Genomic DNA, 72,089 nt, shown 5'->3' with positions numbered 1-72,089 from the left:
TATATGATGCTTTTGAAATCCTGTAGTATATCACTGATTATATCACTTATGTTGGCATGAGCCTTTGTTTTCAGTAAAACCCTTTTTCTATTATCATGGACAGGTAACATACTTAACATGGATTAGGTGGTCAGGTGGGAAGAACAAAGGACCCATGGTTTGGAATATCTGGGGAAATCAAATGGAAATTAACATATTACCAAGCACCTGCAACTTTCCAGGCTCTGTGCCAGAAACTGTACATAAATCTCAGTCCTCATGAAAATCCTAAGATGCCCTAATGTTGCCAGCGCATAAGCTGTGAAAATGAAGTCTCATGATGAGCAAGGAACTTCAAGGGGGCTTAGAGTTGGATTCTAATGCTGCAAGCTCCATAGGCTGGGTTTAGTGAGACAGGTGGATAGTCATTTTCCTGACATACCCACAAGCCATAACTATAGTAGCCACATGGTGCATAAAACTTTTTTTAGCAGGTAATGGCTGGCCTTCCGGGGACACTGGCAACATTTGTGGAGGTCGTTATAAATCGTTAACATCAGGAAAAGCAATCCTTGTGGGACATTTCTAGTTTGGGTTATTACAAGAATTTGTAGTTCATACCTTCTTGGCTTAATAAATGAGAAATTTAAAAAATACAAAAATAATCACCTCAGTACTTTCTATTAAGTAAAGAAGTTCTAAAAGTTTCCTCCTAGGCAGTCTTTGATGATTTAGGAAAGGCCTTTTTAAAATATTCTTCAGAGTGTGTGCATTCGTGTACCAATGAGTATGTAGTATTATTCTCTGAAGATCTGGCCCATTCCTTGCAACACTGTTCTCCATGACACTTTTAGAGATAATGAGTGAGGGTGTGTAACATATTTTAGCAGCCAGGTTGCACCTTTCACACTTACAGTGTATATCCAATGAAAAATTAGTTGCTCTTTATGTTGGACTGACTTCCAAGTTACTGTTTTTTATTTAGTTATTTTTGCTTTTATTTATTCACCTTTTTTTCTTCTTACCCTCAGTATTTTTGGGTAAGAAGATCACAGAGAAGACATTTGGAAGAACTGAGTTCTTACCTTTTCTAATGCAAATAGAAGTAGTAATAATAATAACAATTTTATAGACTGCTAAATATTTGTTAAGTACTGTTATGAGTAAAAGTTTTTCATTGACACTCTAAAATAAATGTTTATTGGATACTCAGTATACAGCAGGTATACAACAGTGGTTTTCTGCTTACTGAGATAAGATATACGCTACTACCATTGTGGCTTGCAGTGGTGTGTGTGTGTGTGTGTGTGTGTGTGTGTATTTGCATGCATGTGAATGTGTTGGAGAAAAGAGGAGATTGAAGGTTAAAAAAATCCAAGAAAAATGTGGTGTAACAAACAGAAAAAAAAGAAGGAAAGAAGTCTTACAGCCACAAAGACTGTAGATGTTGTAAATTACATTGTGTGTTAAAGCATTGAGAATTATAGATTAATAATTTCTCTCTCTTTCTCTCTTCGTAATTTTCCTATTCTCTTCACCTCTGAAATTTGGTCTGGACCAAGAATCAGGCCCTTTCTCTTAAATACTTTGTCTGATTGCACTGTGAGATCACACACCTTTTTAAAGAGAAGGAAGTTCCATTTTTTGATTGTGTGGGGACTTAAAGTACTGATTGCTTGTTCTTTGATTTCTCTCTGGGACCCTAAGAAAAAGTTTAAATACAAAGATGGTTGGCTTTATTTTTACTTTTTGTAGCTTTTGAAAAAGAACTCAAATCTTAAAGTGATGATTAGTAATATTTATACAATTCCTCTCTTGTTATAAATTCTTATTTACAAAGCCCATTTGTTTTTGCCATTTTGTCCCCCAAAGATGATGACTTAGAAGAAATCTGTTATTCTTTCTTAGCCCCTATAACTATTTTTAAAGCTGCTTCCTCTTCTTCCTCCTCCTCCTTCTCCTCCCTCTCTTCCTCCTCCTCCCTCTCTTCCTCCTCCTCTCCCTCTTCCTCCTCCTCCCCCTCTTCCTCCTCCTCCTTGTCTCTTCTTCCTTCTCTTCATTGTCCTCCTCTTCTTCCTCCCCTCTTCTTTCTCCTTTCTTCTTTTTCATTCCAGTTTTCCTCTCCTCTCCTCCCCCTCCACTCCCCTCTCCCTCTCCTCTCTTTCCCTTTCCTCTTCTCTCTTTTCCTTTTTGATCTTGATTCAGAATACATGGTCAAGTCTTTTTCCTCTTTTCTTTTTTTCTCCTTTATAACCTATAGCTTCCCCCCACTGCCCCTTCCAAATCATACCAAGAACAAGATTATTATAGCAAGTGATCTCTTTTTATGAGGTTTACTTGTCAGTGGCTTTGCCAGAAGTCAAGCATGCAGAGCTGTGATTTACCACTTCTCTCAACACTGAGTGATTTAATGTATTCACATCCAGTCGAGCAAGATGAATGGGAAAATGCCCCGGAAGGAGAATACTTGGTTTGTTCACACAAACAGTGTTTGGATTGGGAAGCTGCTGCCCAAGTAAATGAGCAGAGCTTCACAGGAAGATGAAGAGTTGTGGAATTGGAGTAAGATGTTACTGTGTATGCTCCTGCATTTAAGCACCCTATAAATGACGTATTTTGCACATAGAAGATGGGTTTATCATTTTTTCTTTATGCTGATCCTGGGACTTGAAGTCAGAGACTGAGCACAGTCCCTGAGCTTTCTTGCTAAGGCTAAAACTCTACCACTCAACCCACATCTCCACTTCTAACTTTTTCATAGTTACTTGGAGATAAGAGTTTCATAGGCCTTCACTGTCCAGGCTGGCTTTGAGCCATAGTCCTCAGATCTCAGCCTCTTAAGTGTCTAGGTGTGAGCCACAGGTACACAATGGCTCACGGCTGCCAGTGTGAGCAAAGGAGAAGCTAAGTGAGGACGTAATGAGACACACTGGCTTTGCAAGATAGGAACTTTGAGGGAAAGCTAAGCATGGCACAAAAAAGCAGATGAGGATTTTGTTTAGAAAATATACACCTTCCGACTCAAATATTGAACTGTTTCTTCTTGAAAAATGTACTTACAGAGTACATTAATAATCCAATAATCTGGACTGTGGAAAAATCACTAATGGTTTTGTCTTCAACCTGAGTTGATGAGAACACATGGTCTCCAGTGATGGTTGTCTTTGATTCTCTGGCCCCAGACAATATCTACCTTTGTCTCTTGTAATAGTATGTACTACTCAGAGGTGCATGTCCTCTTTAGTAGTGTTTTCCCCCTCTTTTGAATTATCTTTTTTATTCTTTTCTTAATTAAAGATTTTTTATTGTGATTAATAGATTATATTCACCAGATAAAAGGTGCATAACTTCACAAACATTGACACCCTTTCTCATGACATGGTCCCCATTTCCCTCCCCCCCTCCCCCCAGCTCATCTTGATTTTCCCCCTTACCTATCCAATTTCAAATAACCAATTAAGCACATATAAAATATATCAGATAACAAGGTGAAAATTTGTAACAATATGAGATAACCAAGGGATGGCAAAAGAGATGAGAGATAACACAGTACATTAAGAACAACAGTCACTCACTATATGGCTTTTGTTTCCTTATTCTGGAGGTCCTTACACTTAGTGCCATACTATTTGGCCTAATGTCTCTAGATTTTGTTCTATTGTAAATCTCTGCTAGGAGAGCCCAAGGTTTCTACTGATTCTGACAAATGAGGGAGACTATTGGGCCTGTGTTCCTTTGAGTCTGGCTTACTTCACTTAATATGATTTTTTCTAAGTCTTTCCATTTCCTTATAAATGGGGTGATGTCATTCTTTCTGACAGCAGCATAGAATTCCATTGTGTACAAATACCACATTTTGTTGATCCACTCATCAACTGAGGGACATCTGGGTTGGCTACATATCTTTGCTATGGTAATTGTTGTTATTGAACTTCAAAAGTTTGGACAACAGCGTTGCAGTTTAATATGTCCATTCAAGTGGTCAGAGCTTTTTGACTAGAATAACCACTTTCTTCCATCATTTTTCTTCATTTTCTTTTGTTTTCTTTTTACTTATTTGTTATTTTTGCCAGATCTGGGACCTGCTTTGTGTCCGTGAGCTTCCTTTTGCTCAAGACTAGCACTCTACCATTCCAGCCACAGCTCTACTTCTGGCTTTATCATTATTTTTGGTAGTTTATTAGAGATAAGACTCATCAATTTTCCTGCCCATGCTGGCCTCCAAACCAGATCCTCAGATCTCAGCTTCCCCAGTAGCTAGGATTACAGACATAAGCCATGGTGCATGGCCTCCTTCCATCATTCTGTTGCATCCCACCAACTTCTTCTACTCAGACTTATTTCATGACCCCTACTTTCTTCACCACATGTGAACATCCTGTGTTCTTTGTCATGCATACGCTACCCTCCACACACACTAACTCCCATTTTACTCGTTGATATTTATCTTGTTAACTTGTCAAGTTTCTTTCCTTTCTATTATTTAAAAATTTGTTCCAAGAGTACTCTTTTGCATTTTGGAATTATTATCTTGGCTTCATTATATGACTTGTTAGAAGTGGAATCAGGTCAATTTAATCACTAGGCTGGCTTGTGGGGGAGGGTCTATATTTCAGAGAACAAAGGCTACTCTTCTATGCCTGTTAGTTAGAAATACTGGCAAGGATTGCCTAGGAATCCATGTTACAAGCATGTGTGCAATGAAGTCTCAAACCACTCCAAAAGGTGAAGGAAAAGCAACACATTCCTAATCACCTATGTTCTTACCATTTTGTATCTGTACACATTACCTTGATTAGATCTATATTATTATAGTTTTCAAAAATGAAAATGGAGGTCTGTAATCATGAAGCTAGGAATTATATTAGGTACAAAGCCAGGTTTATCTAGCTTTGCTCTGAAGTCTGTGTTCTTTTACCTTTTAGCACACTAATCTCTTTTACATCTTGGCACACTAAACTACAAGATTCTGTGAGCTCCTGAGATATCTTGAGGCTGCTGTGGCCACAAGCTTTTTGTGATGAAATGCTATCATCACTCGTTTTTTGGCACTTTCTAAACAGATGCCTCAATATCAAATTCACAAGCATTGCCTAGTGTCGCTTTTGGCTCGTTCATAGACAGTTCAAAGTAAAATAAATAAATAAATAAATAAGAAACTGAGAATGATCCTCCACCAGGGATTCACAGGTACATTGTTCTGCCAAACCATCCGTGTGATTGCTCAGCACCATTACAGCAAATAGCGCAACACTACATTGACCTATTGACTCTGGGTGCGTTTTAGTTCATAAGATTTGATTCTCCAGTTTCAGGTCGCAGATGGTTAAACCTGGTGATGACTAGTGTTGCTCTCATGCTTCAGTGTGGTTTATAGACTCAGGCACTGCCCTGTGACAAGATAGATTTCCTTCATACTGTACACGCACACATCGGTGATAGCTGACTAAATGTGACATGTGAGTGCTGGCTTGTAAACAGGGGCTATCAACCTCTTGAACAGAACACAATCTCCTTTTATGAAAATGCATGAGAAGTGATAGCTTGAACCATATTATTTTGACATACAGTGCTGTATGGAGAACCCACTGTCATTCTGAAATTTCATTCTCAAGAAAAGGGCTGAGGAAAGACATATATTAGGTTACTGAATGGTAAAAAAAATGATTGAGTATATTAACTGATATCATGTTGCACATCACGAGACTCTTGCCTTTGGTGTCTCTTTCTCCTTTAATGTGTCCTTTCTTTAACTGATGTCCCCAAAACACTTGAGGGTTCAAACACTTGGTTCAAACGAAGTTCCCTCATTTCCAAGCACTGCTAAAACCCAACATGCTCCAATTTTTACATGTGAGAGTATATATTTTTAAATTTCTTCATTTCCTTAAAGTTTTAACTGACTTTATTTGGCAATTGGCATCTCCCACTGATTGTGCTTCATATTTCTACAATGACAGATTTGCCATCTTGATGCCATGCTTAAAATCCTTTTCAGACTCCTCCTCTCCAGGCAAGATCTCCCTTTCCCCCTTTCTATACCTCCATCATGTTCAACTGTGTTCTTAGTCTCTTAACTGTGCAGTGTCAACTCTACCCCATTGCAGGTCTCTTGCCAGAGCACCACCAGTGTTTTGAAAGCAAGTCCTGTCATAGGCCCTTTCATACATGCCAGTGCCACGAAGTCCACACTTACCTCTTTATCATGGTCTTCAGGTGAGGTACCATGTGACACCTGGCTCAAAGTGTGCCCAATCTTATCTTACGGCAGGTAGCTTGTGCTTTTTGTACTGGCATCCTTCAGTGTCTTTTAGTATGTCTTCTCTATCATGCTTTGTCTCATGATATGTATGGTTAAACAGGGCTTGAATTTTGTCATGTATGAGTGTGTCATTTTGGGCTACTTTGTCAATATCTGGGAATCTCATTTTCTTTTTTTATATTTTTTATTGTAATTAGTAAATGGTTACATGATATTTGCCAGATAGAAGATGCATTAATTCACATACATTGACACCCTTTCACATGTCTTGGTCCCCATTTCCCTCCCCCTCCCCCTCCCCATCTTGTTTTCCCCCTTCCCTATCCAATTTCAAATAACCAAATACAAATATATCCAATATATCAGATAAAAAAGTGAGATACTGTAACAATATGAGATAACCAAGGGACAGCAAAAGAGCTCAGAGATAACATAGTACCTTAAGGAGCAATCATTCATCATATGGCTTTGGTTTCTATATCCTAGAGGTCCTTTCAATTAGCGTCATACAATATGGCCTTATGTATCAAGGTTTTGTTCATTTTCTAAATAGGAAAACAGGAATAAAACCAAGTGCCCTAAGGTGTTTGGAGCATTGGACAAAGACATGACTTGCGCTTAATGAGAAGATAAATTACCTTTATCTTTCTGTTTTATTTTATGAGCTATGATGGAAATATATTTTTTCATTAAATATACTGAAAGGGAAAGAGTAAGAGAGAAGAAAAGAGAAGGGGAGAGAAGGGGAGAGAGGAAGCTATGAAGGGTCTGATGTTTGTGTGGAAGTCTATCTGTTGTTGTGAGAGGATGGAATGTAGACTTGTTCCTACAAGTAGGCAAGGGAGCCAAAAAAATAGAATGGAAGAAAGACAGCCTCTTCAACAAATGGTGCTGGCAGAACTGGTTAAGCACCTGCAGAAAACTAAAGTTGGATCCTTCTTTGTCACCTTGCACTAGAATTAACTCCAAATGGATCAAAGACCTGGAGGTAAAAGCTGACACACTGAAAACTTTACAGGAAGGAATAGGAGATACACTAGGCCTCCTTGGCACAGGTCAAAACTTTCTTAATAAGGACCAAGAATCACAACAAATCAGAGAAAGGCTGGATAAGTGGGACTGCATTAAACTGCAGAGCTTTTGTATGGCAAAGGACATAGCTAGTAAACTAATCAGGAAGCTTACAGAGTGGGAGAAGATCTTCACCAACCAAACGGACAAAGGCCTCATATCTAAAACATATCAACAACTCAAAAAATTGAATCACACCAAAACTAACCTCCAAAGTAACAACCATCCCATTAAAAAATGGGCCAAAGACTTAAAGAGATTCTTCTCTGAAGAAGAAACAAAAATGGCCTATAGACACATGAAGAAATGCTCAACATCTCTGGTCATAAAAGAAATGCAAATCAAAACAACTCTAAGATTCCACCTCACTCCAGTTAGAATGGCCAGGATCAGGAAAACGAATGACAACAGATGCTGGAGGGGATGTGGCCAGGAGGGATCACTACTACACTGTTGGTGGGAGTGCAAACTCGTTCAACCACTATGGAAAGCAGTATGGCAGTGCCTCAAAAGGCTAAACATAGAACTCCCCTATGACCCAGCAATTCCACTACCTGGCATTTACCCAACCATCCAGAAATAAGGACATACTAAATCCACTAGCACAACAATGTTCATTGCAGCACCATTCATCATAGCAAAGATATGGAACCAACCTAGATGTCCCTCAGTTGATGAATGGATCAACAAGTTGTGGTATTTGTACACAATGGAATTCTATGCTGCTGTCAGAAAGAATGACATCACCCCATTTGTTAAGAAATGGAAAGACTTAGAAAAAATCATATTAAGTGAAGTAAGCCAGACTCAAAGGAACTTAGGCTCAATGGTTTCCCTCATTCGTCATAATCAGTAGAAACCTTGGGCTCTACTAGCAGAGATCTGCAATAGAGCAAAATCTTGATACATAAGGCCATATAATGTGAAGCTAATTGAAAGGACCCCCAGGAAATTGAAACAAAAGCCATATAATGAATGATTGTTGTCCTTAATGTACTATGTTATCTCTCATCTCCTTTGCTGTCCCTTGGTTATCTCATATTGGTATAGTATCTCACTTTGCTATCTGATATATTGAATTTATTTGTATTTGGATATTTGAAATTTGATAGGGAAGGGGGGAAATCCAAGACGGGTAGGGGGTGTGGGGGGGGGAAGGGAAATGGGTACCAAGACATGTGAAAGGGTATCAATGTATGTGAATTAATGCACCTTCTATCTGGCAAATATCATGTAACCCTTTTACTAATTACAATAAAAAAATTAAAAAAAAGAAATCTAATAACAAAAATGGTTAACAGAGGATATTTCTATTGTGGTAAGTCAAATTCTATAAGGAACAAATAAATCATTAGCTACTTGAAAAAAAAAGTGTGGATTTTCAGTAGAAACTGCTCCTATATTAGGATTGCTTTTTTGTAACCTGTTCTGTGACTTGAACTCAGAGCCTAAGCACAGTCTCTGAGCTTTTGTGCTCCACTCTATAGCTCTACCACTTGAGCCACAGTTCCACTACCAGCTTTTTGATGGTTAATTGGAGTCTCATAGACTTTCCTGCCCAGGCTGATCCTCAGATCTCTGTCTTCCGAGTGGCTAGGATTACAGGCATGAGCCACTGGTTAACATGATGGCTATTAGATATTTGGAGGGTAGTGTCCTTCTAACACAACAAAAGGATTAAGGACTCTTTCAAATACAGATGTCACACTACACTACTACATATTTCACTTAAACACATATAGTAAAACAAGGCCATGGAGCAAAACTGGAGCTAAGTTTGATGTCTTTGAATTGTTTTGATACTCTTGTCCACCATTCCCAATCCTCCCTTACCTTATCCAAGAGATCACTTTTAATGAACTGAAGACCCTCCTACAGTTTCTGTTTTGCTCTAGGATGAAAATTGAGAGAAATTTAAGAGCTGGCAAACATTTTTTTTCCTTTTTCCAGTCCTGGGCTTGAGCTCAAGGCCTGAGCACTGTCCTTGGGCTTTCCTCAAGGCTAGTGTTCTACCCTGAGCCACCGCACCATTTCTGGCTTTTTTGATTTATGTGGTACTGAGGAATCGAACCCAGGTCTTCGTGCATGCCAGGCAGGCACTCTACCACTAGGCCAAACTCCCAGCCCAAGCTGGCAAATGCTTTGCTGATAAACTTGTTATATATTTTTTTTGCCAGTCCTGGGCTTGAGCCCAGGGTCTGAGCAATGTCTTTGGACTTTATTTTGCTCAAGGCTAGCACACTACCACTTGAGCTTCAGCGCCACTTCCAGCATTTTTTCTATATATGTGGTACTGAGGAATTGAACCTGTGTCTTTGTGCATGCTAGGCAAGCACTCTACCACTAGGTCAAACTCCCAGCCCCAAACTTGTTATATTTTAATGAAGTAATTTAACAGTGTTAGTTCAGATGAATTTTCAAAGATCAAATATTTATTATTTCTCACTAATTTCTTATTGTTGAGTAAATGTCTTCTTTTAAAGAAATCATATGATTTGGCAAACAGATGAAATCATTCTTTCAGAATTTAGGCAAGGTTCTTCCAAAGGATATGAAATATCTTATCTAGAAATATTTATACCCTAGGACCTGCTTTTATTGTTATTATTTTAAATCTTTCCAAAGTTGCTATAAAAGTGATGTGTAGAGTGAATTTCATAAGTCAGGTAATGAGGACATTTCTTTTTAAACAATGTCACCTCTTCCATTGCTCTCACCCAGTGTTTCCCTCCTGTTTCTATTCACAAGTTCTATAGTTCTTTTTCAACATAGTGTCTAGTGAGTACCACTGGTACATATAGAAATTGCAAAAATCAATGGGCTTTATTGTGGAGTGTCCATGCATGTAGATATTGTGTCCTGATCCTATCATGAACTATATAAACATCTTGTTCTACTCTCTACATTCGGGAAGCTGGGTGGGGCTGGGGTGGGCCTGGGGTCACCCTGGTCTTAGTGTCTTTGCACAGGATGCCATAAAACCCTGAAAGTGTCCTGGAAGTCCATCTGCATCCTCTCTCTGCTTTTCTCTTCCCCTTTTTACTTCTTGTCCTTGCTCCTTTTTTTCCTTCTTCACTTTTAAGCAATTCTTTTACTTGCCATTGTTCCAGATCAAATTCACATTCTATTTTAAGCTTATCAGACACCTTTGTGGCTAATTTCAACATAATGTAATTAGGCTTCCTTTCTCCTGGAATAACATAGCATCACAAATTAACTACCACATATCACACAGTTTTTTTTTTAATTACTATCTGTGCCAGAATCTATGTAGTTCTCATGATTTTCCTCATGTTAACTCACTCACTCCCATTTTGATTGAGGAAACTGAAGCACCAATAGGTTAATAAACTGTGTCAAATGAGATTCAGTAATATAAAGGCAAATTTGATTTCATCCCAGCCTAATATAATGAAAGAAGTAGTCCACACAACAAGAATATTCAGTCTAATATGATAAGTTCTTTGCTAGAGAAGTACATACTGAAAAAAATCTATTGAAGATTTGGAAGTATTTGGGTAGGTAGATGTTCCCCCAAATTAGGTTAGAGTCGGGGGCCAAAGAGTATTTTTGTAAGATATGAAAGAAGTTCAATATGGCTGGTGAGTCTTTTAAGAGGGAAATGATTATGAAGAGTTCTATTTACCTTGGATAACTTCTGTATGTCTCAAGGTCTAGAGGGAATCACAAGATTTTAACCATAAACACTGTCATGCTTAGATAGACTCTTTGAAACTGGAGAGAATGGTAGAGGAAGAAAATTGGCAATGAAAAAGAGACTAATTTGGAGGCTGTTTTCAGTAAGTTTGGTGAGAGATGGTGGCTAACCTAACTGACATTTAGGGGTGCAAAGAAATGGAGAGAGTGATATTTTTGGGGGACAGGGTGGAACTACAGGACTGTTCCTAATTTTAAGGACTACTAATTATAAATTATTAAATATGTTTACTTTTGGTAAAGAGTGTTTGAGATCAATGTCTATTTCTACCATTGTCATTGCTGTGACCTTGAGTGACAGGACACTAATTGGTATGTGTATCCATTTTTTAAAATATTTTTATTGTGATTAATAGAAGGGTTACATTATATTCACCAGATAGAAGGTGCATAAATTCACAAACATTGACACCCTTTCTCATGACATGATCCCCATTTCCCTCCCACCCTCCCCCCGCTTATCTTGATTTCCCCCTTTACCTATCTAATTTCAAATAACCAATTAAGCACATATAAAATATATCAGATAACAAGGTGAAAATTTGTAACAATATGAGATAACCAAGGGATGGCAAAAGAGATGAGAGGTAACATACTACATTAAAGACAACAGTCACTCATTATATGGCTTTTGTTTCCTTACCCTGAAGGTCCTTACATTTAGTGTCATACTATTTGGCCTAATGTATCTAGATTTTGTTCTATTGTAAATCTCTGCTAGGAGAGCCCAAGGTTTCTACTGATTATGACAAATGAGGGAGACTATTGGGCCTATGTTCCTTTGAGTCTGACTTACTTCACTTATTATGATTTTTTTCTAAGTCTTTCCATTTCCTTACAAGTGGGGTGATGTCATTCTTTCTGATAGCAGCATATAGTTCCATTGTGTATACATCTTGTTGATCCACTCATCAACTGAGGGACATCTGGATTGGTTCCATAGCTTTGCTATGTACATCCATTTCTTTACCTGCAAAATGATTTGCAGTATGAGTTCTAAGCTGATTTGTATGAGTTCTTTAAATACTATCTCATAATAATCGACTAACATATATCAGTTATTGCTTTACATATTATAAACCAGTCCTCTGACTGGAATCATTTCTCTATCAACCCTACCATATCTCAGTGGGCTTATTCACTAATTCACTTTATTTTCTTATGTGTACCCTGATTCTCTCCCACTCCCTCTCTTCTCTCTTCTTTTCTCTTCTCTCTTCCCTCTTCTCTTCTCTTCTTCTTCCTCTCTCTCTCTGTCTCCCTCTCTCTCTGTCTCTCTCTCTCTGTCTGTCTCTCTCTCTGTCTGTCTGTCTCTCTCTCTGTCTCTCTCTCTCTCTCTCTCTCTCTCTCTCTCTCTCTCTCTCTCTCTCTCTCTCTCTCTCTCTCTCTCTCTCTCTCTCTCTCTAGCTCTCTCTCTCTCTCTCTCTCTCTCGCTCGCTCATTTCCTGGGTTATGTCTAGCTGCAATTTGGTTGGAGGAATATTCAGTAGCCCTGGGACTACCATGCTGATTAAGTTGCCGTTGAGAGAGTATTAAGTCCTTCCCTAAACAGGCCTCTAAGTGTCATTTGTCAGTCTTCTTCTGCATTGGGACGAAGAGGGGCAGGAAGGTAATTAATTCTATGGCTCCAAATAGCTTCCTACTAAAGGGCAGAGCAGGATTTACTGGAGAGCATTTAATGACTTTGCAAGAATGTGCCACAAGGCTAACAAAGTTTACCTGGGCGAAGGGAAGTTTAGGTTTTCTTAAGCTACTGAGGTACCTTAAATAAAGCAGTGCCACAAGAGAGGGAGGACTGGGAAGAGACATAATCGGTCACTGCCTTGGTTCCAGTGTCTCACAGGAGGAATCAAAGGCAGTTCTCCTACTGTGCAGGCTCATTATGGCAGGCAGGCAGAGGGCTGGGAGTTTCTGAGAGTTAAAGTCTTCAAGTGGATTTCCTACTCAGCTGAATAATGCCAGCCACAACTATTTGCTCTCCAGAGGTTAAGAAAAAGGATGATTGAATTATAAAACATTTACAAAAAAAAAGAATGGAATATTAGCTCTCATTTGGTGAGGAAGTACCTACTTTGCTGTAATTCTAAGCTTCATTGTTTCATTGAATCCTAGACCTTATGTCAGCACTGCAGGTTAAAAATGCACCTAACTTTCAAATGAATCCATTATAGATTATGGTGATGGAACAGATAGATTCCCAATTAGTACCATCTACTCTTGACCCAATATGCTCTCTCTTGTATGAATCATCAATTCATTTACTGGAATGTTTTCTTTTTACTGGTTAGAAAAACATAATGGATGATGAGATATACAAAAGTATTTTTGAAATACATATCTCAATTCCTTGCAGCATTTTAACTACTGATAATATTTTGAGGCATTTCTTTCTAGGTCACATTCTCACTTTCCAACATACACTTCCCACATGTTTAGTTTTTAAAGAGAACTGTCTTTGGAAAGAAAATTAGTAATGAAGTGTGAAGGAAGTAGAAAATAAATACAGAATACCAGATGTTTCCTTGGGACTTCATGATTAGTGACCAAATTTGATGTGCTTATTCAAGGGTTCTCCACACACACACACACACACACACACACACACACACACACTCACACACACACCCCAAGTTAACTTGATAAAGCATAAGTAATAGCTATGTAAATTAGAATTTGAGCAGCAATTCTCATGTATATAGGGTGAGTGAAAAGAGATGAAATTAGACAGAAAAGAGGGAGCTGGCAATGAATTCCTGGGGCAGAATTAAACCACTCTAGGAATTAGCTGGTACATTTTTTTTTTGCTTCTAATTTTAAAAGCGATCATTACATCAAGTTTACAAATTTTTAAAACTTATTTTTATTGTAATGTATAGAGGAGTTACAGTTATATTCGCCAGAGAGTAGGTGCATTACTTCTCACACATGGATACCCCTTCTCATGGTTTTGTCCCCACTTCCTTCCCCTTTTATAAACTTTATAACATCATAGTTTCCCATATCAACACAACTTACACTTTTTCTGAACCTATGTTAAGAACATAGGTTTTCTTCCTAACAAAGTAATTTGGTCTTTCTGTTCGTTAAGCAGCTGCTTTGTTGCTGAGCCATGTCTCTAACCCTTCTTTGCCTGCTTGATTTTGAAAAACATTCTTGCTTCATACTTTTGCCCACACATGGACCTCAATCCTCCTATTTCTTGTTTCCTGCAGTGAGAGGATGACAGGCACATGCTACGGTACCTAGCTACTTCCATTATGATGTCTTGTGAACTTTTCTCCCTGGTCTGGCCTGGACCCACAAATCTCTACACCTCATTTCCACAATAACTGGGATGATGGGTATGCATTACCACACCTACCTAGTCATTGAGAAGTGATCTTGCATACATGTTTCCTTCCTTCCTTCCTTCCTTTTTTTAAATCTGAATTAGCCTTGAACTGTAATCCTCCTAATCTTGACCTCTGAATAGTTCGAATTATATGCATGAGCCACTACACTTGGTTTGGAAACTCAGATTTTAATGGAGATATAATACTCAATGGAAAGCAGTAAAAGAAAATCTTAGACCCAGCCAAGATTTACAAAAGTAAATAGTCATACGAATCACAAGGATTTTTGAAACCATGTTCTCTGATGGTAAAAATCAACCAGCTTCTTCTTATTAGTAGTAATGTAAAGATTTTTTAATTATTGATATATATTGCTATGATGAATCGGTTTAAGAAGCAAATCTGACATTGAATCTGATCTCCACTAACTCTCTAGCTATGTTAGTTCTATATACTAATGTGTGATTTTTTTTTAAGTGGGAGGTTCCTTATCTAAGCCATAACACCCTGACAGAAAAAGCCTGTGAATGTCTTTCTACAAAGTTCTCATTTGTAAAATTACAGTTGTAATAGTTAACTGCTTTCCTTCTTAATACTTTGTAAAGCTAGGACAAATAGAGTGTTTAATGAAGTAGCCAGCCATAAAGTGCCAAGAGTTACTATTGAAGAATTGTTTGCTTGATTTTTTTAGTATTATGGATTGGTTTTCTGATAGACCTATAATATGGAATTAAGGTCATAGAGTCTCATGTAAAACTCTTGGTGTGAGTTGCCAGGTTATTTCCAAATTGTTCTGTCAATCTACTTCCCTTAACAATCTATCAGAGTGCCTAATCATCATAACCCTTCTAGATTGGATATAATCATTTAAAGTGTTATGAGTATAAATGGAAGGATCACTTTAATTTACATTTTTTCTTACATGTGTCAAACATTATTTCAAATGTTCTTAGGCCACTTTGGCTTCTTGGTCAATACCTTTGATTTTTATCAGAAGCTTTACTAGTTTTAAAATGGCAAATATCTCATTTATTTTAGACAATTTTACCTGCCTAATATTTCTCTTGGATACAAATGATTTTTTAAAGAAAATTTGTCCTGGGTTATGGGCCATTTCTAGCTTTTTTGTAGTTAATTGGAGATAGGAGTTTCACAGACATTTTTGCCCAGACTGGTTTTTAACCATGATTCTCAGCTTCTGATCTCCTGAATAAGTAGGATTACAGATGAGAGCCACCAGCAGCTGGCCTCAAGATTGTTATTTTTCCCTTGACTTCAACCTCATACTGAAGACTAGGAGGCCTCTCTCATAATGAGAGTATATTCTGAATTTAATTTTTTGCCTAAGGGGTGGTGTGTGTGTGTGTGTGTGTGTGTGTGTGTGTGTGTGTGTGTGTGTGTGTGTTAGAAAAGATCAGTTCAGAGTCAGTTGGAAAGGGGTTGTTATTATTATTTTTGTGTAGAATGCCAGCCAGCAGATATCGCTTCTACCTTAAACAATGGGGGAATTAGAGTCCTAAAGGTAGCAACTTGACATAACTCCTCTTATCAGACTCCACAAATTATTCTGTAGATAAGGTACTGATTGTGGGGAAACTGTGGGATAACTGGAGAGCACAGGAGAAGGTCCATGGCCCAGAATAGGGCAGGTCAAGCTTTCCTTACCTTCAGGAAAGGAAAGAAGGACCTCATGAGCACCCTCAGAAAACTAGCAAATCTAAAATTGTGTTTCAAGATCACAGCCTTATGAAATACAGGAGAATAGTTAACATATAGAGAGAAAGCAGACCTTTTGCAAATGAGTATAGTATAACAAGGATGACTTGATATTTTGGTGAGAATCTCTTTTTCTCTTTTTCAGATTAATACATTCATGATTTAGTGCACAAGATGTCAAAATAAGGAGAAGTTGTAGAATTCTAATGAGATGATAAGGAGGAATTATCTATTAAACACCAGAAGTTTTAGGTGGACCACCACCTCAGCTTTTTCTTTCACCTTTTATTTTTCTTTCAACTTTTATTTTCAGGGAACATAGTATTAGAAAGCTGGGCTTCAAGATCACAGCACTGCTAAAAAGAGGACTGCATCAAAAATACAACTTGCTTGTTGGTAGGAAATACAATGGTACGGCCACTGTGGAAAATGATTTTTCCATTCCTTACTGAAAATACAGATGATTGTCATAACCATATGATCCAGCAATTCTTCTTTTGCATATATACCAAAAAGAAGTAAAAGAGGAGCTCGGTCAGGAATTTGAGCACCAATATTTATAGCATCATCAGTCTTAATAGTCAAATGGTAAGGGCCACAGAGTATTACCAGTGATGCCTTAATGAACAAAATGTGACATGCCTGCATAATGGAATATTATTCAGTCTTTAAGAAAGAAAGAAAAAGCCAGATGTCAGTGACTTATACCTGTAGTCCTACCTATCCAGGAAGCTGAGATCTGAGGATCCTACTTCAAATCCAGTCCTGGCACAAAAGTCTGTAGGAATCTTATCTCCAATTAATTTCCAGAAAATCAGAAGTGTTGCTGGTGCTGTGGCTCAAAGTGGTAGAGTACTAGTTTGGAGCGAAAGAGTTCAGGGGACAGCACCCAGATCCTGAGCTCAAGTCTCACCACCAGAAAAGCAGCAGCAGCAGCAACAACAAAAAGAACACACAGAAAGGAAAGAAAATTCTAATACCCAATACAAAATGAGTGTCATAGAACTATTGTATGATAGGCCTTGTGTAAGATACCTCAGGCAGTCAACCTAATAGAGTCAGAGAATAAAATGGTTGCTGGCAAAACCTGGTAAGTAAGGGGGATAGGAGTTGATGTACATGTGGATATATTTGAATTTAGAAAGAGAAAATTGTTCTATAGCTGGATGGTGGTGATGGCTGCACAAAAATGTGACCAGACTTATGGCCACAGAAATATAGAAATTTCAAAATGCTTGAAATCATGTTTTTTGTTACATGTTTTGTGTTATGTTCACATAACACAACAGAGCATATGTTTTAACCACAATATGTAACAGACACAATGAAAACAATTGCTTAGTAAAATAACATCACAAGTTTCATTAATGATATAAAATGAAATAAGTTAGCTTCTGAATCCAGGGCCAGCTCCCCTACTAGTTGAATCAGCCCTCTAGTTTTTTTGTCTTTTTGTATGATTGCATATGGAATTGTGAACTTTGACTGGACCTAGCCTTAGAATTTTAATCTCCTGATATTACCCTTCCAGAAAACATGGGAAACACCAGATCCAGTTTATTACTCTTTAATTAATTTACTTTATCATTACTATAGAGGTGATATACAAAGGGATTCCAATTACATGAGTCAGGTGATGAGTACATTTCCCTTGCATTCAGTGACTTCCATTCCTTCATTCTTTGCCAGTTCCTCCCTCCCATCTCCACCCTTGTGTTGAATAGTTCACTTGCATCAATATCCAGTGAGCTCCACTGTCACACCCTTTTCTGCTTGAATTCTGTACCCTCTCCCTCAAAAGTATAGATGTGAATATACCATACGTAAAGTAAAAAAGACAATCATCAAAACCAAAAAACTAAAAACAACCCGTCTCTCATTCCTATATCTTGATGTTTGTTTCAGTATGTGTATTATTGTATATAAATAGGAAGAGTCACCAAGGCGTTGCAGCTTTGTGTTTCTCTCCTAATAGTTTGTGGCCTCACTATGGGTGAATATCTAAAATCCTGAGTAATTTGTCATATCCCAGTGCATTTGAGATCAAACGTCTGCATATCAGAGAGAACACAATCTGTTTGTTTCCCTGAGCTTGGCTCGCCTCATTTAATATGATTTTGTTCTGGTTCCATTCATTTCCCTGCAAATGACATTATTTTATTTTTCTAATAATTGTAAAGTTCCATTGTGCATAGGTACCATATTTTTGGGTCCACTTGTCTATTGTGGGGTGTCTGGGCTGTTTCTATATCTTGGCTATGTTATTATTTTCTTTTGTGGGTCATGGGGCTTGAACTTTGGGCCTGGGCACTGTCCCAGAGTTCTTCAGTTCAAGGCTACCTCCCTACCCTTGAGCCACAGCCCCATTCCCATTTTCTAGAGCTTAATTGAAGAGTGTAACGTTCTTTAGTGCCCAGGTTGGCTTTGAACCTTGATCCTCAGATCCCAGCCTCCTGAATAGCTAGGATTATAGGTATGAGCCACCATGCCTGGATTACATTTTTGTGTGTGTGTGTGTGTGAGTGTGTATGTGTGTGTGTGTGTGTGTGTGTGTGTGTGTGTGTGTGTAGAATTTCGCTAACGTTTGCCTGAACTGACCTCAAGTCAGGATCCTTTTATCTATACCTCCAGATATTTCCATTTTTGGTTTGGTTGGTACTTAACTTACAAGCTTGTTAGGTGTAATCCATTTTAAATAGTTATTTAGATGCCATGTTTATAGCCAACTATAGGCTCATGTCATGTGTAATTTAACTGATAAAAAAATGTAACTTGGCATCTATAGCTAGGAAAGCTAGGGTTGACAGTGTGATGGTTGGTTAACAGGTTCTCTTGGTTACAATTTCCTCTATATTACAAATAATACCATATGCATCTTTCCTAACTACCTACTCTTTTGTTAATTTGTCATTTGCATTATCGTTTGGGGCATATGATTATGCCCTTTGTCTATGAATTACATTTCGGGATTTAGTTGAGATACCTGATGTTTTGGACACAATAGTTCCTTGATTAAGATTCTTTTAGCTAGAAAGGTACTCACCATCATTGAGTCAGCAAAGTTTCTCGGGTGCTGACCAGGCTCTTGTTACCCCAGGGGTTCTTCATCAGAAAACCATCCCACCCTCGGTGAACCCATATTGCAAACTATCCCCTGCATAGAGCTTGTAGCTGATTTGGCTATGGCAAAATTGGTTGTTAGAAGTCTCCTGCTGGCTGCACCTGGAAAGTTGATTGAAGTAAAGTATATTTGCTCCCTTAATTCTTTTCATACTTGCAACTGGATTACAAAGTCTGAGAAGTGTGTGGGCTACTGTGAGCCCTAAAAACTTATTAGAAAACCCTGCTGCTAGTCAATCAGAAGTGATTGAAGAGTTATTTAGAAGTTGGGTTGTTTTTTTTTTTTTTTTTGATAGGTTACACTTTTCTCTAATGGATTTATTTATTTATTTATTTTATTTTACTGATGACATGGAGTAACCCCTGCAGTCCAGGAGTTACACTACCACACAGGGAAATAATGAATGCCAAACATTTGCCACGGTGGGTTTTTGTTGTTGTTGCTTTTTGTTGGTCATAGGGCTTGAACTGTGAGCCTGGGCCTTGTCCCTAAGCTCTTCAGCTCAAGGCTACCACTCTACCACTTGAGTCACAGCGCCACTTCTGGTTTTCTGGTGATAGTTTGGAGATAAGAGTTGCATGCCTAGGCTGGTTTTGAACTGTGATACTCAGATCTCAGCCTCCTGTATAGCAAGGATTATAGGCGTGAGACACTGGTGCCTGGATTCCACTAGTTTTCAATCAAGATAAGTCACAACATGGTACTAACAATATGAATGGGTACTGTTCTTCATTCTAATCTTTATGTTGGAAGATTGTAACTTGTATGATTTTGATCAACAGCTATACAATATTTAGTTGGAAATCAAATAAAGATTGATCCTTTACTTTTCAAGGTTTGAATTTAAAACCATATAGCTCATGAGTGCTTAGATTACTAACCGTGACATTGCTTGAATCCTGAATACATCTATTTGACAGAAGTCAAATCTGTATTTTATTCTGGTTCCTTTTGCAGGTATATTTAAAGATTCCTCTTTACTTTGTTTCTTTAGCACAACAGGCACACTCTTTACATGATACCAGAGGATACATATGTATTATACAAGATAGAGCTATGTCAGCGTTTTCCAAAAATATGAGGCTTTGTGTTTATGTGATTGGGGATTGAACTGTAGACCTTATGCTGCATAGGCTGATGCTAAGTTTAAGCCTGGTAATCAATACTAGCTCATACACAAAGATTAAGAAATAGATATTTCAGGGAAATAAATAGCTATTTTCCTCAGAGGTGATTTTTTTTTCTAGTTACAGGCTGAGTACAAATAGTTTATTTTAAACACTTGATTTCAACCTAATGAAAAAGGCTCTTGATAGTAATCTTGACTCTACTACCCACTGACAAGAAAGGTATAAGAGAAAGCAGGAATCTCTTCAGTGCTTCGGATCACACAGCAGATGTGTAAATGGATCAATACTGTATCACTTCCTACGAATTTACCTTTATAAAATACAGCAAAACCTAGAGTGATAACAGATGATCTACTTTCAATCTAATGCACGTCTTCCGGCCTTCCTGATTCCTCTCTGTTCATATTTTGCCCTTGTGTTCTCTTTGTTTTCCCCTTCCTTTGCATTAGGTTTATATTCTTAAATTTATATTGTTGCACTGGCACAGACAGCAGCGCCCTGCAGCAATGCCTCATGTTGCTCAAATCGTGACCTACAACAGTTCATAGCAGGTTACCTCAGACAACAGAATGAAGTGATATGAAAAGAAGCAGCCTAGCAGTTACAGGGTGGGAGCTTCTGCTACCAGAAATCAGCAAGGCATTGAGAATGTCACTACTGTTCTGGACGCTAAACTACACCCATTCCATTGCCATATTTGTTGGTGTTAAAAGAAGCTCTTAGAAAATTTTCATTTATTTCACTCCTCTTTTTCTTAGACTTCAAAGCGATTGTCTATTTGTTAGCAATTTTGGAAGAATCAGCTTTCTGTTCATTTCTTTCTTTTTTAGTTTTTTTCAAATGTGATTGTATAGGTGATGTACAGAGGGGTTACAGTTTCATAACTGTACATTTCCTTTTTTTTTTTCCCAGTTCTGGGCTTGAGCTCAGGGCCTGAGCACTATCCTTGGACTTTCTCAAAGTTAGAGATCTAGCCCTGGAGCCTCAGCACCACTTCTGGCTTTTTTTCTATGTATGTGGTACCACGGAATTGAACCTGGGTCTTCGTGCATGCTAGGCAAGCACTCTACTACTAGGCCAAACTCCCAGCCCACATTTCCTTTTGAACACTGTCTCCCCCTCCCTCATTCTCTCCTAGCATTTCCCCCTCCCAAGTTGTATAGTTCATTTCTAAGACAGTGTCTACTGGATTTCACTTTTAAATTGGTTCACCATTTGGTCTCACTGTTTCTGTGTTTTTCCTTCTCCTCCCCCACATCAGATAAACTTATATACAAGGCAAGAACACAAAAATCAAAAACAGTGACAAAAGGTAATGACTCCCTCCCCCCCAAAAAAGAAAAGAAAAAATAAAAGAACCACAAACAGCAAAATTAACAACATAAAAAGCCCTCTTCCTTATATTTCTCTTATATTCTGATCTTTATTATTTCTTTCCTTGTATTAATTTGGCTTTTTCTTAGTTTATCTAGTTCCTTGATATGTGGTAAAGGTTCTTTCTTTGAGATCTTTATGTTTATGTTTTTAAATTTAATGTAGCTTTTGATTGATATTAGATTCCTTCTCTTCACTACTGCTTTTTCTTAAGATCTTTTTGATACATTCTATCTCCATTTTCAGTTGCTTCAAAATATTTAGAAATTTCTGCAACTCTTTTTATTCTTGCTCCATGTTCCAGACTTGTCCATGCCTTTGTATTATTCTCCATTTCCAAAGCTTTTTCTTTTTACTTGTGTCTGGTTACATTGCTTTTACAGAAAAGATAATTGATTTGATTTCAATTTTTAAAAACTTGTTGAAAACTTGTCTCATATTGGTATAGTATCTCACTTTGTTATCTGATATATTGAATTTATTTGTATTTGGATATTTGAAATTTGATAGGGAAGGGGGGAAAACCAAGATGGGTGGGGGGTGTGGGGGGGAGGGAAATGGGTACCAAGACATGTGAAAGGGTATCAATGTATGTGAATTAATGTACCTTCTATCTGGCAAATATCATGTAACCCTTTTACTAATTACAATAAAAAATAAATTAAAAAAAAAACTTGTTGAGACTTGTTTGATATCTTTTATATGATCTTTCCTGTAGAAGGTTCTGAAGCTAGTGGTTAGAATTGCTATATATCTGCCAGCTTTGTTTATTCTGTTTTTGTTGTTGGTTGTTTTGTTTTTTGTTTTTCTTCCTGGATGATGTGACTGTTGTGAAACTGTTGCTGAGGTGTTAAAGTGTATATTGGTGTCTAGCGTTCCTTTTAGGTCTAGAAATGCACTTTATTTTTTGCCAGTTTGGGGGCTTGAACTCAGGGCCTGAGCACTGTCCTTGGACTTTTCTCAAGGTTAGAACTCTAATCTTGAGCCACAGAACCACTTCCAGCTTTTTTCTATGTATATGGTGCCGAGTAATCAAACCCAGGCCTTCGTTTATGCTAGTCAAGCACTCTACCACTAGGCCAAACTCCTAGCCCTAGTAATGTACTTTTTACATATTTGAGAGCTCCAATATTAGGTACATATAAACTGACACTTGATATTTTTGCTTGATGAATTATCCCTTTAACTAAATTTAACAAGTTGCCTTTGTCTCATTCTAACTCTTGATTTAAATTCTATTGTATCTGATGTGATTATGGATACTCTTGTTTTATTTTGGATAGCATTTGCATTCATTCATTTTCAATTTCAATACATCTTTTTACATAAAGTGAATTTTTTATAAGCAACATGTGATTGTGTCTTGTTCTTTCATTCATTTGTAACTTGTTTCCAGCTTTTTATTGTTAGTCCCTCTTCCTCTCTCTCTTACAACTGTCTTTTGTGGTTGCTCTGATAGTGTGGATTTCATGCTTATTATTATTTTTTTATAGAGAGTTTTGCTTTGTAGTTCCTATGAGGCTTTTGATTGCTACAAAGCATTTTGATATGACAGTAATATAACATGATAACATGATTGTACAGAAAAGGACAGAAACAAACCTGCAGAAGGAATAAGATAAAATACACTAATAAAACTTAATGCTTGCACTTCACATGTCCCTACATTTTGAAATTTTCTTATTCCATATTAGTTATTCTTATCATATCAACATAGTCACTATTTTAATTTTTGTGCTTTGTTGTCCCCATAACAATGTGAATATTTGTACAGTGCTTACACTATTACAACATTCTGAATTTTTCTGTTTATTTTATCAATAAGTTTTATGCCTTCCATATTCTCTTCTTATTCATCGACTTCTCTTTCTTTCATTTTAAAGAACCCTCTTTTATATCTCTTGAAGGTCAAGACTAATGGAAACACATCCTCTCACCTTCTATTTGTCTGAGAATGTTGCTATGTCGTTTGCTTCTAAAGCATATATTTGGTAGGTACCTTAGTCTTACTTGACAATTTCTTGACTTCTAGCTATACTCTCCTGATCTGTAAAAGTTTCTCCTGAAATGTACATTTCGAGGTGTCACTTGTTCTGGGGTTTTGATTGTTTGTGTTCTTTGCTTCCCTAAAGTTAATTTTTTTCAAATTTTTTTATTGTGATTAATAGAAGGGTTACATTATATTCACCAGATAGAAGGTGCATAAATTCACAAACATTGACACCCTTTCTCATGACATGATCCCCATTTCCCTCCTACCCTCCCCCCACTTATCTTGATTTCTCCCTTCCCTATCCAATTTCAAATAACCAAGTAAGAACATATAAAATATATCAGATAACAAGATGAAAATTGTAACAATATGAGATAACCAAGGGATGGCAAAAGAGATGAGAGGTAACATACTACATTAAGGACAACAGTCGCCCATTATATGGCTTTTGTTTCCTTATCCTGGAGGTCCTTACATTTAGTGTCATACTATTTGGCCTAATGTCTCTAGATTTTGTTCTATTGTAAATCTCTGCTAGGAGAGCCCAAGGTTGCTACTGATTCTGACAAATGAGGGAGACTATTGGGCCTATGTTCCTTTGAGTCTGGCTTACTTCACTTAATATGATTTTTTCTAAGTCTTTCCATTTCCTTACAAATGGGGCCATGTCGTTCTTTCCTAAAGTTTATTTTTAAGAACTTAATTCCAAGATATCTTGAGATAGTATTGGTTGTACTAAATCTGTCTAGTGATCTTACATATCCACAAACCTGAACATTTGTCACTTTTCCTAGGCATTGGATATTAATAATGATGATTATTTTAATATACTTTTTAGCCTTATACTATTTTAAAGTCCCTGGCATCCCAGTAAATTAATACTTGCTCTTTAACACTATCTCAATGTTTCTTTAAATTTCCTTCATTCATTTTGTTACCTCCCCCAAATTGTGTATTAACATAGTCTTTGAATTCATTTATTCTTTCTCCTGTTTGATCTATTCCTCTACTGATTAATTTCTATTGTATTTTTTATTTCATGTAGAGCATTTTTAAACTCACTGATCTCTTATTCTTTACAGTTGCTCCAATCTTTAAAGTTTCTCTGCTAGCATACTGAATGCTTCTTGGTGTTTTCTTTCTTTCTTTTTTTTTTCACTTTCCCTTTGCTAAAGGTTAATTGGAGATAAGAGTCTCAGGTCCTTTTATGCCCTGACTGGTTTTGAACCTTGATCCTCAGATCTCAGCCTCCTGAGAAGTTAGGATTACAGGCATGAGCCACCATGCCTACCTGCTTCTCACCTTCTCTTAAAGTTAACTAAACTTCTCTAAAGCAGATATTTTACATGGCTCATCTGATGATTTGCTTACATTGTCACTGGTCATTTTCTGGAAGCTTTAGATCATCAGGAGAGACCATGTTTCCTTGAATTTTGTTGATGCTTTCTGGTATGTGACATTTACTGTACATTGAATGATTACATATTTATTCTGGTCTTCATATCTACATATCTACATTATATTCTTTGAGTCAACAGTCACTTCTCTATTTCATCAGTATATGGCGCCGAGAGTTTACCTTGTGTCTATGCTTGAGAAATTGTCACTATTTCAATTCTATAGGGAAATCAAAGCCCAGTTATTTTTTTTTCAGGTCCACAGTTATTTTCCCAGATTTTCAACATTAGCAGAGGTAGTATTGAAAAAGGATATCCTTTCTGGGGCTGGAAGTTTGGCCTCATGGTAAGAGTGCTTGCTTAGCATGTACAAAGCTTGGGGTTTGATTCCTTGGTACCACATACATAGAAAAAGCTGGAAGTGGTGCTGTGGCTGAAGTGGTAGACCTCTAGCCTTGAAGAAAACCCAAGGAAAGTGATCAGGCCCTGAGTTCAAGCCCCAACTGGCAAAAAAAGAATATTTATTCTCTCCTCATAAGCCTTTCCTTGGGGACAATGGTAAATGTGGATATCTCATGCACAATTGCTAGCCCTTGGTCAGGCACTGTAGGATTTTGCCCTACTCTGTGAATAATAGTTAGGGAAGGATCAACCACAGGCGGCAAGGCCACACTGGTGGCCTCCAGCACGGCAATGTTATATATATAATGCCCTGATTCTACTGTCTATTTTCCAGGTGAATTCACAGTCCAAGGCTGCTGTAAACAGCCATAGGTGATGGTGGCTAGAAAAGAAATCTGGTAGACTGGGGACACTTGTCTTTACGTGGTATTGTGATAATGTATAGACTGTCCACTGGTACTTGCTTGGTGATGCTTTATATTTCCCCAATCCAGCACAAGGCAGAAATTCTGGGATGACAACTCATTAAACTAAACACCTATTTGTTGACAGCACTGTGGGAAGAGTGCTGGACACAGTAAGATGACAGTAGTGACATCTACCAGTACAGGATTGACAACTGAAAAGAAGAACAACATCTTAAATTATACATATACATTTGAACTTGCAAATGTAAGATAATCCCAATGCAGTAAACTTTACTTTACTGTGTATGTGTGGAAAGATACATCAATGTGTGAGAATCCATATATATTTGCATTCATATGCAATCTTATTTAATTTGGTTATAAGGATGTTAGAAATTGGATATCATTAGGCATATAGGCTATAAGCAGGCAAGTGTTCTCAGAATTAGCTAAGCATGAAAAATTCCGAGATGGTCATAGACCATATTTGACACTGGACTGCTGAATATAAAATGAAACAAGTACGCAATGGACAGGACACAGAATGCCAGTACACAACTTGAGTTCCTCAGTTGCAGTCTGTTCCGTAGATCTTCTTTCCCCCAGAAAAGATCAGGGACTTGGCGATGATGGGTTTTACATCAGGACTTAGTAACATAGACTGGATTTAGAATTTTCTCTCTCCAAAGGAGTAGAGAAATCTTGAAACAGGGACAATGCAAATAGCACGCTAGTAAGAATCTGCAATTATGCAAGTCTATCCTTATGGATGGCTTCACCATATGACAGTCATGGTTTCATACTGTTCAGGTGCAATTTAATATGCAGGGAAAACTTTTTGTGAGGAAAATGACTTTATAAATCTACATTTTTGGTAAAATGTGATTAAGCCATTTGGGTGAAGTCATCTTCCTGGAAATCAGAAAGTCATGAGATATTAAGGCCTGAATGTAGATCTGTGTTATCTTGGCAGGTGAGTCACTTTTTACACTGATTGTGTCTTCCACAACACAAAGATTTCTCTGAGGAGGCTGGAATATGAAAGTTAAATAGAGATAAAGACATTAACCATGGAAAAGATTAAGGATAATTTCTTTTAAATCAAGAACCCAGGAGGGAAGGAGGAGAAGAGAGATAAATTTTTAGATAATTAAGAATTGACAGTGTTATTTTCAAGATTTATGAGTTTCAGAGTGGCAGGCATCAAAACATGTTAACATCAGTTTTATTGATGGGTAGAATACTCTCTCAACATGATGCACTTATTTCTAATTAACTTTAGTGAAAGTTAGTTTCCCCAACAGAGAAGTAAGTGACACTAACTCTAAATTAGAAGATATAAAACTCTTTACAGAAACAATAGTTCAACAGTACCATGGTCTTTATATTATGATGCCTGTATTTTATAAGAATTGTATATTCCCTGTACAGGGAATAGATAAGTAAATGCTATATTTATAGAATTATGCTATTAATAGATATGTAAAGGTTATATTTCCTTTACATTATCTACTATGGAGCAGAGAGCATATTCACTACTAAACTACTTTATAATTAGCATTTTTTAGAAAGAAAGTTTGAAATGATTTGCAAGGACAGTGGACAAAATAATATATTTAAAATAAATCAATTTATTTAGTTTAGAAATAAAAGAAAGGGGAGCATGGACGAACTTTCAGAACTTAAAAACTTCCTTTCAATAAATGATAATATTAGTAATTATCCTGATCTGGCATATTGAACTTGTCTGGTTAAGAAAGTAAGAATATATTTTGTCAGATCCAGTGTTTTTCTGGGCACTGGAATGCAACATGCTACATGAGTACTATTGCAGTTGTCTGAGGTTTGCCCCAAATATTCTTCTTTTTTCTTGTATATTGCTTTCTTAGTAGAGTTTCAATTGAGGAAATTAAATGTACATAGTGGTGTAATGGGAAACAGAAGTGTTTAAAAATGCTGAAATGGTTGTATTCAAACATAGATTGGTTTAAAATGAAACTTTGGTGATTTTCAAAATGGAATTCTTTATTAAAATGCAAATAAACAGTGTCTATTTTTCTCTTTTTTTCTCCCTGCCTACTCCCCAGACATCCCAACCCAGTTATAAAAGAACTTTCAAGATGCATTAGACTTTGTCATTTTTGAGAGGTGAAATATTTTTATGCAGAAATTATTAACAAGGCGTAAGAATCACTTTTGTTTATTTGTGGAATTTTTTGTGTTATTTGTAGAAGGAAACTGGTAAGAGAAAGTTTAGATTGATTTTCTTTCTAAACTACAAATAAATAGGAAAAATTTCTAGAAGAAATATAAATAGGTGAATGAGAAAAAAACACAGCATCTAGAATCTAAGGAAAATTAACTTTCTATGAGAATTGGTAGCATTTTTCTGCAATTTAGTAGCCTAATCAGCATTTTCAGATGAGTCTTTTCTATATTTTACTGTATCTCCACTAGGTAGAAACAGGAAATTCCTGCTTGTTTGCTGTGAGACAGTATGGATGTCTAAATTAACTAAACTTAATTTTATTATGTAGATTTGATCTCCATCCCTACATTATTTTATTTAAACCTCAGAATATTCTGATCATCTTTAGATGGCTCAGTTTAGCTCTTTGCAGGTGTTTTCTGGAAGAAAGTTCTGAACTGCACTTCAGACAACTGCAATGGAAGGTGTATGGCTTCTTGAATCCTTTCCAGCAATGATTCTTATGTCTCTCTGAGTCTGAAACTGATAGAGACAAAGATACTTCCTGCTCATTCCATTCTGACCCTGGTTGATTCTTTGTGAGAACTCCTACCCTCACATTAGAATTTTCACATTGCTTTCCTGATACATTAGCAGTTTGTTAATAGTTATTAACACCACCATGTAATGAAGTTGTCTCCAAGCTGGCTTTAGTCCTTAGTCCTTCTTGAAGTCTCTTTCTCTTTCTTTCCTCCCTTTTCTTCCCTCTCCTTTCCTCCATTCCCCTGCCATCTCCTCTCCTCCCCTCTCTTTCCTCCTCTAACTTCCCCTTTCTCTCTTCTCTCCCCCGCTTTCCTCCCTTCCCTTCCTCTCTCATTCTCATCTAACTCTTTCCCCCAATTGTCATGGGAGGAGAGTTTGTTTGTTTGTTTATTTATTTATGTATGTATTCTTTCTTTCTTTATTTTTGTGTCATAGGGCCTAGAAGGTGATTTCTTTTCCACTTAAGGCTAGTACTCTACCACTTTGAACCACAATGCTACTTCCAGTTTTCTGGTGGTTAATTGGAGGTAAGAGTCTTATGGACTTTCCTGACTGGACTGCCTTTGAACCATAATCCCTAGATCTCAGCATCTTGAGTGGCTAGAATTATAGGTGTGAGCCATCAGTGCCCTGCTTACTTATTAATTTTATCTGACGTAAGTTTCAGATTTGGTAAGAGGACAAAAGTATGCTTGTGATTTTGGAACAGCATCCAGAAAAGGCATATTTTGAGAGGTCGACTCTCAAAAGGCTGGCAACTACATGGTAGACTCCTGTCTCAATGACCAGCAGCCAGCAAATATACTTAACACTGTTAGGAAACTGAACCATGAAGGCCAGAGAGGAAAGAAAGCACCAAAAAAATACCAACAAACCAATTCAGCTCCAATGGAAACATGAAGTGGGATGGCGCAGTGACTGGAGAAGAGCCAGAAGACAGGAGACACCATGGCCTAGCATGATGGTGCCTGAGTTGGTCTGGATCTAAGTAGAGTAACCTCAGGGAGGGAGGATCCCAGGAAACTCCCAGTCCCAGGTACTGAACTAACAGATTTGGTAACCTGTCAGACAACACTCTGCCCCTGACTTCAGGGATTCAGGCATGGAATTCAGGGATTCCATCACTCAGGAGATGGGGGCATCACCTTCCCCCACCATGAAGACAATATGCCAGACCCTGACACCCACCATGTGGCCAAGAAGGCACTAGCCAGACCTGGTTGCCCTATTTCAGTATTAGTAAAACCCTGTGTAAGGAAAGGAGAGGTTGAATTTAAGGCATTTTAATTAGAAAGTGATAGATAATGTGAAACATGATATACATACAGACACACAAATACACACACACACACACACACACACACACACATTGTGGCTGTGTTGGCTGTGTTCTTCAAATTAAAAACCTGCATGCGGGTGTTGACAGATGCACCATACTTTCACAAGGAGTTTAAGCTGAAAAATTGGGGTGGTATGGTTCATGTAGTTATAAAGAAGCACAGAAGAATAATTTTTCTTCAGATGTAATTTGGGCTAAGCTAAACAATATGTTAGCTATACTGATGTTGAGCACAGCTAGTAAGTCATCTTTAACCAATAAGCATCTGGCCTGGGAAGTTTTGAAACCTCTCTTCATAATGTGATCCCTTCATATTAAGATTCCAGAGAAGTTTCCAAAGTGACTATATTTGGCTACATAGACTACGTACAGAGATGGTTAAGATTACTTCTGTAATCTTATTTCTTTTAACTTTATTTTTCTTATTGGCATGTAGTAAATTGTGCACACTAAGGGATTTCATTGTGGCATTTCCACAGCTGAATCTTATGTGCTTTGACCATACTTACCCTCTCTGTTATCATTTCTTCCCTCTCTCCCCTTCCCACTTTTCTTTCCTCTTCTACCTTCCTAATAAGTTTTCTGTTCATTACTTTCATGATCTTTGTGGTGTGTGTGTATGGTTTTGTGTGTGTATGTGTGTGTGTGTGTATATGTGTGTATAATATCCTTATCCGCATCCCAAGAATACCTATGACTTATTATTCCTGCTTGACCATTAGCAATAACATGATTTGTCTCAACACTAGCAGAAACTGAGCTCCTTTTGACTGTGTGTGTGTGTGTGTGTGTGTGTGTGTGTGTGTGTGTATTGTTTAGTTTCCATACAGTATCCACAAATAAGAGAAAACATAAATCTGACTTTGTGGACTGGCTTATTTTACCTGGAATAATCATATCCAGTTCCTCCTTCCATTTTTTAGCAAAGGATGGAATTACTTTTTTTCCCCCAATGGCTAAGTAAAACTCTGTATACTAAACTTCTTTTATACTTTCATCCACTAGATTGATCATCCTTTGACTGCTGTGAAATTCCATGACAAACACAATATATATGCATCTCTGTAATAAGATGACTTTGATTCTTTTGGGAAAAGCTCCATCATAAGATAATTCTATTTTTAGTTTTTAAAGGGATCTCCATACTGATTTCCAGAGTGGCCAGACTAAATTTACATTCCTAGTAACATTAAGAAGAGTTCATTTTTCTCACATATCTATGAAACTTAAATAGGACATAATAGAATTACTTGATGCATTTTTCTCTTGAGCTAGTGATTTAGTGAGATGTATCTTGGGACACTGACTTGATTGGCAGCTGAACTGATTAAGTGAACCATTCTCCCAATGCTTGATCAGAGTCCACTGCTTTAGCTGGAGACAGATTGAGTATGATGGATTGCTACTACTTTTACAGAGTTACTGTAAAAGGTTCAAGTTTGCAAGCATGAGGCTAAGTTTCTATGGGTTAAGGAACATAGAAAAATGCTTGAAGTATTCAATATACAAAAGAGAATTTCCTTTGTATTCTCTTCACCTGCAAGACTTGCTATTTACAGAATGGTATGCAGTTCTCTGGGTTTTCCCCTGAGGACGAAAGTATAATCATTAGAGACTTACTCATCGCTTTAGGTAAAACAAATGGAGAGGTTGTTGCATACAAAGTTCTTGCATATATTATGATTCATAATTTTTATGGATAACCCTGGAGAAAGACTGAGTATGGATATTTTTTTCTCTTTCCCAGTGAAAGCACTGGAATGGAAGTTGGTATTTGTATGTATAAGTTATTCATATGGGAAAAGTACACTTAGAAAAAATGTACTTTTTTGCATTGAAAAATCTGAAAAGAAAAATAAGAAAAAGGAAGGGAAAATAAAATACTTATGAAAACCAAATATTAAGTTTTACAAAGGATTGTAGAATTTGATATATACCTTGAAAGTGGTCCCATGTACATGATTTATAGAAATAAATTATACTATAAGTTTTACAAATTCACTTGGTTAAATTATGTTCTAAATTTATCACTGAAATATTATATACTAATAATATATATGGATTATAGATATATTTGTTTATTTTTCTGTTATAGATTTTGCCTTGAGTTATTTGATTGATTCATGCTGATATATTTTAATTGTATTTATCCTCAGCTTTTTAATACCTTCTATTATAAGATCAATGTCATTTAAGATGCTGAAATAAACACTGAGATTTTCAAAGTGAAGTAGCTTGTACATGAGTGTCTGCTTCCGGGGATGGTGCTGAGTGATTCTGAGAGGAATCACTTGAAAACAGAAACAAGATGTAAAAAGTAGAATATGAAATTGTAAGAAAAGATGCTGTTTCAGCAGCTCCCTTAAGGATGTGGAACAAGAATATTTGATGAATTGTCAGCATCTCTTTTATACCTTTAATCAATACTCTATTAACTACTGCTACTTTTTATATATTAAATTTAAGTCAATCAACTTTATTTAGCATTTCATTTCACCTCCCTAACCCAAAAATAATGTGCTATTTGCCTTTGTAGATGAGTTTTTTATGTTCAGTCTACATAAAATCCTCATTAATCACAAAATTCATTTCATGTTATAAAAACTCATCAATGAAATAAATGGAATAATTGAGCCTTTTCAATTTTCCCTTTTCAATTCAACAGAATGGGCCAAAGAGCCCAGAGCACTGGGCTCTGCATTTCTCATTTGTACCAAGTAATAGCCTCTATGGAAGGAAGAACTTTAGAATCTGCCTTCCATTAACATTTTTACAATTTCAATCTTTATCAAGGAGTACAACTTCAAATAAGCAGTATGTGATTTGGTATCTGTCGTTTCAGGCAGACAATAGGAACAAGCTCTGTTTTATAGCTTGTGCGTGAATTGAGTGAAAGAAAATAATTGGGGAGTCAGTCATTTAGTTCCTGATGTTTTATAATGCATATTGTTACATATCTAACATCATTTAAATTCACTTTTCCATAATGATGAGAAATGAACATTCTCCACTGATGACTTCTAATCAGGGTCTAATACACTCAGAGATGTGAGTTACCTTGGACAGTGGAAAGACGCACTTTTGGTAGAATTGGTAATTTACACAGGCAGTCTGACTTGATCTGCTACTTTACAATAAATACAACATTTAAATACACCCTATACCACTTAATTGTTTTAATTTTAATTTATTTAAGGTTGGGGAGTGGAGAGGGGTCAGTGGAGCTCAGTGGTAGAGGGCTTGCCCACCATGCATGAAGTCCACTAGGTCCCTTGGCACAGGAACAAAAATCAGGAAATATGTCTATCATCAGTGGAAAAAGGACACTAGTTAGGAAAGGAAGCTAACTTGTCAACTCCCTCGAGACTCAGGGTATAGGCCATTTTGTTTCCCCAAAAAGCCTTCTTTTGTAGATTGACTTCTCCAGTTTTTAGACTAATTACTATAAAGTAAATACTTTGGGGGGAGAATTTGGAAGTTACTTCATTAGTTCCATCTTTCTGAGCCACAAATAAAGTAGTCCTATGGTAAGGACTGAAAGCAACCTTCCCAGAAGACCACAGGGACACAGTCATATACAGCCAAAGGAGTTTATTGTCAGCAGGAGCTGTCAAGGCCAGTTCTGCCATGGGAGAGGGAAAAATGGCACCTGTCCTTTTGTTCAGGGACATTTTTATACAGTCATGGGACTAGAGACTCTGTGCAGCTGGATGCTGAAGATAGTGACACAGGCAGGGTTTGGAGTTCAGATCTAGGCAGGAGCTAGAGATAAGTGCTGAGGGCATAGAATGTTGAATGTCAAGCCTCAGATGGAAGGAGAACATACTAATAAAGACTGCTTATTTGAGGATCTGCTTTTGCAATTTCTTTTTGTGTATGGATATTTTCTATTGTAGGTTAGCTTGGTGGCCTTTAAAATGTTAATTTATATATAAATAGTAGATGAATATATATATGTAATGTCATTCATTAATTACAAAGGAAGGAAAATGTGTCACATGTGAATATAAGGATGAATCTTTCCTTTGTTTCAGATCTTGTATGTATGATATTTTATACTCATTGCTTGTTGGTTTTTAATGGAACACTCATCATATAATCAACATATTGATAAAGTCAATAGCTAATTTTGAAAATTATTTAAGGGCAAAGCATTTCCTTTTCTGGATTGCATATAACTCAGATAATTAATTATTTAAAGTTATATTATTTTGTACAAATGTCTGTGTCTGAATTCTTTTATCTAAGTTCAGAGATAATGTATTTTATTTTTCCAATAAATGTGACATACAGGCAATATATTAAAAGCCATATACAGTGGAAGCTTTAATCAATTAAATAATAACCCCCAAACAAAATGCAAAAACTGCATGGATCTTGTTTTTTGATCCAATCTGCTGCTCTTCCTAATTTCTAAAAGAAAACAAAGAACACTCAGAACTTCAGTTTTAATAGCTTCCAATAAAAATCAATTTGAGGAATAAAATGTCTTTCCATATAATTTCTTTTCTAAGAATTTGAATGCATAGTGAAAATCGTGAGTCTATGTAGGCTTAAGAAGTGAAAATAGGATTTTTGGTCAATATGATAATTTTTAAAACATTCTGTTTAAACTGCAAAACTGTGCAGAATGAGTATATTATTTCATGTTTTGTTAATTCCAGGCATTCACTTTACAGAAGAGAAGGGGGCGGGGAAGGTCACTTATTAGCGTGCCCATAAGCCCAACCAGTCTCTGCCTTCCTTCCTTTCATTAACACAGGTTGAGAGACTGAGGTCAGATATCCCACACCATGGAGAAAGAGTGTTTTAGGAAAGATTCACCTCACTTGTTTCACTGTTGCTGCCTTTAGCATGTTTAGTACATTTGGTTGCATAGTCTGGAGACCGCTAAGTTTCACCAAGCCCTTTGCTAGAGAGTTTTCTGTTAACATCATAGCAAGAAAAAATATGGCTCAAGAATGCTTTCAGTGGCCTTGGGCTCTTTGGTGTGAAAATCAAAGAAATAAAATTCTCCTTACTGAGCTACATACAATTTTATTTGTTTAAAAATAGATGTACTTGCAAATCTAACAATATTAGATATTTTTATAAACATCATATTGTACTAAGGAAGTGTAACTAATTTTAAATTTAATGCTTTTAGTTCATCTCTCCTTACACAAAGGCAGACATTTTTTAAAGGGCTGTTATTATGATACATTTTGTGTAAAAATATATTTCTGCTTGACCAGCCTTAAACCCAGTTTACAATATACAATGAAAGCGGATGGATGATCTGGCTAATGTATTTCTAAGTTCTTCTGTCTTTCTATTTGAACTTTTCTGAACTATTTATAACATTAGTATATCTCTGTTTATCAGAAGCATTCAACATCTTTGTAAAAAAACACTTTATGAAGTATGGCAACATTTTTTTTGATACATAGCATCTCAAAACTATCCAACTCATGAGTGTACACAAACACACACACACACACACATACACCCACCCACACACACACACACACACACACACACAAGAGAGAGAGAGAGAAAAAGCTTATGCTTAATGCTGAAACTTGCCCCACTTTGCGAAGGACTAATTTCTCTATAATGAAGGAGTAAATATGGGGTTGTAGATTCAGAACTAAGGTTTTGTTCTGCTTTGTTATTGAGGAAAAAATAAATTGGTGCAATTATTCAAAAATGCAATTCCTAAAATAGCAAAGAAAGAGAAATTTATGGTGTTGCCCTTTGGTTAATCTCATTGTTACAGTATCCCATTTTGTTTCCTGACATATTATATAGATGTTTGCTTGTTTATTTGAAATAGGAGGGGAAAAATGAGGGGAGGGGCAGGGGACAAAAACATAAGAAGGGGTATCAATATGTGAGAAGTAATGTACCCTCTATCTGGCAAATATAACTATATTCCCTCTACGCATTGAAATAAAAATAATGAAAAATTTTAAAAAACGAAAGAGAAATTTATAAAGAAAAACTTCTTATGATTGGACATTTCTTCCTACTAATAATTGCTTTCCTTCCATTGTTTGAAATAGTCATCTTAGTCTCTGATTTAAGATGCTATAGTGTATACTCACAATTACCTTTTTTCCCTGTAATGTTACATTGAAAAAGTAGCAAAGAGACTTAATAGCATACTATAAAACCATCTGCTAAGATGGTTGGAGGCTGGAAAGTGTAGTCAAGTTACCAGAGTAGGGGTTATGAGTTTCAAGCTACTGATAGGGAAAACTGAGAAGCAATCCAGCTTTCTAAGTAGCTGAGTATTTGAATTTTCTGTTAGTTCATATCTTATACTCTGAACTCTGTAAAAATTATTCTTCAAGAAGACTGAAACAGTGGGGAGCAGAAATATCAGATCAAAGCAAGAAGGAAAAGTTTAACAGATGAGTTTGGGATTTTTAATATCTGAGTACCTGATGTAATCCAGCTACCCATTATCCCGACAATGAAATATAGCAAAAAAATAATGTGACTGTGAGCCAAAAAATATATTGAAAGAAGGTAAACCCCTGTGGTGCTCATAGCCATAGACATTTAAACAGTATGAACAAAACAACCCAAACTAGCCAGGTATGTGTAGTTCATATCTGTAATCCTAGCTACTCAGAAGGCTGAGATCTGAGGATCCTGCTTTGAATTCAGCCCAAGCTGAAAATCACTGAGACATTTTAAAAAACATTTTTATTGTGATTAATAGAAGGGTTACATTATATTCACAAACATTGATACCCTTTCTCATGATATGGTCCCCATTTCCTTCCCACCCTCCCCACACTTACCTTGTTTTCCCCCCTTCCCTATCCAATTTCAAATAACCAATTAAGCACATATAAAATATATCAGATAACAAATGAAATATTGTAACAATATGAGATAACCAAGGGATGGCAAAAGAGATGAGAGATAACAGTACATTAAGGACAACAGTCATTCATTATATGGCTTTTGTTTCTTTATCCTGGAGGTCCTTACATTTAGTGTCGTACTATTTGGCCTAATGTCTCTAGATTTTGTTCTGTTGTAAATCTCTGCTAGTAGAGCCCAAGGTTTCTACTGATTATGACAAATGAGGGAAACCATTGAGTCTATCTTCCTTTGAGTCTGACTTTCTTCAAAGTCTTTCCATTTCCTTACAAATGGGGCTATGTTGTTCTTTCTGACAGCAGCATAGAATTCCATTGTGTATAAATACCACATCTTGTTGATCCACTCATCAACTGAGGGACATCTGGGTTGGTTCCATATCTTCGCTATGGTAAATAGTGCTGCAATGAACATCGTTGGGCTAGTGGATTTAGTATGTCCTTGTTTCTGGACAATTAGGTAAATGCCAAGAAGTGGAACTGCTGGGTCATAGGGGAGTTCTATGTTTACTCTTCGGAGGAACTGCCATACTGCTTTCCATAGTGCTTGAATGAGTTTGCACTCCCACCAACAGTGTAGTAGTGATCCCTCCTGGCCACATTCCCTCTAGCATCTGTTGTTAGTAGATTTCTTGATCCTGGCCATTCTAACTGGAGTGAGGTAGAATCTTAGAGTTGTTTTTGTTTGCATTTCTTTTATGACCCGAAATGTGGAGCATTTCTTAATTTGTCTATATCCAGGTAGCCACCAAAGAGCTAGAAATGGAGCTGTGGCCCAAGTGGTTAAGTGCTAGCCTAGAGCATAAAATCTGAGCGATAGTGCCCAGGCTCAGTTCAAATCCCAAAACTAGCATATACACATAAAAATATCAAAACCAGGTGATACTGTCCAAAAGGAAATTTACTTTGTACCTAATCTATGTAACTATAATCCCTCTGTACATCACCTTTATAAAAACAATAAAAATCACAATATTTTCAACTATTAGAATGACATTAGATAGATCAATAGTATATTAGAAATCTGGTGTGTGTGTGTGTGTGTGTGTGTGTGTGTGTGCGTGCGTGTGTATGTGTTCTTGTTAAATGTTATGATTTTTGCTTATAGGGCTTGCCAACTAAAAATTTAGTAATCATTGAATTAAAATCTGTTTTTTTATATAAATAACTGACAACTTACCTGTTTTGACACTATGGTAAATTTAATGTTTCCATTTTGGTTTTGTTTGGTTTTGTATTTTTCTGGTACCCTGACTTGTAATCAGACCCTCAGCTTCTTGCTTAGCTAGCTTGCTAGGTAATTTAAAAGCAGTGCTCTACTACTTGAGCTATGCCTCCAGGCCAGGTTTTTTTGCTGGTTAATTAGAGATGGAGTCTTATGGATATTTCTGTCCAGGCTGGCTTAATCTTGAAATTATTCATCAGTCTTCAGCCTTCTGAATAGACATAGGCAATGGTACCTAGCTTAAAGTAGTATTGGAATTGTTTTGATATCTATTTCTAAATTGAGGAGTGAACACATGCTATTTTTATCTATATATATTTGTATATGTATATCATATATATATATTTCCTTTCTTGCTAATGATGTGTTCATAATTCTTGTCCACGCATAACAGGCATATTGGATTTTTTCCTATGAATTAAAATGCACTCTATGTATATGAAATTATTAACACTTTATCTGGTACAAACACATATTTCCATCTGACTCATTTGCTTTCATTTATTACAGACCTGATTTAAAATTTTTGATCTGTGTTTATTGCCTTCATGATATTTTTCTAAAGCTGAGAAAGTTATCATTAATCTCAAGGCTAGAAAAATATTGACTACATTCTTCTGGTATCTTGAATTTGTATTTATATATAAAGATTTTAATATATTATAATCTACTTGGCCTTAGGTCTTCAAGTAAGAGAGATTCAAAGAATCAAATTCTTTATGCCAAAGAAAAGATAAATTTTCTGTATGTTTGATGAACCTGACTGATAACCGTTGCCATTTCCATAACACTTAAACACATTTTTTATTTTAAATTTCATTTGAAGAAGTGTAACTAATCTTGCATTAAACTGTTCCACACAATTGAGTAATTCTCAGGGATTACTATTTTCCAATATAAACAAATAATAATAAATGAAGAAACACGTTTAAAAACATATGTAAAGTTGTTTAGCATTAGATTATTTTATAAAATGCATTGAATTGCTACAGTGATGCATTTTGAAATCCTATACTTTTCATAATTTTCACAAGCCATCAATTTGTTAATTCTCAGGTCAAAATCCTGCCCCCCTCTGCTTTGTTTTGGGATACTAAAGCTGGATAGGGTCAAAGTGTCATGCTTCCAGTTGGTATAACATTTGCCTGGTGGTACAAAATATAGGAGGAGGGGCTTCTCTTCATTTTCCTTGTGTTTCTGGTTTCTTCTTGGTCAATAGGCATGGCTTGTTGACATGCCCAGGCCAAGGACACACACTCAGTGAGTACCCACTAAATAACTTTCTAGCCCTGCTGGCTGGTGGTTTTTGCCATACTTATTTTCTATGGAGAATTTTGCCACTTGCTGCACTTTTGTTTTTTTTATGTTGCATTTTGCATTTAAGCACTAGCCTGTACATGAACATAAAGGAGTCTTTCCAGGAGAGGGAAAAAGTGGTACAAGTTGTAAATACTGGATATATAGAAATGGTTTTTTTTGTCTTTTATTTTTTTATATGTGTATTTTTTTCTTGTAATTAATAAAAGGGTTACAGGATATTTGCCAGATAGAAGGTGCATTAATTAATATACATTGATACCCTTTCACATGTCTTGGTACCCATTACCCTCCCCCCACCCCCCCACCCGTCTTGGTTTTCCCCCCTTCCCTATCAAATTTCAAATGACTAAATACAAATAAATCCAATATATCAGATAACAAAGTGAGATAATATAACAATATGAGATAACCAAGGGACAGCAAAGGAGATGAGAGACAACATAGTACATTAAGGACAACAATCATTCATTACATGGCTTTTGTTTCAATATCCTGGAGGTCCTTTCATTTAGCTTCATACTATATGACCTTATGTATCAAGATTTTGCTCTATTGCAGATCTCTGCTAGTAGAGCCCAAGGTTTCTACTGATTATGGCGAATGAGGGAAACCATTGAGCCTATGTTCCTTTGAGTCTGGCTTACTTCACTTAATATGATTTTTTCTAAGATTTTCCATTTCCTAACAAATGGGGCGATGTCATTCTTTCTGACAGCAGCATAGAATTCCATTGTATACAAATACCACAACTGGTTGATCCACTCATCAACTGAGGGACATCTAGGTTGGTTCCATATCTTTGCTATGGTGAATGGTGCTGCAATGAACATTGTTGTGCTAGTGGATTTAGTATGCCCTTGTTTCTGGATGATTGGGTAAATGCCAAGTAGTGGAATTGCTGGGTCATAGGAGAGTTCTATGTTTAGCCTTTTAAGGCACTGCCACACTGCTTTTCATAGTGGTTGAACGAGTTTGCACTCCCACCAACAGTGCAGTAGTGATCCCTCCTGGCCACATACCCTCCAGCATATGTTATTATTCCTTTTTCCTGATCCTGGCCATTCTAACTGGAGTGAGGTGGAATCTTAGAGTTGTTTTGATTTGCATTTCTTTTATGACCAGAGATGTTGAGCATTTCTTCATGTGTCTATAGGCCATTTTTGTTTCTTCTTCAGAGAAGACTCTCCTTAAGTCTTTGGCCCATTTTTTAATGGGATGGTTGTTACTTTGGAGATTAGTTTTGGAGTGATTCAATTTTTTGAGTTGTTGATATATTTTAGATATGAGGCCTTTGTCCGTTGTTTGGTTGGTGAAGATCTTTTCCCACTCTGTAGGCTTCCTGATTAGTTTATAGCTATGTCCTTTGCCATACAAAAGCTCTGCAGTTTAATGCAGTCCCACGTATCCAGCCTTTCTCTGATTTGTTGTGATTCTTGGTCCTTATTAAGAAAGTTTCGACCTGTGCCAAGGAGGCCTAGTGTATCTCCTATTCCTTCCTGTAGAGTTTTCAGTGTGTCAGCTTTTACCTCCAGGTCTTTGATCCATTTGGAGTTAATTCTAGTGCAAGGTGACAAGTAAGGATCCAACTTTAGTTTTCTGCAGGTGCTTAACCAGTTCTGCCAGCACCACTTATTGAAGAGGCTGTCTTTCTTCCATTCTATTTTTTTGGCTCCCTTGTCAAAGATTAGGTGGCCATAGGTCTGTGGTTTAGTATCTGGGTCCTCAGTTCTATTCCATTGGTCTTCAGGCCTGTTTTGTGCCAGTACCAAGCTGTTTTGAGAATTATAGCCGTGTAATAGAGTCTAAAGTTTGGTATTGAAATTCCTCCTGCGCTGTTCTTTCTGCTAAGAGGTGTTTGTGCTCTACAGGGTCTTTTATTATTCCATATGAAATTTTGAATTGCCTCTTCTATTTCCTTAAAGAATGACATTGGGATATTGATGGTATTGCGTTGAATTTGTAGATAGCTCTTGGCAAGATTGTCATTTTCACAATGTTGATTCTTCCAATCCAGGAGCATGGGAGGTTTTTCCATTTCCTTAGTTCTGCTTTAATTTCCTTTTTTAGGGTTTTAAAGTTTTCATCAAAAAGGTCCTTTACATTCTTAGTTAAGCTAATTCCTAGGTACTTTATTTTCTTTGAGGCTATTGTGAAAGGAGTTTCTTTCCTGATTATTCAGTGTGGGTATGTTAATATTGGCTAGGAATTCATCCATTTCATCTAGATTCTCAAATTTGTTCACATGAACGTTTGAGAAGTATTCCCTCATGATATTCTGGATCTTGGTAATTTCTGTCGTGATATTACCATTTTCATCTGCGATTTTGTTTATTTCGTTATGCTCTCTTCTTTTTTTGGTAAGATTTGCTAAGGGCTTGTCAATTTTGTTAATTCTTTCAAAGAACCAACTCCTTGTTTTGTTGATTCTTTTTATAGTTTTTTTGGATTCCAAATCATTTAATTCTGCTTTGATTTTAATAATTTGCTTTCTTCTACTGGGATTAGGGTTGGTTTGTTGCTCTTTTTCCAGGAGCTTAAGGTGAGCCATTAACTTGTTGGTTTGCAATTTTTCCAACTTGTTGTTGTAGGCACTCAGCGCTATAAATTTTCCTCTGAGTACTGCCTTTGCTGTGTCCCAAAGGAGTTGGTATTTTGTGTGCTCCTTACTTTAAATTTCATAAACTGTTGGATTTCTGTTTTGATCTCTTCGATGACCCATTGGTGATTCAACAATGTGTTGTTCAGTCTCCATGAGTTACAGGGTTTTTGTTGGTGGAGATGTGTGTTCAGTTCCAATTTGATGCCTTTGTGTTCTGAGAGTGTGCATGGAATAATTTCAGTGTTTCTGAATCTGACCAGGTTTGTTTTATGGCCTAAGATGTGATTTATTTTGGAAAATGTTCCATGTGCTGCTGAGAAAAACGTATATTGTGTTGTTGCTGGGTGGAATATTCTGCAGATGTCTGTTAGATCTAGTTGGTCTATATAGTTGTTCAGTTCTAAGGTTTCTCTGTTGAGTTTTTGCCTTGTTGATCTGTCCATAGGTGAGAGTGGTGTGTTAAAGTCACCAACAATCACTGTATTTCGACCTGTGTATGGTTTCAGTGAAAGTAAAGTTTGCTTGATGAAGTTTGGAGCTCCGGGATTGGGTGTGTAAATATTTAGGATCGTTATGTCTTCGTAGAGGAAAGATCCCTTTAGTAGTATGTAGTAACCTTCTTTGTCTTTTCTTACTAATTTTAGTTTGAAGTCTATTTTATCTGATATGAGGATGGCAACTCCAGCCTGTTTATGGGGGCCGTTAGCTTGATAGAGTTTATTTCAACCTCTCACTTTCAAAAGATGATTGTTTTTGGGGGTAAGATGTGTCTCTTGAAGACAGCAGAACGATGGCTCTTGCTTTTTGATCCAACTAGACAGCCTATGCCCTTTAATTGGAGAGTTAAGTCCATTGATATTGAGAGTTAGGATTGAGAGATATTTATTAGGTCCTACCATTTTTAAAAGCTTTTATTAGGGCCTGTGTCTTGACAGTTCTTGTGGTCCTTAGATGGTATGCTGTTTAGGTGCCATTTCTTTCCCTATATGGAATTTATTTCGGTTTTCTATGTATAGAACATCTTTCAGAATTCTCTGTAGTGTTGGTTTTGTTGTGACATATTGTTGCAGCTTTTCCCTGGAATGGAATGTTTTTATTGTTCCCTCAGTTATGAATGAGAGCTTAGCTGGGTACAGTATTCTTGGTTGGTAGTTATTTGACTTAAGGGCATGACATATATGCTTCCAGTCACTTCTTGCTTGCATGGTCTCTGCTGAGAACTCTGGGGTTATTCTGATTGGTTTCCTTTATAGGTTACTGATCCCTTTTCCCTGGCTGCCTTTAGGATTCTTTCTTTGGTTTCTATTGATCCAGTTCGGATTACGATGTGGCGGTGGGATGTTCTTTTCTGGTCAGGTCTGTTTGGGGTTCTAAAAGCTTCTTGTGTCTGGATGGGCCTGCCCTTCTGGATATTTGGGAAATTCTCTGAGATGATTCCCTGAAGTATATTTCCAATACCATTGACCTCTTTCTTCACGCCCTCCTCAATACCAATTAGCCTTAAATTAGGCTCCTAATTGTATCTTGGACCTCCTGAAGCACTCTCTCATTTTTCCTAGATTTGGATTGACTCATTTTCTGTTCTTTCTATATAATAACTAAATTATCTTCAGCCCCGGAAATTCTCTCCTCTGCATTGTCTAACCTGCTATCAAAGCTATCTACTTTATTTTTCATCTCCCTTGCTTCTAATTGCTCATTTTTTGATGCCTTGCATCTCTTCTTTTAGATCATGTATGGATTTCTTTAGCTCCTTGATTTCCATTTGAGTGGTCAGCTCAGTAGCTTTATTTTCTTTGAACATTTGCTGGCCTCCTTTATGGCTTCTTCTTTTTCACTTATCACCTTGTTTATGGTTTCCTCTTGTTCAGCTCTGGCTTCCTCTCTTATCTCTTTCTTTATATTTTCACATTTTTCATTAATGATGTTTATCAATTGCATTTGTATAGCACTTGGAAGACTCTCCTCTAGGTTTGCCAGTGACTGTTCCATTGTCTGTTTACAATTGGTGGGGGATGTTGTTTCTTGATTTGACATTTTTCTTGAGTTCCTTGTTCTGCCCATTTGAAAATGGGAGCAAGATTAATACTAAACATGATTATAGTTTTTCAGATATAACCAACCTAGACCTCTGTAGCTGGCAGACACTAGATGTTCACAAGTTTTGATTGGTGTTATCACTCTTTCTTTTTGTGCAGTTACAGACCAGTCTAATACATCCACTGATAAGCGATTTATACCCAAAACAATAAGCTTCTCAATCCAGTCTCTATTGTCTTTAAGTCCCTCTGAGCCTAGAGAATAATTAACACCTAGATATACAGTATTGCTCAACAGCCATCAAGTATAGATCCATGCATTATAAGGGTTGAAAGACGAACAGAGGTCCAGAGATAGAAAAATAGAATGAGAGAGGTCAGGGGAGGTACAAGAGGATTAACGTATGAGTGTAAGAATATTGTAGTAATGAAGAAAAGGTATAGCATAAGGATAACTGACCTAAGTTGGTATGTAGGTAGAGTACAAAGTTTGGAAAGTATTAGAATAAAACTTATGTGTTGCTGCATGACTAGCTCTTAGCCCAACCAGTGGCCTCACAGTGGACCATGGGATGGATCTGCGAGCTTCCGTCTGAGTGAGGTTGGCGGACGTTTTCCTGTGCTGCTTCCAGGGGCGGCCCCAAGCCAAGGGTCTGGGGATTGAGAGTTTCCAGGGGCTCTCAGCAGGACCAGCAGGAGACCCATCTGTTCCCAGGGGTGGTGCCCAGCTGAGGAGGTGGGCTCCAAGGGTGGAGCCGCGCCTTTTTGATTCTCAGAAGGGGAGCTTGGCTGCTGGTCGGCCCTTCAGATCCCTGCTGTGTTTCCACTGGTTTGTCAGAGTCTATGACTGTGGGGGGCCCCTTGGTGCTGTCTTGCTCAGGATTCCCAGCTGGAGGATGCTCCGCTCAAGAATTGAGGGGGGGCAGATGCTGGCTCCTTTTTTCCTGCACCCCCTACCCGCTGTTGTAAGGCAGGGTCCCAGCGCCCTCCACTCTCCAGATCCAGTAGCTTGGGAGAGGAGCCTGGTGGGCAGGTGGGAGCTGGGACAGCTCCGCCTCCCCTGGTGGGGTGCTGAGTCTTAGGGTCCGCCCGCTTGTCAGTCCCCAGTCAGAGGGCTGGGGGTTGAGCCCGTTGGGCGGGTGGGAATTGGGACAGCCCCGCCTCCCTTGGTGGGGTCCTGGGACTTATGGGTAGCCCGCCTGTCAATCTCCAGTCAATGGCCTGAGGGAGGGGGCTGTTGAGGGAAGGGACAGTATTCTAAATTCCTTGCCCCCCTGCTCCCGCCAGTCTTTCTCGGGCTGGGTGGAGTGGTCTGAGTTAATTTCTATTGCTTGGCACCCACTCTGCTTTCCCGATGTGTTTGGGGACGCGCTGTATTACTCACGCCCCTGCCTCTGCCTGCGAGTGTTCCACGGTGGTGGGGAGTCTTTCACTCCCCTCGGGGTCTCTGCTGCCGCCTGTGTACTGAGTCTGGGTTCCACTGCTTGCTGTTCTGGTTCCACGTCTGGGTTCCGCTGCTTCCGCCATTTGCTGGCCCGGTTCTGTGCTGGTTTCTGCTGCAGTTGGGCTCCCGGCCTGGCGCCCTCCACTGCCACCGCTTTTTTGTGGCTTGAAGCTGGCGTCAGCTGCTGCTTTTCGTGGCTTTTAGAGGCTTTTGGGGCTTGGAGCGGGCGGAGAGAGGTGGGGGAGGGGTCCTCGCGTTCTGAATTCTTTGAGAAGTTGGATGTGAGCTTTATGTGGATTTCTTTTCCGGTTTGAGTCCTTCTCCATTGCTTTTTCAGTTTGTTGTTGTGGATTTCTTTCTTTCTTTTTTTTTTTTTTGCATTTTTTTATTGTAATTAGCAAAAGGGTTACATGATATTTGCCAGATAGAAGGTGCATTAATTCACGTACATTGATACCCTTTCACATGTCTTGGTACCCATTTCCCTCCCCCTCCACACCCCCCACCTGTCTTGATTTTCCCCCCTTCCCTATCAAATTTCAAATAACCAAATACAAATAAATTAAATATATCAGATAACAAATTGAGATACTATACCAATATGAGATAACCAAGGGACAGCAAAGGAGATGAGAGACAACATAGTACATTAAGGACAACAATCATTCGTTATATGGCTTTTGTTGTGGATTTCTTAAGGTAGTTGGCTCGTGGGACTCCCTGGTTCTCTCTTTTTGTGAGAGCGAGCTAGGCAGCATCCCTATTGTCTCGGCGCCATCTTCCTTCTTTGTAAGTTGTCTTTTTCATAGAAATGTTTTATAAGTTCTTTTACACATGGCAGAACCATGGTCTCTGAGCTAAGAACATTAAACGTATCAGTTAACAAATAGGAGTAGAATTGAAATAACTTGCAACAATAAGTAATAGCCAGGTTCATTTCTGAATTAATGACTTTCTATATTCCACTTTAATCTCTTCCCCTTCCCTTCTGTGCCCTTCCAGATACTATTATTGTTCCTCATACATTGGTTCTATGTACATGCTACGGATACTAATAATTGAAATAAAAAAGATTACAATAAAGTAATTGATGTCAGGTTGCATGTTTTCCTAAAATTGATATTCCTTTGCAAATACAGAAATCAGTGCTTATTAGCAAACAAAGAACATAAACTGTTTATCAGAGACAACTGTACACTGTGCTCTTTTTTCATACTTCTATGAACTTGTTTTCCCTATAATGAGAATTACACAAACTAATTTTTTAGATGAGCTTTATCTTCAATATTAACTTTGTAGAGTAACAGTATGAGATGTATAGAATTAAAGTAAATTCTCTTCATAGCTTTAGGGCTGATTTTTAGAGGTTATTTAAACTGCTAGATGGTATATTTGACACACATGTATAGCTATTTTGAACGTTCTATAATCATTTTTGTTAAAACATTGGGAGATTCAATGGATTATTATAGCATTCATCTTTACTTTACTAATTTCTTTTTCATTTTTACTTCATTCTTTATTACCTGTTTTGGTTTCTATGTCTCATTGTTTCATGTTTGAAATCTTATCCATTGTTCTCTTTGCACGAAGTGTCTACTCACCATTCCACATTTCTCTCCTCTTGTTCCTGTACTCCTTCCCCTTGGGATTTTTCAGTAGATGAACATGCATTAGGGCCTTGAAAGATTTAATTGCAAATTTGAACTTGTCTATCTCTGAGGTAGAAGCCAAAAAATAGACATCGTCACAGACTTATTCATATGGGATTGATCTCAATGTCGTATTTCCATATCAGATCTTTTTTTAATTAAAAGAATCAATAGCCCCAAATTTTGGCATGGCAAGTAAAGATGTAGTGATGGGAATTCTGATTTTAATCAGATCTCCTTCATCTTCACTTTAGATGATAGACAGCCTTTGTTTGAGTTCAAGGTTATTTTCTCTTTGCAAGAATTCTGAGAGTACTTTGTCTTTCTTACTGTTTTCGGGAGAGATGAAAAGAGGAAGAAAAATAAAAGTATAAGAAAATCTAAAATTGATTTTCTCTTTAGGGACAGTGATGTACAAGTAGTTAAGAGGGTGTAAGGGTAAGTTTTTATACTTTATGGAAAATTGTACATATCATGAACAAGGGAAAGTAACACTATATTTTTTATTCTTCTATGAGCTGCTTTATTTCATACTAATTTAAGGGACCTTTAAAAAACTTTCCATTTTTTATTTTAATTTAAACAATATCTTTATTGTTGTTGTAAAGATGATGTACAGAGGAATTCAATTATATAAGTTAGCTAAAGAGTACATTTTTTTTGAACAATGTAATCCCTTCTTTTGTCCACTTCTGGTTTTACTCCTTCCATGCCACACATGAGGCGATGTATAGTTCATTTTCAACAGCATCTAGTGAGTATTGCTGCTGCATTTGCTCAACTTTTGTGCCACTTTACCTTCCCAAAGATGGATAAACAACAAATGTGAAAAAAAAGGAAAAATAAACCAAACCATCAACAGAGAATTTAAAAAAACCCCTTGTTTTCATTCCTTGGAGTTCATTTCAATAAATAATATTTATATTAGCAGATGCATGTAGCTACTGAATTTTTCTCAACATTTCCTAAGAATTTCCTCTTTCAGTCTCACTCAATGTGAATACCTGGAGGCCTGTATAATATATTACGTTCCATTGTAATAATTTCTTTTTCCACCCAGTCTGTTCACTTGTGTATATTTATTATACATCATCTTTTCTGGAGGGTGTGTTGACCATTATCATATTTTGATCACAAAATACTTTGTAAGAAACTGTGAATCACAGAATATAATCTGGGCCAGTGTAATTAGACAAACATTCAGGAAAACAATCTTAATTTCTGTGCTGGTATTCTCATCAATACTTGTTTTCTATGTTCTTCTTTAAGATTCATATTCACATTAATTCTTTTGCATACATGTTGTTGTATTCAATTTAAGTAATTAAGATTGTGTTCAGATCTTAGACTTGATTCTAAATCTTAAACTTCAATATGCCTATTCCACTCACTGTAATAGGTGTCCATTGTATGGGATCAGAAAAACTGAGGTCCCCAAAATAAAAGACTTTAGTAAAAAATAAAATAAGTTATCCTATACGTACTTCTCACTATAGATAAAAACCTGTATTAAGTCTCTAAACCCCTCCTTAAGTCTGTGGGAAATTTAGCTTCTGTAAGGCAGTTCTTCTTTACAAAGAGTATATATCTTTAATAATGTAGTTCTTAGTAAAAAATATGCTGGTTTCCATTCTGGCACCTTATTTCATTTGATAAATATTTAATAAGCTTCTAGTAAATGGCATGTGCAAAGAGATAAATACAAAATGTTAAAACAAGTGGATACAATTTTTCTCTTCTCTTGTGACTTCTCATTCTAGCTTTGTGGTTAGTGGGGATTTGATGTTAGTTGGAAAATTGCTGGGTGTATAGAAGTGAATTCTTCACAGCAGTGGTCAACATGAAATAATTATTTTTTTTCTTTTGTCAGTAGTGGGGCTTGTACTCTGGGCCTGGGTGTTCTCCCTGATCTCTTCAACTCAAGAATACCTTTTGAGCCACAGTGCCACTTCCGATTTTCTAGTGGTTAACTGGAGATAACAGTCTCATGGTCTTTGGTGCTCAGGCTGGGTTTGAACTGTAATCCTCAGATCTCAGCCTCCTGAGTTGCTAGAATTATAGGCATGAGCCACTGAACCTGGCTCATATAATTTTAAAGTTAACAATTTTATAACTCCATCTCCCTGCAAAATGTTGTTAGTTTAAATAAGGCCACACCAGCACTAGGAGTGTTGCTTAGAAGTAGTGTCTTTGCTTATCACATATGAAGCTCTGGGTTTGATTCCTGATCATCACATAAACAAAGGAAACTGGAAGTGGAACTATAGCTCAAGTGGTAGAGCTCTAGCCTTGAGCAAAAGAAGGTCAGGGACAGTGCTCAGGTCCTTAGTTCAAGCCTTGGGATTGGCATAAATAAATAAACAAAAAATATGAAAACATCAGTCTACCAAATCTTCACTTGCTTGCTCTTTGTTTGGCAGACAAAATATTAACTATTTCATGTTGAATGTATGATTGATTGGATCCCTAATTCCTGTTAATAATAAGGGCTAAATTTGTTGTCAATATAAAAGCTTGCAGCTAATCCACTGATCTTGAATTTTTTCCATAACAGTATCTAGTCAGGATCAGCTTTAATATGATGACCACATATTAGAAGCTTGGTGAAGATGCTCTGTAATTAAAATTACTAAAAGTTCCAAGAAACAGAAATAACTTTTTTTCCTTTTTTTGCTACTGGCCTTATTTCATACAACATTGTTTCTCCAAAAATACCCATTAGGAAAAGTAAATCTGGAGTCAATTGCTGGCTTTCAGGATGGAATTCTAGATCTAGGAACAATGGGGTGTAGATACAAATGTAAAGAAATAAATTATACTCTGGAATCTCCAGAAAGAACACAGGCCTACTGATGCTTTTATTTCAGCTATACTTATTTTAGGCTTCTGACTGCCCAAAGTGTATAATAAATAGTTTTTATATCCAGCCAGTAAGCTGATAACTTGCTTACCTCAATCACAATAGGAAGCTGATGAGAACACCTTTTGGCAAGAGCAAGAGGAATGTCACAATGTGGGAAGTGATTCATGCCCTCACGTGTACACACAGATATTAGCAAATAGGAGCGAGTGCCTTCCACTTTCCTCTTCTTCCTTTTCCATCTCTCTCTACTAGCAATCAGAATGGAAGCACTTAGTCACTACATAAACTAGCAGCCAATTGTGTTCACGAAGTATATTGGTAAGAATAAATATGTTTTTTTTCTAAACTAATATCTGTATTAATGTTCAAATTATTGCAGACTAATGTATTCCAGATTTTAAAGCATTTATAAGGATACAGGACAGATGCAGATAAAGGTATGGATTTAGGAAAGAGATGAAAATCTCAGAAAATTATTCAGAAGGAGAAACTATTCATGGAATGGACAGGACTTGTGGTGAGTTACAAAGATAACTTTAAAAACAGATGTCTTTTGTGCCTTTTTTAAAAAAAGTTATCATTTCTTTTGTGTTATACTCAGGGCCTCATACCTGCTGTAAAAACACATTATTGCCTGAAAACACAACCAAGCACATTAAAACTCAATCTTAAAACTATCTTAAATTTGCTGAAAAATTGTATAGGCATTGTAATGTTTTTCCATGAGAAAAGTATTAGAACATCTGATTCAATAGTATGTTTGTTGTATTTGTTGTGAGGTTACCAACTGAACATATCACATGAAACAGTAAATTAAGTTTAAAAACTGTGTCGGACACTGGTGGCTCACACCTGTAATCCTAGCTACTCAGGATGTTGAGATCTAAGGTTTGTTGTTCGAAGCCAACCCAGGCAGAAAAGTCCCTGTGAGACTCCTATCTCCAATAAACTACTCAAAACAGCTGCAAGAGTCACTGTGGCTTAAGTGGTAGAATGGCAGCCTTGAGCATAGAGAGGCTCAGTGAAAGAGCCAGGCCCTAAATTCATACACCCACAATCAGCCCTCTTCACCTCCTTCCAATGAAAGGACTAGATGATTCATAATACTGTTTTTCTAATGACATTTCTTGAATATAATCAATAGAGCCTTTTCTGTTATAATTTTGCTCGTGTCCATCTTTCTGAGCAGAAGGTGAGCTTGTTAAGGACAGTACTACTCATTGTTGATTGTACCTGGCACAGGATGGGGATGATTCAATCACTGTGTGATGTGTGAAGTAGACAGGCCATAGCATTAGCAATTCTGTAACTTTACAGAGTGGGTAGTTTAGTAGGGTCAGACTGTCCGCAGAACGCCTTATGAAAGAGAGCTTGTGGAAGCTCTTGGAAAATATAAGCTAACACATTGGTAGTTGAGCTTGTATAAATTAAAGAAGAGAATGAGTATTGTAATTTGTAGAAAAACACATAGAAGATAGAGGTATGAGGAGAGGAGAGTATTCATGTTGTAAAGGCGTGGTCCAGAGAGAGAGAATGTAATATTATTGATATCATTTGAATTATTTAGTATTTTATCTGCCAAAAGACTATTTTGCTTGTCCTTTATGACCCACTTGAAGTTTTAGCATTTGACTTTTCTGCAAGTTTTGTATATTAAATATTTTACTGCATGCTCAAATTATAACCAATTTTTAGCTTGTTTTATCTTGAAGAAAATGTTCCCCTTGCAAATCTGGGTTATTCAATTGCACCATATCCACATAGTTTTTCTTTGACCAACTCTTAAAAAATGTGGCTATGATAACAATGCTGCTCTGGTAGCCTTTTAAGTATTTATTATTACAAAAAAGACCAATGGAGAAAAGTACAAACTAAAGATGTTTTGAAGTTCATTTTAATAGATGTTAAAATTTTTGGAATGCTTAAAATCTGCAGTTATAACTAAATCATTCATATTTTGTGCTTCATTAATGAATACTCAGACTGAGGTTTTTTTTTTCTTTTTCGGGTCTTGGGGCTTCGACCTATGGCCTGAGCGCTGTCCTTGGGCTCTCTCAATGCTAGAGCTCTACCACTTGAGCTACAACACCACTTCTGGCTTTTTCTATGTATATGGTACTGAGGAATCAAACCTGGGTTTTTGTGCATGCCAGGCAAGCACTTTATCACTAAGCCAAATCCTGGGCCCATCAGACTGAGTTTTTAACATTTATAATTATTGTATGTGCTGTGATGAAATTGGCTGTTTCTTGGTTTCCTATTTTACTCTTTCATTAAGTAACATGTTAATTTATATGGAGACAAAGATAGGTATAAAGAAATCCTATGAATGAATGTATAGCACATTTGTTTAGGAGATCTAACACCCACCACTGTCTGTATAAAAGAAAACAATTCAATTTTGTACAGATAAATACAGTTTAAATATAGTTTAGCTATACTCAAATATAGTTTCCCTGAAGATTTTGCCATTATGGCCTTTCACAATGTTCATTTAAAATCAAGAGCACGGCTTACTATTATAGCTCTTTGATCTAGGCCACAGCTGTTCACTCTGGTACAGTTTGGCACTCTTATTTTTCATGTTATTCTTGTCTGGGTTCTTGAAACATTATCTGGTTTAAATTAACTTAGTACACTATATAAAATGTTTTGTGAAGAGTTCTACTCCTCTTCCTGAAGACTGTGGGGAAGGTAATTTCTGCATAACTAAAACTTGCTATGGCTGAAGATGTTTAGAATTCATTAAAAGATGATGGAGCTGGGTGCTGATGGCTCATGTCTGTAAGTCTAGTTACTCAAAAAGGCTGAGACCTGAGAATAGAGATTGAAAGCCAATCCAGGCAAGAAAGTCCTTGAGACTCTTATTTAATCATCAAAAAACTTGGAACTAGGGCACAAGCAAGAAGCACTGACTTTGAGCACAAAAGCTCAGGGATAGTTCCCAGGCCCTAAGTTCAAGCATCAGGGCAAGAACACACACACACACACGCGCGCGCACACACACACGCACGCACAGCCTCTATGTCTTGGTCTTTCTCATAGAATATTAGCTATAATTTTGGCCAAATTCAACACCTAAATACCACCATTACTAAGAAAGCATAATATATATGTGTATTTAGATAAACATATATAGATAAATTGATAGATGCATCAATCTGTATAGATAGATAGAGATAGAGATATATTTGGTATAAGTACTGAGGCTTGAACTCAGGACTTTGGATTCTTGGTTAGCTTTGCTTCTCAAAGTTGGTATTCTGCCCCTTGTGCCATACCTACATTCCCAGCTTTTTGCTGGTTAATTGGAACTAAGAATCTCTCAGATTTAGCTGCCTGGGTTGGCTTTGTACCTTGATCTTCATATCTCAGCCTCCTGAGCAGCTACAATTACAGTCATGAGCTATCTTCACCAGTGTGAATGCCTTTTAATAAGCTGAATAATAACAAAACAGCCAAATAGTTGTTTCAACTAACTAAGTATGTTAGCATATACAGATTCTTATACTTCCCATCAGTTAGTTGGTTCTGGAGAGACATAAATTTAAAATATCATTAATAACTAATGTAATAGAAATTAATTTTGCATGGCTTACTTTGAGAACATCAAAACCTGTGGGAAAATCTCATCAGTTTTAAATGTTTTGCAGCTAGATTTATTTATCAAACTTACTTCACAAATTTCCAACCGTTATACTTATAGGCCAAAATGTTCAGTAGCACTACTTATTTCCTTAAACTGGCAGTCTGGCAATATCTTCCTGAAATAGCTTAAATCTCTGAATTACTGACAATTTAATTGTATACAGCTTACTTTCTATCCTTTGGATATGCAGCTTATTATGAAATTACACATCTTTTTTTTAAACCTGAAATAGTTTGAACTTTGATAATAGCCTCTATGTGTGCATATACCTATAGAGTTTTAATTATTTCCCCACATTCAAGCAGGATAATTTCTAACCCTGAACTCTCTTAAATGGCTTGATGGAGATCATATAGATGTACAGAACTATGGTTGAATACAATAATAATTTTATTTCACTTAAAAAATGGCTTTGTGCATTCTAACAATAATCTCCCTTTTTAAGACAATTTTTGCCTATGCTGTTTAAGGAAATCTCTTCAGAAGAATTAAATAGAACATGTAAAACAAAGATAAGCATATTTATAACATAAATCTAAAAATAGTATTAGTACCAACATTATTTCACATCCATTTTATTTGATACAAAAACTCTAGCTAAGGCACTACTTCAAAATCAGTTTTTTATAGTTTGTATTGATTTCTCTGTCATAGAGAAGATCAAAGATAAATAAAAATTAAGCAACTTGATTATCACTCTAGGGGACTGAAAAACTGTGGAAGCAATGTTCTTATTCAGAAGATGTTCGTATATACGAAGTGATATAAATAATAGATGATATTCCTACAGCATATGCTGTTAGGTTTGACCCCAGTAGTTCTGGGAATTAATTTGGAAGGAAAGAAATTAATACCCTAATTCTATCACTAGAAAAACGGAGAATTAGAGATGTTCTCAGTTGCATAAGGTCAAAGTACTAGAGAATGCTTTGTGAATTCATTCTAAAACACTTACCTCAATTATTTAAATGTATTTCAATCATGATAAAGTCTGAAAATATTCACTCGAATTTTTGATTCTTGTTGTAAAACTTATTTTTCTGCTAATATCCTGAGAAATAGAATGCAATTGGGGGAACCGAGAAGGCAAAAATCACCAGATTCCTGTGACTCATGCCTATAATTCCAGATTTTCAAAAGGTTGAACTGTGAGGATTGCAGATTGAAGTCAACTGGGGCCGGAAAGTCCATGAGATTCTTTTTCCAATTGACTACCAAAAGCTATAAGTAGACTCCTCACTTATAGCTTCAGTGGTAGAGTGCTAGTCTTGAGCAAAACCAAATTTCAGACATCTCACACAGGTCCTAAGTTCAATCCTCAAGTCCATAAGGAAAGAGAGAGAGGGAGGGAGAGAGAGAGAGAGAGAGAGAGAGAGAGAGAGAGAGAGAGAGAGAGAGAGAGAGAGAGAGAGAGAGAGAGAATATATACATATATATGATATATATGTATTTATGTACATATGTAGTTAATATCTTTATATTAACTATATCCATATTTAATATGATTAGTAACTTCCTTTTGCCTCAGTATTCATCTTAGGCCTTACATGACTCCTGTTTGAGATTACATGAGAGCAGGAAAATGGAACGAATTTTGATGTGGAACTAGTGGAGTGAAATGTGGTGTGAGGACAGGAAGAGACAGAAACAGCAATAACTGGGACACAGAAAATAACAGTACTGGTTTCTCATCTTCCTTTGTCAATACAAATACGATATTATATCTTTTCCGTCAGCCCTACATCCATTCCTGTATGTACAGCCTTTACCGTATAGCTCACTTCTTCAATATTAAAAGCAAATCTTTTCATGTCTTTTCCCAAAGGGGGAAAAAGCTACTTTTATATAGCTTCAATGGCACCCCATCAAGATTTATCCTTTCAATATTAATTGATAGCTACCAAACAACTTTCATGTGGCAGGCACTGATCTAGGTCATGGAGATATAACACTAAACAAAACTGACAAAACTTCCTGCACGTATGGAATTTCAGCCAAGCTTACAACAAATAGGATGCATTCACATGCGGTTTAAGCAAACTGCTGAGCTAAGAGTCTTGTGACAAACAAAAAGAGAACACAAAAGTATACAACTTCTTGTTCATTCTGTTCTGCAATCCTCAGGCTTTCATTGTTACCAATCTTATTCATTAATTTCATTCTTATCAAATACAACTCTAACCATAATGCTTAAAATATATTTTTTTTTACTGGTCATTGTCATTTTCTTAACAATTCACAAATATGTAGCCTCAGCTCTTCTTGTTTTGTTTTGCTTGACATCCTGCTGGAACTATTCATACTCTTTAATTATAACTAAGTGACTTCCTATAAGATAAAAATTTTGTTCCACTTGGTTCTGCTTACGTCTTTCCCTTTTAAGAACTTACCCACCTATATAGGCTATGTCAATCTCTCTTAACATTTCCTCTTATTTTTTGTCAGTTTATTCCTCAGAATCAGTCAGCGGTGTACTTCAACCGTTTGCCACACTGATGGAAGGGTAACCAGGGTTCGATCTTTAGCCTGCAATTCTTTACTCTCTCTTCGCTACCCCCACAGCTTGAAGTTCAAATTTTACGACTCCTACTTACGCCTTCCAGTTTTATGACTGAAATTTATGTTTCCAATATCCCTCAGTCAGACCTCTCCCCTCAGGCTCACATCTATATTTTTCATTGCCTATTAGACATCATAAAATAGATGGCAACAACTATTGGAAAAAATATCAACATTTCCAAAAATAAACACATGATCTTGCCTGTCATTTTTTCCTCACTATAAAAATCTCTAATCTTCAATATTCCTTTGTCTCTGAAAATGATTGCCCATTGTAACCACTCATCAGCACAATCCTGAAATGTGAGATTCAGATTGAACAGACTTCTCCCCCTTTTTATATTCATAATGAGTTCATCTTCAGATACACTTACGTGCATCAAGTATCCCCTGCGTCAGTGTAACCCCCTTTTGTTATTCTCTCTCATTCTCTCCCAACTCTACCCTCCTACCTCAATTTTCTCAATTCTGTAGGAAATAAATTAAACTGTATGACCACAATCTCTCCTTCCCCGATCCTTCCTTCTTTCTCTCCCTCCTTTCTTTCCTCCTTTGATGCTTTCTTTCTATTTTTTTCTTTCTTTTTGGTGCTACTGGAGCTTGAAATCAGAGCTTCTGTATTTGTAGCTTGCTTGCTTAGCTGATACTCTACCACTTGAAGCATGCCTCCAACCTAGCATTTTGCTGGTTATTTCCGTAATGGAGTATTAAAAATGTTCCACCTAGGCTGGCTTTGAACAATACTTCCCTCAGCTTCCTGAGCAGCTTAAATTACAGGCACAATTTTTTTGCACCTCATTGGAAACTGGATTTCTATTAGATCTGTTCATATCTGAAACCTACAAGTATATGTATATAACTCTAAGTTATGAATTTAATACTGTAAACCTATGGTTTGTTACAACATGTTAATTTTTTGTAAAGAAAGAGTGATTGAGGCTTAGAACTAATCCTTTAAGTGTAATTTTTATTTCAACTAGATGGTGGGGTGTACCTCAGTAAATGATGACAGAGTTGTATTGCCTTATAATTACTTGCTTCCCTAATAATCTTAACAGGCAGATTTCAATATTCTGCCTTAGAGTCTCAATTAATTAAACAATATAAACTTCTTTTTGAGACTTATCAGCTATCCCAAATTCTGACAGCTTGTCAGTAAAGAGAGGAGGACAAGGAGTGGCACAAGAATATTTTGAGCAACTAGATTTTCCTTCTGTAGAAACTGTGATGCTAATCCAAGGGATGGAATAATAGACACGAGGATAAGAAGACATGTCTGGTTCTTCTTTCTTGCCTAAGCTTCAGAAGAGTACCAGTTAAAACCTTTAATTCTTTTTAAAGAAGTATTTTGATGACAAATTATTTGTTTTTAAGAACCAAAGTTCTGCCCAATGCTGATGGCTCACACCTTTAATCCTAGCTATTCAAGAGGCTGAGATCTGAGGACTGCAGTTCAAAGTAAGCCTGTGAAGGAAAGTTCATGAAACTCTTACCTCCAATAAACTACTAAGAAAAAGCCAGGAAGGGTGTAGTGGTTCAAGTAGTAGAGTACTTACTTTGCGCAAAAGAAGCTCATGGACAGTGCCCAGGCTCAGACAGGGAAAACACAAAACACAAAAACAAACACACAAAAAAATCCCCAAAAGAAAACAGCCAACGTTTCTAAGTATCAAATAATAAGAATTGTGTTTGCTTCTAGAAAATTCAGAAGGAAAACAACTTTCCACCATTATTGTCTAGAGTTAGGGTGAAATACAGCTTTTTTGTTTTGGGTAATATGCATGATACTCTCTAGTTCTAAAAAGCTATTTGAGTAAATTGCTTTTCACAAAAGCTCAGGTTTCATGCCATCTCTGCTTCTAGAGATCCTTCTCTCTCATTTGAATTAGAAGAAAACATCCTGTGATGATACTGTTTGTAGGTTTCACATTGTTTAAGACACTGTACAGAGCTTCAATTTCCATTTCAGCAGGAGTAGCAAGGAAAAATGAGAGCATACACTCAATCTGTGCCAAGGTTTAGCATTTGGAGCACATTGTGATATATATATGTATATATGTGTGTATATATGTATATATATACACACATATATATGTGTGTATATATATATAGATAGATAGATAGGTAGATAGGTAGGTAGATAGATAGATAGATAGATAGATAGATAGATAGATAGATCAGTCATGGGGCTTGAACTCTGGGCTCTGGGCCTGGGCACTGTCCCTGAGCTCTTCAGCTGAAGGTTTGTGCTCTACCACTTGAGACACAGGCCCATTTCTGGTTTTCTGGTGGTTAATGGGAAATAAGAGTCTCCTTGACATTCATGCTGGGGCTGGCTTTGAACCATGATCCTCAGATTAAAATTCCTGAGTATCTAGAATTACAGGCATGAACCTCCAGCACCTGGCACATTGTAATATTTTTAATAGTTTAAAGGGAAAGAATAAAATGAAAGTGAGGATTTGAGTAGGGAACAAGGGAGGGAAGGAGACTGGAGGAAATGTGAAGAGTGAAGTGAAGAAACTGAATGCAAGTCACTGCAGGTCCAGGCCCCTTTTTTTACACGTTCACCACCCGTCATGACAAGTAAATGCAATCTTATTGTAAAATTCTATTGTTACAATGTGGAAAACAACTCCACAGAATAAGAGTGAGCTGTGATTCCTGCCCTCTAGATGATTTTTCTGTGACAGTACAGTGAATGCATCATCAGTCCTTCAAAAGACTTTACCTAGGCATTAAGTGACCTACTATAACTATACTGGAGAACTTGTTATGACCAACTAGATGAATAATTATTACTAGAAAAAGTCATTACATGTTTTAATGATGGAAATTAATACTAGTTTTGGAGATATTAGTTGGATCAATAATTCATATAATTAAAATTGAATAACTATGTAAATTTCTCTGACCATGAAAAATAACATGTGGGCATTAAATATTAGAAAATTATTGTTTCATAATTAATCTTAATATTTAAAAATGTTTATTGCATTGTAAGATTCCATGACAGCCTAGGTTTTTGTCAAATAGTTCTTGAAATAAACCCTTTTAGACATTTATGAGGAAAATGATAGCGATTGAAAAAATTATCCTTTTCTCCTATTCCTTCTTTCTGCTTCTGTGTAAAAACAATACTCTGATCACTTGATAATCAGAACAAGATGGTCTCCAGAGATGACTCCTCCGCTTAACTACTGGACACCAGGCATAGAAGAAATATAAAAGGTTTCACTGCTGAATTGGTTCAACCTTTGTCCCATGGTTTCTGTGCTTCCTGGTCCCACCACCAATCAGTGAAACCTATATACAAGACAAAGGATACAGAAATCAAAAACAAGAACAAATGACAAAAGGGAATAAATGAAAGAAAAAAAGAAAAGAAGAAAAAAGAATTGAAAATATTGCAATAAAGAACCTCTTGTTTCCACTTCTTGGCATCATTTTGAGATAAGCATCATGTTATGTGATCATATGAACAATAGCTTTTGAGCCCTTGTGATCCTCTCTTAAGAATATCCTCTTTTGTTCTCCCTGTGCAAATGTTTAGAGTATTGTTTAATTAATCGGGTCCAAGTATAATTATTTGTCTTTTATTATCCCTTGGGTTTCCTATACAACTTGGAGGGGAGGGAAGCTAGGAAGGAAAAATTTGGGGGGGAGAAATTGAGGAGAGAGTGCTACTCTTCTAAAGGAGACGTACTTATTGCCTGACTTTACTGTAACCCCTCTGTAAATCACCTTTACAATAACATTAAAAAGAAATAAAATCACAAAAAAGAGTTGCAAAATATCTTTGTGACAACAGTCATTGTGTTCCTTCCTGGTGCCCCCAGAAAAATCACACTGACTTCAGAAACAAGTCTTTCCAAACCTCTAGAGATCAATGTCATGTCGTGGGAATGGTAAACCTGAACGATTTTAGTGGGCCAGTGAAGATAATAACAAATCCTATCTCTGTCTTGTAATTATTCTCTGATTTCATGTATAATGAATCATCTGAAGAAATGCATCTGATTGCTCCAGATGCAGCCTGAGTTGGCTGCACAGTCTGGCTTTTGGAGGGTATCCCAGTGTTCTTTTAAGGCCAGCTTCTGAGCTGTGTATGAGACAATTACTTGATACTCTTAATGAAATGTATGCAAGTTATATGGAGAAGGAAGAAAAATAGCAGTATGGATGGGAGAATACATGCCATAGAGAAAAGAAGTGGCTTTCATCCACACTAATACTTTTGCATGAAATTCATGTCTCTCATCATTATTATATATTATCTGTTTGACTGAGGTTGGCATGGGGATAAGATGATAAAATAGGTATGATACAAAAATCTGTAGAAGGCTATCTCCTTGCAGGGAGTTTGGCCTAGTGGTTAAAGTGCTTGCCTAGCATGCACGAAGACCCGGGTTCGATTCCTTGGTACCACATACATAAAAAAAGCCGGAAGTGGTGCTGAGGAGCAAGTGGTAGAGCTCTAGCCTTGAGAAATTCCAAGGACAGTGCTCAGGCCCTGAGCTCAAGCCCAGGACTGGCAAAAAAAAAAAGAAGGCTATCTCCTTTTCTCCCTCACTCCACAACATACTTTAAATGTTGTAAGAAATCAGGTGGACTTCCACACAAGGACCTAGTTAATACCTAAACTAATTTGAGAAGCTTGAGTTTCTACCATATTCTAATAGGCACAAAGTCTTTGTGAGCATGTCAAGAATTTCAGAAAGTTTGAAGTGATTGGTCTTGACAATGTCTTCCAGTGTTTTCACACTGTAAATAGGATCGTGTAAGTGAATTGACAGTTTTCACTGGGCTTGAAGAGAGATTTTCCATCATTTAGCTCTGCTATGGGATGTCATAATTCCCATATCATTTAGGTCATACTGCTTCACTGAAATTCACTTAATTAATTGTGATTGGTTGGGATTAGAGCATTCCCTAGAATTCGCAGATTTTTTTCTGCACTAAAAAAATAATACTGGTAGTGACGATTGGGTGCTTTGTGTTTTACAAAAGATGAGTAGAATTCCAACCATTTATTTACCTATATGGGCCTTACATTTATACTATACATCTTCCAGTGCCAAATAGTGTTATAAGTAATTACATATATAATATGCTTGGTAGAAAATAGTTCCTAGTGAAGATTGTAGCAAATATTTCTCTGAGGGGAGAAACACAATCAGTGGTCTTCTCAAATTGCTGGATAGATACTTAAGGAGGCTTGATGCCAGTCCCCACTTTTTAAGCAGCTCACCAATGTTTGACATATGCATTGGATGAAAATGGAATTTGACCTCTATGGAGTGACCTTTGTTATTGAACTCAGAGCTTGCTTTGCTGTCTGCTGTTGTAAGAAGTATGCTGCTTTATGGGTGTGGATCTGAAACAAGAGGCAGCTTGTCCTTTCTCCTGCCCTTCAGTTCGCTTAGCAATTGTGTGCCCTTACTGGGGAAGAGGATTCCATGGTTACTCAAATTGTAGTTTCAATGAGGCAGCCTATTGTTACTGACTGCTCTATAAATATCCAAGAGTTATGTGTATGTGTGTGTATTTAGGCACTATTTTTGTACTGTTTGTGTCTTTTGTACCATAGCATGCTAAACAAGGCAAAAGAATTACAAGAAGTTAAATTACATTTGAACCAATATTTGACATGTTTTACTGTACATTCATATTACTATTTCTTGATAAGTAAGATAGAGTACTACACTTGGGGCCATTACAGGTTCCATTATCTTCTCAGATAATGAGTAAGGAAATAATTCTCTTTTATCAAATGGGCCAATTGTCAAAAAAATATGGTTAATAAGTTCACCTGGTACATAGATGTTTGATGAGTAAAGGTGAATGTTTACTGGAGCTCAGTGGGAAGATATCAAGAAAGGCAGCTGTTTATTGTCACCTGGGGGAGATTTCTTTGCCATTATCCTTGTCATTGTTTATGTGGTAGTAATGGTCTACATTCCTTTATAACTAGTAACTCATGCTAAAGTAGTGCTGGTAACTTCCAGAGAATATTTCTCTAAGTATTCCAAGTAAGCAATATAACTTGTACATTCAAAGTATATATGAAAAAGATCAGAAAAGCAGATGACTTTTTCATAGACATTCTTTTTATTCAATTTCATTTTCCAAAGAGCATTAAATCCTTCCCCTGCTTTAATGATATTCTTCTAAATGTTTTAGATGGAGGGGAAAAGAAGATGATTTTTCAAGAGAGTTTTATTTTGAAGTTCACATGGGATTTATTCAAATAAAAGTGAATTAGCTGATATAACTCATTTTTATGGAAGTAGGTTTGGTAGACGAGAAATAATTTATTAGTGTTATTAAATTTATTCTTTAATAATGTATCAAGGCTTATGTAATAATGGCTATACTCAATATAGCCTATGTTTATCTTCAAGGATTCTAAGAAATAACAGCAAACAGGTATTGGCACAGAGGGGTTTTGTTTTTACTTTGGAGGTTACTGGTATTGTTTTTAATTTTTTTGAAAGTTTAGCAATGATTTATTTCAGTATAATATGAAACAAAGAAGATAGAAACATTTCCTTTTTCTCATATGGGAAATGGGAGTTAAACATACAAAGAAAGGAATTCCTTTATGTCCCTTGAGTTGCAAGAACACATGTGTCATCTAGTGACTCCTTACCTTCTGACAATGGTTGGGTGGGTAACACCAGGTAAGGCCTACTCACAGTGCACCTTACTTTTAGGGCTCCTTTTACCAGAAATACCTTTCATTCATTTGGTCTCTACCTATTTATAAAGACATATGTATATATATATATATATGTATATATATATATATATATATACACCATCTCAAGGGAATAGGCAGATTTATCTTAAAGAAGATAGCTCTTTTATGTCTCTTGTTTATAATTTAGCAGCTAAGAAGAGGTAGTAAGCGGAAAGGCAATTTTTGTTTTAGCTCACTTGGTGGTTTTTAAGTTTTGAGTCTTATCCATTTGATATTTTAATATTTTTGATATTTTCCCCTTTCTCCTCTCCTCGTTTCCTCTCTAAATGACTTTGGTCCCTTTTAATGTCCAAGGGGCATAGATGGTTATTGGTCCATCTCAGCTCTTTTGAGCAGAACATGGACTGCTGGCTTGGCCTATAAAGAAACCAACATGTAATTTTTCTTATCTTGCTTGGGAAATGACATCGGAAATTTAGATGGTAGGGAACAAGTTGACGGACGGCCACAATTAGAAACAAAGGCATCAGGTTATATATTTTATTAATTAGTCAAATAAAAGTTTGTGAAACTATCCTCCAAATGTGAAAGTTCCCTAAATGGGTAATTAATAAGATATTTTAAAGGAATAATTAAAACATTATAGATATATGAAGTTTATACAGATTAATGTAATGAACATAGGGGTTGTTCACAGAAACAATAATGACAGCTCTAATAGAGACATACTGGTTGGGTCACAGTTACCTTCTATTGACAGTGTTTTACTTAAAGATCTAGTGCCTCCTGGCTTTTAGAAATATGTATCTATATCTATATCTGTATATCTCTTTCTCTAGTAAGTCTTTGATGACTCTATCTGCTTTCTTTTTGGATATGCTATTGATATTTTAAGTGTGTGTGTGTGTGTGTGTGTTGTGTTGTTGTTGATGATGTTGTTGCTTTGACTTACTCAAAATTGACTTTCAAAGAAAAGTAATAATTAATTTCATGGCAAATACATTGAAATTAGTCATGAAAGACTTGTAGCACAAGAACCATTTCCTCAAAAGTAAGACTTTCAATATTTAGTAGTTTAATAAGGATCATTAGTAGCAGTTGGGGATTGCCAGGGATTCAACATTTCCCCTTAGCTTGAAGTTTACTTGCCTGTGATACTGATTTTTCTCCATCACCATTTGGCTCCGTGTTAAGCTTGGCTAGTATGAGAACTGCAGAGCCACTGCAGGAGATTCTCTTCCTGTTTATGCTGTGCTTTTTACCCCTTTGAATCCTGTGGTGTTAAATGCGCAGTACCTAATAAGTGAAGCATCTGAGGACAGCTGTCCTGTAGGCTTTGAGGTCTGTTTTTCTTCCTCAGCATCTCTTCTGCGAGTTTCTCTGCACCTCGCAAGGTGAGTTCAAAGGGGCCATCTGTGAAACAAGTAGTTTCCTTTGTCTAGAGGATGTTTAGTGAGTAAAAGAAAGTGCTACATTGAGCTCAACGTGAAATTAGCAGGAAGGTTGCCTCTTTATCAGAACCTGAAGGTTCACAAGTGCCCCAGAAGGCTGTCAGATGAGTTCACAGTGATCACCTACCTCTTCTTTTCATCTTGCAGTGAGTTCTGCTGGAGTCTGAATAGCTTCCAAGGTATGTTTACCAACAGTTTTCCAGTAAATCAAAAAACCCACTCCCCCACACAAATTTTTATTATTTTTAAATCATTGTCTAAAGGAGCTGCTTATGAATACAGAACAGTTTATGAATGCCATGGGTCTTGTTCAATGTCATCCCTTTCAATATTCTCACCCATCCTTCATAAACTACCCTTCCCTCACTTTCCTTAAATTTGAAAAGACATACATTGAAATTTTGGACCACATTCTCTCCACTCTCTTCTTCTCTCATCTGTGTTCTTCCCCTTGACATCAGATACTTTTCTGCCCTACTCTGGTTTGAGCTAACACAAGTGGTAATTTTCAACATTCCATCTGTGTCCACCATTTTTTTTTGCCAGGCCTGACACTTGAACTGAGGGGCTGAGCACTGTCCTTGAACTTTCTGAAGGCTAGTACTACGACACTTTGGGCTATCACATCACCACTTTGGATTTTTTCTGTGTATGTGATTCCAAGGAATCAAACCTAGGGCTTTGTGTATGCTAAGCAGGCACTCTACCACTAGGCCACATTCAGGGCCCTGTGTCCACTATTCTTTATCCAGCTAAGTAAACCTCAACAGTCAACTGGGGTCTGCTTGCCAAGTTTCCTTCTATTCTGTTATATTCCCTCAAATCTAGTCATCGTCTAAAAAAATTCTTCAACCTTTTTTATACTTCTTTATATTTGTATTTTCCTCATTCACATTACTTTATGTTATCAGATTCCTCACTGGCCCCTAGCTTCATAACATATATGGCTAAATAATTTTATGAAAAGAATTCTTTCACAGGATCTCTGGGATATGGAAACCAGAGCTTTATCTTGAGTGATGGTTGTTCTTAATGCACTATGTTATTTCTCTTCTCTTTTGTTGCCCTTTGGTTAATCTCATATTGTTGCAGTATCTGACTTTGTTACCTGGTATATTGTATATGCATTTATTTGTTTATTTGAAATAGGAAAGGGAAGGGTGGAAAACAAGATGATTGGGAGGGGAACCGGGAGGGAAATGGGGACAAAAACATGAGAAGGGATATCAATGTATGAGAAGTAATGTACCCTATATCTGGCGAATATAACTTTAACCCCTCTATACATTACAATAAAAATTCTTTCACATTTTAAAAGACAAATACATGATTTATAACATAATTACAATTTTTAAACGCTTTGGAAAACTTGGGGGGCTAGATATATTTAAACTAAACAAATTTGGTTATCTACCATGGTACAAGACTTATTTTCTTGTTTTCAAACTGTCCATTCATAGTTGTATTGCTTTTTTTCCTTCTCATATTTGACATAGATCTTTTGTATATTTCAATTACAGTGAGTATTTATATCACTAGTCTTAAACATTATAATACTCTCCAGAATTTTTTGTTTTCCTGTTAGAAAGATATATTACTATTGCTAAAAATATTTTGGGTCCTATGAGAACTACTTCCTGATAGATCTTGAAAAATGTATATAAAATGTAATTATGAAATTATTTAAAAGTAATTATTAGCATCTCATTATAGTGACATGGAAAAAGTTAATTTATTTTTATTTGTGAAAAAATTAGAAAAAAGATTCTTAAACCTTTGTAGAAGTTTGTAGGTGAAATAATCATATGGTCCTTTCACTGTGGCATTCGGTTATGGAGATGTGTGAGTTGGCTTGGTAGACTGTAAAGATGATGATCATACTTGGTCACTTCCATCTAATAGGAAGCTGAGAGATTACTATATCCTGGAACTCACAACTTCCCTAGCTACCATTACTCTTGGCCTTCTCAAGCTCCTGTGCTTGATCTTGTGGACTATCACCTTAACGATGTAGTTTGGGCACTTTATGTCTGCTTCTTTTTATTTCTCAGTCTAGCCTCGGGGTGAAATTTGTTTTCAGGTATTCTATGGCTTCGTGTAAAGAGGTTATCTCAGAAAACTCAGACTTTCTGCAACCTATACATGTCTCCCTCATGACTGGCACTTGATCTTAGAGTTCCAGATGAAAGAGAAGTTTACTGCCCTAGAGTCTGTTTCTTACAAAGCTTAAAAAAATTTTAAAAAAGGTCTTAAACTGTAGAAATGGAATAAATTTCCTTGTACTTAAATTATTAAAATTATCTTAAGGCGTTTTGAACAAGCTCAAAAATATGCTTTAAATAATTAGGGTTTGGATCTGCTCCACCGCTCTCTTCCTCTCTCTCCCTTTCTTTTTCCCTCACCCTTGGACACATGTGACTCTTTCTTTTGGACACACATATGTGTTCTCAGATACAGATGTGCTGCTGCAATAAGTGCCTAGAATAATAATTCTACCATACTATGCTGCAAGAGTGCAGTTTGGCAGCTAGGGTAGTAGTTGTAGTGTTGGGACTATAGGGATATGGAAAAAATGTCTCAGCAAAAAGCACATCAGGGAGGGAAATCATTCTGTATCACTGGTTCTTATCTCTGGTTGCACATGAGGGTTATCTGGGGAGCTTTTAAAAATTAATGTCTGGACCCAATTCCAGACCAATTATTTTAGATTCTCTGGTGTTGGGACTTGACTATTAGCCATGTTTTACTTAAAATCTCCCTAGGTATTTCTAATTTGCAGCCAGGGCCGAGGACCACTGTTGTACTGTCTTAGAATTTTAACTACATTGCCTCCAGTTTTAGTCACAGTGAGGCTTACAACAGCAATCATTCCATACTTTTTTGTTGACTTTTGTTTTGCCTATTGTTTCATTTCAGTCTTGGTTGCTCATAATTGGTCAGCTAATATTTGTTGAATATATACCAAAATTAAGCACCTGAGCTTATGTCAGAATGAGGACATGTGAGTACAGAGGGCTGTAGTCTCACATACCATTGAAGAGAGAATAGAAACCAGGGAAGAATTAGTCTGCGGTAACAAATGGACTGCTTAATTCTACAGTTAAACTCAAAATATCTCAGCAATTTGTAGACTTACTGTAGAATAGTATTGTATATTGGATGCTTTATTAAAAGTTGCTATCAGAACACTTTTAATTTATGTAGGTAATTATATTTTCACATATTTTATCAATCTATCATCTCCCACTACCATGTAAAAATGCCTGGTAATGGACAAATCTTAATATTGTCATTCTTTTCTAACGTTTTCCACTGTGATGTTTTAGAATGATATGGTATAGATGATATATATGCATATATAGAAATATGTATGCATTTACACATATATTTATCTGTATTTGTAGATACACAAATATGTGTATTTGTATATATAGACATATACATATATGAATATGTATTTATTTAAACATCTATATTACATATATATGTGTGCATGTGTGCATCTCTAGATCGTGGAATTACTCTATGAAGATTCAGATATCTGAATCATGGGGCATATTTATTAAATGGGTGAATGTAGTTCAGGATTCGTAATGGTTTATTGAGAAGTCAGCTGCTGTTAATAGAAATAGGCAAGAATTTTGAATAAAAAAACCCACAAAACTAGCCAGGCACCAGTGGCTCAGGCCTGTAATCTTAACTACTCAAGAGGCAGAGATCTGTGGATGGAGGTTTTAAGCCAGCCTATGCAGAAAAATCCTTGAGACTCTTATCTCTAATAAACTATTCACAAAGAGCCAGACATGGCACTGTGACTAAAGTGGTAGGGTGATATAGTCTTGAAAACAGAGAGGCTTATGGACAAAGTCCAAGCCCTGAGTTCAAGCTTCAAAACAGGCAAAATAATAAAAAATAGAAATATGGACATAATAATTGTGGCATAAAAATAAAGAAAAACTAAAATGAAATTAAACTCTGCATGTCCACTTCAAAGAAATAGTGAGCAAGCTAAATGGGAGAAACCCTTGTTTCTGTTCACTTTTTATAGCACTGACTCACAAAATTCAGCCAAGTAATTAAGGATAAAATCTCTTACATAATCGTGCTTTCTTAAGACTATTATTGTCTCCATAATAAAGTAGGAAAAGCCGCTTGTGTTGCTTTAGTATTTTACAATTTGGCATATAAACATATTCAAGTTGTGTGTGTGTGTGTGTGTGTGTGTGTGTCTATTAACCATCACTGATAAAAAGTCATTGTGCTTTTTTATGATTAAGACCACATGCTGAGATAAATGAGTCATTTATAAACAACCTGTCTTGATGATGAATCATCAATTATTCCTAGGAGAAAATGTAATGGTGCTAATGCACTGGCCAACTTAAGAACTGGGTTCCCTATTAAAAAGTAAGTGCCCTTAGAATCACAATAAAAATATATGGAAAAAAAGTAAGTGCCTTTAGATATAGAAAATACATTAAAAACCAAACAACTGAAGTCAAAGGAAAACTGACCCAGTCCTAATAGCTTGCAAACTAATCTGCTTTATAATTACACGTAAATGAATTTAAGCCAATTTAGAACTAAATATTTTAACCACCTAGTATATTTAAACTGACTAAATAGTTCTATGTTCAGAGAAAGATTGTGTAGCACTTCACTTTAATTTGGTAATGCATGCCTCAGTGCTCCAGCATTTCAACCTGTCGTTCAGAATGTCATTTCTGCACAGATATTCTTTTTGTTTTATTCAAGAAATGATGGTTTAACACTTCCTTGATACTGTCCCCTGCAATATTGGAAATGAGTTTTCAGGTATGTTGTGATTATGCTAGTATAATCTGTTCCTAAAACCAGAAGTCCTTTCATTATTTAGAAAAAAAATAGGGTCTACTGGAAGCAAAGTTTGTGTTTGGCACAGAACATAATGGGTGTTTATACTACTGAATGTTCTTGTTAACTTTGAGAAATACAAAACAACATTGCAATATTCTCATCTATTTGAATATTAAGAGAATTATCTCATTACTGTTGACAACGTGAGCCTGTAATTCAGAGAATAAATCAGAGGATTGCCACAATTCATTGAAAATAGGAAGTAGGCAAAGGGAAAGCTCATCATTTTCATTAATTCACTTGAGTCATTTCTCACTCAATAATTACTCTATCATAAATTTCCTGAATTACTATTATATGTGAAATTCCATTTGAGGGCTTGGTATGGATCTGTGTTCTCTCAAAATTTCATGGATTGAAATCCTTACTCCAAGGGCCTCTGAATGTGACTTTATTTGGAAAATGGGTGTTTGCTGTTATAATTAGTGAAGCATTTAGGGTATTCTGAATTCAGCAAGTCTTCAATGCAAAATAAAAAATAAAGCTCAGGATTCAGGATTGGTTTTTGTTTTAAAGGAATGATGGTTTCATGTTGATATAGGAGGCCATTGTACCCTAATATGACTGGGGGGTCTATACAATAAGGACATGCAGGGACAGGCTCAGACATAGGGAAGATGTTGTATAGAGATTATTGTTACATTACCATAAGCCACAAAATACCAGAAGTTCAGAGGGGTGAGAAATGAATCTTTCACAATGCTTTCTTCAGATACACAGAAAATGATCCTCTGGCATCTTACTTTTTTCATATATTTTTATTGTAATTAATAGAAGGGTTACATTATATTCACCAGATAGCAGGCCCATTGCTTCACATACATTGGTACTCTTTCTCATGTCTTGGTCCCCATTTCCCTCCCCACACCCTCATCCCTCTTTTTGTTTCCCCTCCTTCCCTATCCTATTTCAAATAACTAAATACGAATATATATACAAGATATCAGATAACAAGGTGAAATACTATAACAATATGAGATAACCTAGGGACAGCAAAAGAGATGAGAGATAACATAGTACATTAACGACAACAATCACTCATTATATGGCTTTTGTTTCTATATCCTGGAGGTCCTTTCATTTAGCATCATTCTATATGGCCTTATTTATCTAGGTTTTGTTGTAAATCTCTGCTAGGAGAGCCCAAGGTTTCTACTGGTTATGACAAATGAGGGAAACCATTAGGCCTGTGTTCCTTTGAGTCTGACTTAACTTCACTTAATACGATTCTTTCCAAGTCTTTCCATTTCCTTACAAATGGTGTGATGTCATTCTTTCTGACAGCAGTATAGAATTCCATTGTGTATAAATACCACATCTTGTTGACCCACTCATTGACTGAGGGGCATCTGGGTTGGTTGCATATCTTTGCTATGGGAAATAGTGCTGCAGTGAACATCGTTGTGCTAGTGGATTTAATATCCAGCATCTTACTTTTACAGTCCTCACCTCTAAAGCTAGAGGAGTGGGCCAGGTGTATGCCCTAGCATGCATATAACTCTGGGTTTGATTCCTTGGTACAAACATAAAAAAAAGCCCAAAGTGGTACTGTGCTTCAAGGGGTAGAGCCCTAGCCTTGCGAAAGCTCAAGGAGAGTGTCTGGTCCTGGAGTTTAAACCCTAGGACTGGCAGAAAAATACAAATAAAATAAAAGAAATAAGAGTAGAAGCGGAACTTTCTGTTCTTTTAAGCCTCTCAACATGTAGGACTTTGGTAGGTGCCGGTCCTAGCAGAAGGTTGCATCATGAAGATGTAGATAGCTCTCTGAAGATGCTTTGTGTTTATAATTAAATAATATATAGAGAGTTAAAACAAGGTTAGATTCAGCATAACTAATAGCTTATTGAGTGGTACAAAGCAAATTATATGTGATTTTGGAGAAAGGAATGTGTATACAGAAATTACCTTTATATGTCTCCAGAAGATCAGTGACCATTAACTCAGTTACAGTGGCTGTGCTAGCTTTGGTGTTCGTGTTGATGTGGCTAGGAAATAATTTGCTTTTGCATTATAGATTTTCCCAGATTTGTTAAAATCAACTCTGTGGTCTAGCATTTCAAAATGTGTTTATTGTTCTGCATAGGTATATATTATAATCACTTACTCTGTTACTAGCTCTTCCCTCTACCCTGCATTGTTTCCCCTTTCTTTTTCTCCAACCTTAAAACCATGACACATTGTTAATATGTCATCTCAAAAGCAATTCTCAAAAGCATATTGACTGAAATAAACAAGGCTCAGTAGACAAGGATCTCATATTTCCTCTCATATGTGGATTCTAGGCTTAAGCGTAAACACATATGCAAACATATGGAAAACAAGATTATACATATATACATATGTAAATATGTATCTATGTCTCTTAGATATAGATATTATATATATAGATATTATACATATAGATGTATTATAGATATTATTTATAATTATAAATAATAGGCATAAATACATATATACATATCTATTCAGTTAGTTTAACACATGTCATTTTTAGCTGTGAGATACCATGGTGAAAGCCCTGTAAGCAATTAACATGCACATTAACAGGAATGAACATTAAGAAGTTGGAATGTGTCATGTCTTGTCAGGGTTGTAGGTACTCCTGATGGGATATAGACAGAGAGAGGTTAGAATGCAAATGTAGCCAAATATTCTCTACACGAGTGAAGGTGGACAAAGGGAACTGGTGAGCTATGTATAGACAAGGAGAGGGGACAGAGGAATGATGATTGAGAAAAAAGAATCTGTCCAAGATGTATTGGTATACAGGAACAGACACGTTACAATGAACCCCTCTTGTAGCTGATGCCAATATATATATATATATATATATACATATATAT

The sequence above is a fragment of the Megascapheus bottae genome, chromosome 2, assembly GCF_031878675.1.
Source record: "Megascapheus bottae isolate mThoBot1 chromosome 2, mThoBot2.hap1, whole genome shotgun sequence".
NCBI lineage: Eukaryota > Metazoa > Chordata > Mammalia > Rodentia > Geomyidae > Megascapheus > Megascapheus bottae.
Note: the sequence above shows the minus strand (reverse complement) of the source record.